The following is a 72089-nucleotide window of genomic DNA, read 5'->3' as shown; positions in this document are numbered from 1 at the left end:
AAAATAAAATTTAAAAAAATTGATAGATCTAGCAGGTTAAGTTAATAAATAACCACAGTTACACAAAATAATAGTCTCTGGAATTCTAAAGAATTCTTCCTTGAGAACTAAAGACAGAATATACATTCCATAAGGAACATACAGTATGAAAGATTTGTTGAGAATCACTGAATTATGAAATATCGGGTTCAGGTAAACACACATTTTTATAAAGATTAGGAATTAAGGAAAACAGACATCTCTATGATTTCATGCACAGTTGTATAATAGCCAGTGTATAGATGAGCTCTCTAATCATGAAATTTCATTTCATTATCCAGTTATATGGCCAAAAAATACGGATAGTGTATAATATGTGTTTGGAAAAATTACTTTAAAATTATGAGAAATTATTAATATGGAAAAATTTATTTTAAAAAACTTAAAAATATTGTATTTACAATAGTATTTGAAGACCATCTTGAGAAACTTCCTGTGTTCAGTATAAAGTGTTATTTGGTTGTGTAATTATGTGATTCAGTATAAAATTTTCCCTTCCAACTCTATTTGATAGGAGGCCCTTCTGATGGATCTGCTGTCAAGGAATTATCACCAACAGAGGACATTAATAAAGGAGACTTTTACCACTTAGTGATATTGGAAAGAAATGGAAGTCATGACATCAAGGAATTTGATCTCAGGGAAGTCTGGGAAAATATCCATGAGTTTGAAAGTCAGTGGGGATATAAAGCAAATTATAAAGAAGTGCCTTTAACCCATTACAAAAATTTCACTAGTAGAAAAGATCAACAGCTTAATCAATCCTCGGTTACCCTTCCTGAAAAGCGGAGTGTTTCTGTGAGAAATAATACATACCAGTATTTCAAGGATGATGAGCCATTTATGAGGAATTTGTTAAAAGTGGACAATAACCTGCGTGGTGCTGGAAACCAATACATGAACTGCCTGGAAAATACAATTGGATTAAGTCTGGCTGAACTGCAGAGATTGCACAGTGAGGAGAAAATGTATGGATGTAATCCAATTGAGAAGTGTGTTAGCAGTGGTTCCTCAGTGTCACCACTTGAAAGAATTCCTCCCAGTACCAAAAACATTTGGAATAAATCTAGGAAGATTTTTAAATATCATTCGTTACCTACACACAAGAGAGCACACACCAGAGGAAAATCTTACAAATGTAATGATTGTGGGAAGGCTTTTAGCAAAAGCTCAAACCTCATGAGTCATGAGAGAATTCATTGTGGACAGAGACCTCACAAATGTAATGACTGTGGCAAAGCCTTTACAGACCGTTCAAATCTTACTCGACATAAGAAAATCCATACTGGAGAGAAACCTTATAAATGTAATGAGTGCGGCAAAGCATTTACCCAGTGTGCAAACCTTACTAGTCATCAGATAATACACACTGGAGAGAAACCACACAAATGTAATGTGTGTGACAAGGCTTTTAACCAAAGTTCAAGCCTTATGGCACATCGGAGAATTCATACAGGGGAAAAACCTTATAAATGTAATAAGTGTGATAAGGCTTTTATTAAACGTTCAGACCTTTGGGGTCATGAAAGAACTCATACTGGAGAGAAACCTTACAAATGTAGTGAGTGTGGCAAAGCCTTTGCTGAGCGCTCAAATCTTACTCAACACAGAAAAATCCATACCGGAGAGAAACCTTACAGATGTAACGAGTGTGGCAAAGCTTTTACCCAGTTTGCATCTATTACTAGGCATCAGAAAATCCACACTGGGGAGAAACCACACAAATGTAATGTGTGTGACAAGGACTTTATCCAAAGTTCAAACCTTATGGCACATCAGAGAATTCATACAGGAGAAAAACCTTATAAATGTGATAAATGTGATAAGGCTTTTATCAAACGTTCAGACCTTTGGGGTCATGAGAGAACGCATACTGGAGAGAAACCTTACAAATGTAGTGAGTGTGGCAAAGCATTTACCCATTTTGCAACCCTTAGTACACATCAGAAAATCCACACTGGAGAAAAACCACACAAATGTAATGTGTGTGACAAGGATTTTATCCGAAGTTCAAGCCTTATGAGACATCGAAGGGTTCATACAGGAGAAAAACCTTATAAATGTAATAAATGTGATAAAGCTTTTATCAAACGTTCAGACCTTTGGAGTCATGAGAGAACGCATACTGGAGAGAAACAAATGTAGTGAGTGTGGCAGAGCCTTTAACGAAGCATTCATATCTTACTCACATAAGAAAATCCATATGGGAGAGTGTGGCACAGCTTTAACCCAACTGCAAAACTTACGAGGCATCAGAAAATACATGGTGAAAAGAAAAGAGTATAAGCCAAGTATGTGTGGCAGTGCTTTTATTCAAAGCTCAACTTTTGGGGATCATCGAAGAACTCATCGTAGAAAGAAACCTTGCAGATAAAATGAGCAAGTGTTCAAGTCTTACTCAACATCAGAGATTCCATCATGGAGAAGAACCATATGAAACTAATGTATGTGGGAGAGCTTGTAACCAGGACTCACACCTCACCTGGTATCAGAATATAAATCTCCAAAAGAAGGCACACAAATGGAATGTATGGCAAGGCTTATCCAAAGCTTATACCTTTGGAACATAATTCTTTCCAGAGAGAAATCTTACAAATGGAATGAGTGTGATCAGCTTTATAAAAGTATACAACTTGGGGAAGAGGGTAAAAATAAATGAATGGGATTAAGAGGTATAGACTCCCAGTGATTTAAAAAAAAAAAAAGTACAACTTTGTGGTCCTGAAAGAATTCACAACAAATAATTCATACTGGATAGAAACATTACAAATGTAATGAAGGTGATAATTTATTTAGTCTATTCTTTCAGTGGACTACCACAAGAAAATTCATACTAGGGGGAACTAGATTTATTTTGAGCATTAACCAGGGCACCTGGGTGGCTCAGTTGGTTAAGCGTCCCACTTTGGCTCAGGTCATGATCTCGCGGTTTGGGGGTTCGAGCTCTGCATTGGGCTCTGTGCTGACAGCTCAGAGCCTGGAGCCTGCTTCAGATTCTGTGTCTCCCTCTCTCTCTGACCCTCCCCTGCTCACGCTGTGTGTGTGTGTCTGTCTCTCTCAGAAATAAATAAAACATTTAAAAAATATTTTGAGTATTAACCAATCTTAGATGTTAAAGTCCATAAAAAATTAAAATTATTTAAAATTCATGAGATGAAGTGTGTCAGTGCAACAAGTATATCTGTGGAAAGACCTAATCTTCTGTTTAAATCTCTTTTAAAGATTTTATTTCCGTCTACGTTCATCATGGGGCTCAAACTCACAACTGCACGATCAAGAGTCACATGCTCTTCCAACTGAGTCAGATAGGCACCCCTATAACCTTTTTTTTTTTTTTACTACATTATTTTATATTCTTGGGGCACCTGGTTGGCTCAGTCAGTTAAGTGTCTGTCTTTGGTTCAGGTCATGATCTTACAGTTCATGGGTTTGAGCCCCACCTCAAGCTCTGTGCTGACAGCTCAGAGCCTGAGCCTGTTTTGAATTCTGTGTCTCCCTCTCTGCCCCTCCCCCACTCACACTGTCTCTTTCCCTCTTTCAAAAGTAAAATTTTATTTAATATTCTTTGAGGCAACAGTATTATTGAGGACTTAAAACCTCATGTTTGGAATCCACTGATGTTATACTTTCATTACATGTGTTTCATTTTTCAACCATGGTGGTCTTAGAAAGCACTGGTAAGGAACCTATTTGATTAGGTGGTGCTTAGTCATACTATATAACCGGGAAAAACTAGGATGCTAATTTCAAGATACAGTATAGTATAAATTTGAGAGCATGGGGAGTGGCAGGGAATAGATGTAAAACTGCTGTCTAAATTGCCATGTTTTCTATGGTCACAGTCACTTCTCTGGGTTCGTTGATATCACTGAGACTTCGTTGATTTTATTACAGGGAAGGATTACTCTTTCAGATAGATGATCATGAAACAGTAGTTCGAGACATTGGGAGAATGAGATTTTCATGTAAGAATGATGGGTTACTAGGGATGGTATATGTGGTAGAGAAAATGGAGGAGGAATGATGGTCTCTCCCTCTCTTGAAAGGTAATCGCTGTTAAATATCATCAATGAGTAAAAAATTAGTCTTATTTTTGGAAACTGAAGAGAAAGGTCTAGAGGACATTTTAATTAAAGAACCAAAGAAGAGGCACGTGGGTGGCTCAGTATGTTGAATTCTGGCTCAGGGTCATGGGATCAACTTTTGTGTTAAGTTCACCATGGAGATGGAGCCTGCTTAATATTCTGTCTCTCTCTCTGACCTTCTCACCTACTCGAGCTCCCAAGCGAAACCAAAACCAAAATAAACCCAACAGTATTATACTTGTGAAGTTTTCAAATTTGCCCACTGAAATTGCATTTTGATAACCATTTTATCTATGGTACCCTGTTTCTCATATCTAGAGTAAGTAAAACGTAAGCTTTTGTGTAACCCTAAATGAATTACATGCCTTTTTTTTAATGTTTATTTTTTGATAAAGACAAAAGATCTTGAGATCTTTGAGAGAGATAAAGACAGAGTGTGAGTGGGGAAGGGGCAGAGAGAGGGAGACAGAATCCGAAGCAGACTCCAGGCTATGAGCTGTCAGCACAGAGCCCAGCACGTGGCTCAAACCCATGAATCGCGAGATCATGACCTGAGCCTAAGTTGGACACTTAACCAACTGAGCCACCTAGATGCCCCCGTGTGCCTTTTATTATCCCAGGTACATCCCAGCTCACTGGGGCATTTCATAATGAATACTAGTAATACATTCTTAGACTCTCTAGGTTGAATGTCATCCGTAACAATTTTTTTCCATGTTACATTCAAACCTAGAGTTTTAGAAGTATATATTCATAACTTGAATTGGAGAGTTATGCACCCCACAGTATATCCAAGATTATGTTTCTGGCTATATGAAAATACCACAGTAATGCAATTTCAAACTCTCATCCTCTAAAACCTGCTTCCCCATGCATAAATATACACCATATGATTATACTTCTGCATGCCTATTGTGCTGAAATGAGACCCATATGTTGCACCATTACATTAAATAAAAATAGAAAAGTAGTAGACTATGAAAAGTATTAGGAACTAAATATTTCAGAGGTAAGGATAAAGGTAACAAAGGTATATTTTGTGCTGGGGTGTTTGGAATAATTTGAAAAGATAAATGTTCATGAGTTTACTCTCAAGAATGAAAATACACAATGGGAATCTTGTTTGATAACTAGAAATCTCACATATTTACCCTCTAAAACTTTTTTTGCTCATCTGCATTGGTGCTTACTCCACAGAAACAGGATGTCAGATGTCCAGAATGAGAACTCCCTACACTCAAGTGTTAGGAGAATGTTGATTACATAAAGATGCTTTCTCGGGAGAGCAGGGGAGACTTCTCAAGTCCTGAAAATGGCTAGAGAAAGCAGGGGAGGGGACTCCTATGTTAGGAAGCACAGTGTGTGGGGCCAGGGTGGTAGTACTCATTGACACTGTGAACTTAAAACTACTGCTGAGGGAAGGACCTCCAGAGCTCCATTATTAGCTTGCCCTGCCCAGATGGGCTGAATAGTAAGAGGCTGTAATGATGCTTCACAGGTACATTAGTCGGGGATCAAAAGTAGAGCCAGACTCTTTAATACAAACCTGAATGTTTACTCCTGACTGACTTGGTTGGGAAAGACCACAGTCATCCCTCATGCTAGCTAATACTTTCTTCCTGATACACATAGTCCCACCACACAGTATCAGTGTGGAAAATGGTCATGAAATACTGTTTATTTCAATTACTGAAGATATTTTTAGACTTGTGATGTCACGATTCTTTTTCTATTAAGTTGTAGTCTAATATTAAATACACTCAGAAGTGATAGACTGTTTCCCAACTACAAAACTTTTGTAGCTCTTTCACTTCAAAGGAGAATGGAATTAATGTCATATTAAAGTCAGTCCTTCCATTCTTCTACCAAGATACTAGAACCAAGGACTGCCTGGGTGGCTCATTCGGTTAAGCATCTAGCTCTTGATTTTGGCTCAGGTCATGATCTCATGGATTGTGGGATTGAGCCCTGGGTCAGGCTCCTCACTGAGCATGGAAAAATAAACAAATCTTTAATATCAACCTCAATGTTTACTCCTGACTGACTTGGTTGGGAAAGACCAGTCTTCCTCATGCTAACTGCTACCGTCTTTTTCCTGTTGCACACATAGCCCCACCACACAATATGATTGTGGAAATGGGTTGTGAATTACTGTTTGGATCAATTACCTAAGATGTTTTTAGACAGTGTCCCAATTCTTTTTCTATTAAGTTCTAAGTTCAAGTCTAATATTAAAATACATTCAGAAGTGATAGAATATTTCCCAACTACAAGCCTTCTATAGATCTCTCACTTTAAGGAAGAATGGAATCTCAAAACCAGTCCTTCCATTTTTCTACCCAGACACAAGAATCAAGGAGTGCCTGGGTGGCTCAGTCAGTTAAGTGTCCAACTCTAAATTTTGGCTAAGGTCATGACCTCATGGCATCATGGGATCAAGCCCCCGGTCAGGCTCTGAACTGAGTGTGGAAAAATAAACTTTTGAAAACTTGAAAAAATGGTACTAGAATCAGAACATCTGTATTGAAATGTGGCAAATGAGTTGTAGAGTTAGATAAATTAACTTAAAATTAACAAATTTCAAAGGAAATAAATCTGTGAGTTAGAAAACAGGATAAATAATTTTTGAGTCTTTTTGAACACATATCAGACTGGTCATGCACTGCATGCAATATTATACATTCAGCATGAAGAACAAAGTCCACTGATTAAATTTGTCTCATCCCACAGATATCCTTGACTACTTTGTCATTTAATATTAATAAAGGGTATTTTTAAATTTGGTCTGCAAAATTTTTAGCATTTTTTAAATTAATTTCTGTTGTTTAGGTGGTAATATGAAATTTGAAAATTCCCCAATGTACTTATTTTAATTAATTAATTTTAGAAAGGGTGCACACAATTGGGGAACAGAGAGAGAGGGAGAGAATCTTAAGCAGGCTCCATGTTCAGTGCAGAACTGACATGGGGCTCGATCCCAAACCCTAGGATATTTGCCTGAGCCAAAATCAAGAGTCTGATGCTCACCTGATTGAGTCACCCAGCCTCCTCCCCCCAATATTCTTATCAAAACTGCATTATTAACATGAGAAAAAACTCCTGGGATTATTTCCATGTAAATAAGACAAAACCTAATAAAGAAAAGGCCTTTGCCCCTCCCCATTCATCCTTCTTGGTCATATACCGGCCAACCTGCTGTAAGGAGAGAGAGTGCTGAGTGCTGAGGGAGGTGGAGCAGGCAGAGGACTTCCCAGGGGACCCACCCCATCCCACCCTGCATCTCTGGGCTTCCTGTTATGTGACAATGACAAACCACCTGGTTGTTTCTGCCACTGATTTCCAATAGGTCTGTCACCCACAGATAAGAACTGTCCTACCTGACCAATAAGATCAATGTTTGTATTGAAAGGAGAATGGAACACTTGAGAGGGAATCTTGAATTTAACATTTTGATGGTTAGAAAAGCTACAAAAAGCATCATCCTACACAGATGGGTTAGAGCTGTTTGGCACGTGCTGCCTACAACTCACAATGTGAACCAAACAAAATACAGCTTGAGAATTTATGAGGAATGTTCAGAATGCTAGGGTAGAAAGTTACAGGAGTAAGGAATTTGGTGCCACAAGTAGAAATTACATGTTTACGTGAGCATGTGAACTACTAGTCTCTGAGCTTATGCGCTGCAGTAACTTTCTACTTTGCACACAAAAAAATTCATTCTATCAGTCAAAAACTATTCTAATCACTGATATTAGCAGGAAACAAAGTTCCCTGCCTCCAAGTAGCTTATATTCTATAAGGTTAAGTCTATAAGGATAAAATATTATAGTGGTAAGTACCATAAACGTGTTCATGTACAATGACATTATCACAGGGCTTCCTAATTTAATGTTTTCAGGTAATGGCCACATGATGAGACCATCTTTGAGCAGAACCACTGAAAGCATATCATGCAAATACGAATGAGGAAGGGCAAGTGGGTGGAGGAAAGAAGCAGAAAATTGCCAGAATGGGAACATATTTACAGTGGACCTGGAATATCCACAATTGATGTGTGGCTTGGAGAAATATGATACTAAGTTTCTACTGGAGACATTTGAATTTTGGAAATCCTTGTAGTTAGAATTTTTAAAACTTAAAAATTTAAAGTTTATATTCATTTTTGAGACAGAAAGAGACAGCACATGAACGGGGGAGGGCAGAGAGAATAGGAGACAGAATCTGAAACAGGCTCCAGGCTCTGAGCTGCCAGAACAGAGCCCACAGGGAACTTGAACTTGTCAACAGTGAGATCATGACGTGAGCCGAAGGAGGATGCTCAACTGAGTAACCCAGGCACCCCAGAATTTTTTTAAATTTTATTAAGAAACTCCCAAGAGCGCTTAAGATTATGTGTGACAGATCCAAAACCATGACCTGTTTGGGGAATGCACAGACCTATTTCTTTATGGAAGCCTTACCACTACCGAGAGAACACAGCAGTGGGGTGGAGTAATGAATTAAAGGAAAGATAGTAATACCATTTGTCAAAACTGTCTGAGGGATTTGATCTCAGGACTTTGTTAAGATACATACTTTTCCTGTTGTCTACCTCTGTAGCCAGCCAGGGGTATATTGCTATTTCCACTTAGGAATGTGTATCAATTAATATTTGAAGAGTCTTTCACAGCTCAGTTATATCTTCAATGTCAATGTCATCAAACAAATTTTTAACATATAATAAGATACTGTACTTGCAAATTGAATAGTAACGAAATCGTATATTTCATGTTTTCCTCATCAGTACAAGATCTACTAACTCCTACTGATTCCTAGTCTTACTCTTTCAGTTGAGACCAATCTTGTGCCTAATATTTGACTACAAAATTGACTTTTCAGTATGTTTCATATCCTAAATTTTATACTAATTCAGATGTCATGATAATGTGATTCTATGTGTGAGGATGGCAAACATTTATGTCAAGAACATATAGTAAATATTTAATTCTTTGTAGGCCATACTACTTCTGTTACCATTCTTCCTGTATGTCCTTATTGGGTCCAAAGTACCTAAGTGTGAGTGTGGCTGCATTTCAGTTACACTTTGCATAAAAACGGATGGTGGCTGCACTTGGCTCATGTTCTGTAGGCAGCAGACTCCTGATCTACACAAAGGAATTAAGAGCACTAGAAGTAGTGACTATATGAGTAAATAAAAACTCCTTCCTATTTTTAAGCCTCTGTAAAATATAGTGGACTGTTTAAGAAACTAACAGTCTAGTATCTATGTGTATAGCATATGTAAAAGAAACTTATACTAATGGAGGCACAGGGCAGGAGCAGAGAAATGGGAGTCCAAGTGGAAAAGAAGAGTCAGATGCTCTATATGAAGAAGTATAAACTCATGTGAAGGTAGAATGTGGCAAGCTGTATAGGATAACCCCTAAAGCAAACACAGAAAAAAAATAGTTATTGCTAATACCAGTAAACCAAAAAAAAAAAAGAATTTAAAACAAAATCATCTGTAAAAAATGAGTTATTTCAGAGAAGGCAGAAGAGAGAACAGAGCAAAAGAGATCTAAAAGCAATAGCAAGATAATTTAAATTATATAATAATATTTGTAAAAGGAAATAGTCTAAAAATCCAGTTAAAAAGCAAATATTGCCACTGATTTTTTTTATTAGTTTTATTTATTTTGAGACAGAGGGAGAGAAAGAATCTCAAGCAGCCTCTGTGCTGTCAGTATAGAGCCTAGCATGGGGCTCGGTCTCAGGAACTGTGAGATCATGACCTGAGCTGAAATCAATAGGCTTATTCCTAACCATGTGACCCAACCAGGCACCCATGTCAATGGGATTTTTAAAAAATAGACAACAATGTATTTCCTATGAGATATTCACTTGAAAAATTAAAGATACAATGTAAAGTCATGGAAAAAAGATAAACATAAATGCTATTAAAAATAGAGTAGCTATATCAGGTCAAAGTTAATTAACAGCAAATACTATGACCAGGGATTATAAAATCTATTTCATAATCATAAAGGGATGGATACATTCACCAGAATGGCAGCAGAATCCTAAATGACACACCTGGCAGCAGAACTTCAAAATCCCTGAGAAAACGGACAGGACTACAATGACACACAAATCCACAATGACACTCAGAGATCTCCATCCCATCTCTCCATAATAGAGCAAGTAGACAAAATCACTTCCTCAGTGACTGTAACACGACTAGCAAGGAAACTTGCCCCAGTCGACATTAACAGAGCTGTGAGGTAATAGAAAACGTATATATTGTTCTCTGTCCCTGGTTCCTGCACAGAACTCCTAGAAAATACACAGCTTGTATTTTCCTAAGTGACAAGGGGACTAGTACCATCTTATGTTATAATGAGGTGACTCTGGGTGGGCTCCTGGGTGGGGCTGCTTGCCAGAAAGAACAAGCCATGATTATAAGCTTGGGATTTTGACCCCCATCCCCTCATCCTCCAGAGGGGGGACAAGGGCTAGAAATGGAGTTAATGACTGCTCGTGCATATATGAGGAAGTCTCCACAAAATCCCAATGGCTGGAGGTTCAAAGAGCTTTCAGGCTGGTGAACACCACCACTCCAGGAGGTGACACACCCCAACTCCATGGGGACAGAAGCTTCTGCACTGAGGACCTTCCCACACCTCATCCTGAGTATGTCTTCATCTGAGTGTCCATCCGTATCCTTTATCGTAGCCTGTTCTAAACTGGTAAGTGTGTCTCCCTGAGTTCTGTGAGCTGCTCTAGCAGGCTACTCAAAGACAACAAGGGGCTTGTTGGAACCTCTGATCTAGAGCAGAAGCATGCGTGTCAGCCTGGACTTGCACCTGGTGGCTGTAGTGTGGGGGGGTATCCAGGTAGAGGGTGGTCAAGTTGAGGTAAATGGTAAGACACTCAGCCAATGTCGGAGACTGCTTGTTGGTGGGGGAAACCGTACATAGGAAGAGGAATACTGATTTTTGTGCTTTATAGGAACACCACCTAACCAGGGAATTAAACACAATCTTTAAAAATGCACACATTGGGGCGCCTGGGTGGCTGAGTCGGTTAAGCATCCTATTTGTCTCAGGGTTTGATCTCATAGTTCGTCAGATGAAGCCCCACATCAGGCTCTGTGCTGAGAGCTCAGAGCCAGGAGCCTACTTTGGATTCTGTGTCTCACTCTCTCTCTACACTCCTTTGCTCACACTCTGTCTCTCTCTCAAAAATAAACATTAAAAAAAATAAAATTATCAAAAAGTATACACAGTACTTTACCAAGAGAAACCGTATTCTGGGCCATCAAACTACTTTTGCAAAGTTTTAAAAGAATTCACATCACACAAAATGTCTATGACCACAGTGGAATCATGATAGAAATCACCAATAGAAAAGTCTCTGGAAAATCCACAAATACTTGGAAAATTATGACCTCCTTGTGACTAACCCTGGGACAAAGAAGTAGTAGAAAAAGAAATGAGAATGTATCCTGAAGCAAATGAAAATGAAAGCAGAAAATTTGTAATTTGCCACCACAGCAGGAGAAACTGAACTTGGAAAAGGGCTAGGAACAGAACACCTAAGCCAAAAGCCTCTTTCATTTTTTTTTTGTTCTCCTGGGGTGTTTGACCAATGAGTGTGAACCTCTCCATAAGGGAGCTCATGCAGCTCTGAGACTTAGGTGAAGGCAGGGCAGTGAAAGAAGGCAAGTTTCTTTTCTTTTTAAAATTATTTTTAATTTTGTTAATGTTTTTATTTGTTTCGGAGAGAGACAGAGAGAGAGAGAAAGACAGCGTGAGCAGGGTAGAGTCAGAGAGAGAGGGAGATACAGAATCTGAAACAGGCTCCAGGCTCTGAGCTAGCTGTCAGCACAGAGCCCTACACGAGACTCGAACCCACAAACCATGAGATCATGACCTGAGCCGAATTTGGACGCTTAACCGACTGAGCCCCCCAGGCACCCCAGAAGGCAAGTTTCTTGAGGTTATTTTTAACCATTTGATTATGATAAGCCAGTTGAAAATGTTATAACTGAGAAGACATAGTCCATTGAGGGTAGTTAGATGGTAAAGGGCAATATATTTCTAGATGAATTAAAATAAATGGGGGTGTCTGTGTGGCACAATCAGTTGATCAGAGTGTGTAGAGCTCACTTAGATTTCTCTCTCCCTCTCTGCGCCTCCTCCACTTGCGCACAAGATGTCTCACAAGATAAATAAACTTACAAAATTAAAAAAATAAAAAATAAATGGATATTCTAATGGAAGTAGAAAATATTAAATGGCAGATATGAGGGTAGTAATATAGGACGGAAGTAACTGAAAACATGATTTCAAAGGGGGTAAATTACTGGAGACAATGACTTTGGTAAGTTAAGGTGGGTAAAGAGAAAAGAAAAGGTCACAAAGTACTCATCAGCTTTCTAGAAGTTTTTCTATGGTAACAAATATCCCTGAATTCTCATGGGTTTACCAGGAGATATGAGGCTTATTTCCTCCTCATATCACATCTATCACTTTTCACCTCTTGCTTTGTTCTGTCATTTGAGCCTGGGATTCAGGGTAGAACTTCAGTCTATGTGGGACATAACCATTCTTGGGCCAGAGAGAAGAGAGGGTTGGAAGGAGCGAACAAAGCTTTTAAGGTTTCTGTTTACAATTAAAATGTGCCATTCTACTCACTCCACATTAGTCAAGCTGGCTATAAATTGGGCAAAGAAGTGTGATTCCCTCAATGAGGTGGAAGGATTGCTTAAATCAAATAGCCAAGCTTGATGATCAAAAGCAGAGATACAATCTCAGAAGAGGGTGATAATTGATTGGAAATGATATTACAATATATGATAGTGGCTTATATCAGAAATCATTTTTCCCTTCTTTTATTTCACATAAAACATACTTACTTTTGTCCCAAAAGAAAAAAAATTCCACCCAAACATGACTACAGTGACACATGAGGGTCTCACAACAGTCTCGTAAGATTTCCTCTTGGTTGAGAGCCTTTTGTGGAGTCCTCGCTTTTTTTTTAATGTTTTATTAATTTCTGAGAGAGACAGCATGAGCAGGGGAGGGTCAAAGAGAGAAGGAGACACAGAATCTGAAGCAGGCTCCAGGTTCTGAGCTAGCTGACAGCACAGAGCCTGATGCGGGGCTTGAACCCACGAACCATGAGATCATGACCTGAGCTGAAGCCGGTCGCTTAACCGACTGAGCCACCCAGGCGCCCCAAGTCCTCACTCCTAACACATTATGGTGGAACAGAAAAAAACTCCATAAACCCTTCTATTCAGAAAATGAAAGGAAAGGAGGGACCCAGCAGTCTCTGAGGGAGAAGCAGGAATGATCCTTTCCTTGGCTCCTGCTTCTCCCCTGAGACTAGCCATCCAGTCCTCTGTGTTCACTGTTCTTGACTTCATGTAGTTACATCTGCTAAACTGTCAGAAACCCTGCCTTCCTTGTACAACCAGCCATTTTCGCTAGCAACTTCCTTCCCATCATAGTGTACAGTCCCAAACATTTGCACGATCACGGTTTCCTTAAGGTGCAAACTTGGCACATCGTGGTCAGTGCAATATTTTTAAATAGCATTTTATGTGATATCAAACAGCTACATTTTCTATTAGCTACACCCACCATATTTGGCTAGACATGCCATGCTCTTCATATTTATTTCAGGGTCACTGGGCCTCTCGGGCCCCTCTAATGGATCCACACCTGTGCTTTCTGTTCACTAAGCCATGCTGTCCAAGAGGAGCAATCCCACAGGACCTACTTTAATCAGCTGCAGGTTACTTCAAAGGGCATTAGGGCCATGTCTTCCATGTAGACTTTGCCATGATTTTAAATTTTAAACTTGCCCTTGTCCCTCAAAGTATTTATTAATGGTAAGTTTTACCAGCTGGAGATGAGGCACAGTTATAGCTTCACATCCTACTTGCAAGTCAGCTCGTTCACTTCTAACATCAAGTCTTTCTTGGAATATTGTGTTAAATGCAGCTGAGAACAAAGTGGCATGGTAGTAACGATTGCTTTTCTGATCTCTATATTATTGAATTCATATACAGGGGTGATAACCATCCCCGACCTCAGGAACATATGGAAAGGTCTGCAGACATTTTTAATGTCATCTCTGCGGTGGTTCTACTAGTATCTAGTAGGTACAGGCCAGTGATGCTAAATATCCTACAATGCACATTACAGCTTCTCACATGAAAGAATTATCAGACCCCCAATGTCAACCGAATAGTACAACTTATACTGTATAAACCTCAATCATAAGAAAGCAGGAATGTCTATATTAGTACCAGATAGAACAGATTTCAGAGAAAATAAAATTACTGAGGATAAAGGGGGAAATTACATGATTGAAGGGTCAAACAAGGTGACTTAGCAATCCTGAGTGTATATGCACCAAAGAATAGCTGGAAACTATGCTGACCATCAAATGATAGAACTGAAAGGAGAAATAGACAAATTGACAATTACAGCTCAAGACTTCTCTCAATAATAGAGGGAACAAAGACAGAAAGTCAGCAGGACACTACACCACCACCAAGTCACATGCTCTCATCAACATTTTTGAACACCACCCAAACACAGGAGATTACACATTTTTTTCCAAGAACATATGCCAAGACAGACAATACCTTGTGTCCTAAGGCACCTTTCAACAAATTTAAAAAAACAAAATCATAGAGTGTGTCCATTGCCCACAGTGGAATCCAATTACAAAAACAAAAAGTTAATAGGAATATCTCCAAACAATTGGAAACTAAAACAACTTACCTTCAAATAATCCACAGGAAGAAGAGGAAGACTCGAGGGAAATACACAGGCTGCAAGAAAACAAAAGTACGTGTCTTTCTCTGAGGTTCAACTAAAGCAGTGCTAAGAGGGACATTGATAGCACTCAATACTTATTCTAGAAAAGAGGGAAAATATCCAAGAATAATCTAACTTGCAGTAAGAAATCAGAGGAGCAAAAAAGAAACACAAAGCAGAAAGAAGGAAATAATAAGGGCAAGAGCAAAAATAAGTAAATCTTAACACAGGAGAACACTGGAGAAATAAAACAAAGAGCTGGCTCACTGAAAAAATAAAGCTCATGGTTCACTAGCAAAACTACCAAAGAATAGAAGAGAAAACACAAATTCCTTATAACAAATTAAACAGGGAATATTACTCTAGAACCTGCAGACATCAAATGGATAGTAAGGGACTAATACAAGACTCTACACACATATACTTGAAAACTTAGGTGAAATGGATCAATTCCTCTAAAGGTACACCTTACCACAAATCACCCAAGTGAAAGAAATTATAGGAATCCTTTGAATTGCAGAGTAAGTTTATAATCTTAAAATTCACTCCCAACAAAGAAACCTGCAGGCACATAGAGCAAATGTTGAGAGTTTACTAATACTGGTGCCTCAGCATCCATTCTGTGTGGCCTGAAGGCCTGTAGGGACTTTGAACTGATACTAGCCCTTCCCTTGAGCACATACCTTAGATAAGAGCACACAGAGACAGAAGCAAATGTCAGTTCCTGATAGTATGCTCCCAATCTTCCCCATGATAAGAATCTTCCTCATCCCTCGGGGGGGGGGGGGGGGGAGTCACCTTGGGAGACCCCCCACCCACCTCCAAAAGCTTACCAAAACCCTGATCTGTTTGGTTTGAATTGACCAGTGTGGCCTTAGCCCAGAACCCAGACCCTGATAAAGGCATGTGCCGTTGGTCCTGCCCTAAGATCTCTGCCTGCACCCTGCCTTAATCCCCTCAAACGACCCCTATAGGTGTGCAGAATAGCTCCCCCATGATCTGTGAGTAATAAACTTCTCTATTTCACTCTCCATTATAATCTCTTGTTGAACCATGGCTATCTGACATCTAGAGCTCTACTTAACAAATATTAGTATAACAAAGTCACAACAGCAACACTAGACAATTCTATCAAACCTACAAAGAATTAATAGCAATTCTACACAATTTATTTCAGAAAATAGAAGAGGGAATACTTTTCCCAACTAAATGTATGAGGCTGGTAGTAGGAGAATACCAAAACCACACAAAAACATTAAGAGGGAGGGTGGGGGTGACTACCAACTAAATCCCAAATGAAGATGCAAAAATTATGAGCAAATATTAAGAGTAGAAGTCAGCGATACACAGAAAGAATTGTACACCATGACAAACTGGGTTTATTAAAGGGACAGAAGGCAGTTTCAAATTCCAGCAGTATAATCCATCATGTTCATAGGCAGGCAGGAAAAATCACAGGATCCTGTCAATTGATACAGAAAAGCATTTGACAAAATTCAACACCTTTCATGATCTAAACTTTCAGAAAACTAGGAACAGAGGAACACCTACAAAACCTACAAAAAATGTATAGCAAATTTCATCCTTAATGATGAAAGACTGGATACTTTTCCCCAGAGACTGGGAACAAGGCAAGGATGTCCACTCTCACCACTTATATTTGACATGTTAGAAGTTCTAGCCAATGACATAAGGGAAGAGGAGTAAGCAAAAGTGGTAAGGAGAGAAAAGGAAGATAAAATAGTGTAGCTACCTGCAGAAGACATCATGGTCGTGTGGGCTGGATAACACCCCCATGCTGAAGAATGGCCACACCCTCCAGCCTAGCACATGGGAGCATTACTGTAAATATTGTAAAGGAGTCTGCAGATGCGCTCTGGTGAGGACCTTAGGGCGCGCGATTATCCTGGATGATCTGGTAAATGCGATACGGTCCCGAGAGACTTAAAAGAAGGATGCAGGCAGAGTTACTAACATAGAAGTTGGTGAAGTGATGGCGGATGTAAACAAGTTTGAAGATGCTATCTTGCTGGCTTTGAAGAGGGAGGAAGGGGATCAGGAGGCAGAGGGTGTAAGTGGCCTCCAGACATGGGAAGTTAAGGTAACAAAGACTGACCTGGCATATCCAGACGGAGCACGGAGCTAGGGGTCCATTTTACACATCTCGCCTTCAGAACTGTAAGAGAATAAGTGTGTTAGTTTAAGTCATTCAGGCTGTGGTGCTTTGTCACAACATCAACGGCAATATTTTTGAAATGGTATATGTAGAAAATACAAAGGAATGTACACAAATTTGTAGAAGAAGGAAAATTTACAAAGAGTTAGAACATAGAAGCATGCAAAAATCTGTTTCATTTCTATCTACTAGCAATTCACACCTTGAATCTGAAATTAAAAATACAATACCAGGGTGCCTGGGTGGCTCAGTTGGTTAAGCATCTGACTTTTGACCTTAGCTCGGGTCTTGATCTCAGGGTCAGGAGTTCAAGCCCTACTGGGCTCTGAGCTCAGCATGAAGGCTACTTAAAAATAATACCATGTATGATTGCTCAAAAAAGAAAAAGTAGAAGAAATATGAGCCCATATTCCAGTGCAGGGTTGTCTAGCTCTGAAAAGAGGTATCAGTCACTGGGAAATGGCAGAATGGCCTCCAGGCACTTGGCAATGCAGATTATCTCGTCAGACACTGGGGCTGGAATCTTGGGGACTTTCTATCTTATTCATCATTATTATTCATTCACTTCACTTAACCTCCATACACTTGATTTCCAAGCACCAGACCGCAGCCAACTACTACAGTTAAGACATTTCAAGTTATTTCACTGAAGACCTGAAGGAACTCTTCAGATTTAGCATCTACCTTGTACCTCTCACTGCTTCATGTGCATTTTCACAACACAAAAGTCTCCCAACAACCCACTAATTTATGTATCCCTTGGTGTAACTCAGGAAAAAATGTAAATGAAGCATATAATCTGGGTCACAATGTGTGGAAGGAAAAGATAATGGTAAGGGAAAATTGTATTAAAAAAGAAATTTTACTACAGCTGCAAATAAACCAAGACCATAGTATGAAATTGACATTTTAAAATCCTCTGGAAAATTGCTCCTCTAGTAAAATTGTTTAGTAATGTTATCTAATAAACATTTCGAAGCATTCAGTTTTCAGTAAACTAGCATAAAAATATCTCAAAGCAATTTATCTAAATAGTAGTTTATAAGCATTGCAACAAGCACATCATACAATGGGACCTAGGTGTACAGGACAGTGATTCAATGAAACTAATAATATCTTTATGATAGGAGTTCAAGAGGAGGAAGAGAGAGAGACAGGAGGCAGAAGGTTTATTTGAACAATTTATAGCTGAGAACTTCCCTAATCTGTGGGAGGAAACAGACATCAAAGTCCAAGAGGCACAGAGAACTCCCTTGAAAATCAACAAAAGCAAACCAACAACACGACATTATTATAGTGAAACTAGCAAAATACAAAGAGAAAATTCTGAAAGCAGCTAGGGACAAATGGGCCTTAACCTACAAGAGTAGACACAGAAGGATAGTAGCAGACTTGTCCACTGGAATTTGGCAGCCAGAAGGAAGTGACAGGAATTACTCAATGTGCTGAATAGAAAACGTGCAGCCAAGAATCCTTGATTCCGCAAGGCTTACATTCAGAATAGAAGGAGAGATAAAGGCTTTCCTAGACAAAAGAAAACTAAAGGAGTTCATGACCACTAAACCAGCCCTGCAGGAGATCCTAAGGGGGACTCTGTGAGTGAAAAGCAGCAGAGACTACAAAGGACCAGAGGCATCATCACAAGCATGAAACCTACAAATAACACAATGACACTAAATCTATATATTTCAATAATCATTCTGAATATAAATGGACTAAATATCCCAATCAAAAGATGCAGGGTATCAGAATGGATTAAAAAAACATGATCCACCTATATGCTGCCTACAAGAGACTCATTTTAGATCTGAAGACACATCAGATTGAGAGTGAAGGGATGGAGAACCATTTATCATGCTACTGAATGTCAAAAGAAAGCAGGAGTTGCCAAACAGACAAACTGGATTTTAAAACAAAGACTGTAACAAGAGATGAAAAAGGCATTATATCATCATTACGAGGTCTATCCATAAAGAAGAGCTAACAATTGCAATTATTTGTGCCCCCAACGTGAAACACCAAATTAAAGAAATCAATTCACCATAAACATAAATAAATATATCAATAATAATACTGTGATCGTAGGGGACTTTAATACTCCACTTACAGCAATGAGCAGATCATCTAGGCAGGAAATCAATAAGGAAACAATGGCTCTGAATTACACACTGGACCAGATGGATTTAACCTATATATTCAGAACTTTACATCCAAAAGTAGCAGAATATACATTCTTCTCAAGGCTACATGCAACATTCTCTAAAATAGATCACACACTGGGTCAAAAACAGCCTTCATCAAGTACAGAACAGTACTCAACAAATATAAAAGGATTGAGATCATACGATGAATATTTTCAGATCACAACACTATGAAACTTGAAATCAAAGACAAGTAAAAAATTAGAAAGCCCCCAAATACATGGAAGTTAAAAAAACATCCTACTAAAGAATGAACAGACTGGGGCACCTGGGTGGCTTAGTCGGTTAAGCATCCGACTTTCACTTAGGTCATGATCTCGCGGTTTGTGGGTTCGAGCCCCGCGTTGGGCTCTGTGCTGACTGCCAGCTTGGAGTCTGGAGCCTGTTTTGGAGTCTGTGACTCCCTCTCTCTCTGACCCTCCCCTGCTCACGCTGTCTCTCTCTCTCTCTCTCTCCTAGAAATAAATAAAGCATTAAAAAAAAAAAAGAATGAACAGATTAACCAGGAAATTAAAGAAGAAAATTTTAAAAATAGGGAAGCAAAAACTATATATAGAAGTAAATGAAAATGAATGCACAACAGTCCGAACACTTTGGGAGGCAGCAAAGGCCATCCTAAAGGAAAATACATTGCAATCCAGGCCTATCTCAAGAAGCAAGAAAGGTCCCAAATACAGAACCTAACCTCACACCTACGGGAACTAGAAAGGCAGCAACAAAGAAACCCCAAAGCCAGCAGAAGAAATGAAATAAAAGAGATTAGAGCGGAAATAAACAATATAGAATCCAAAAAACCAGGAGAGACTCTTGAATGCCGAGAACAAACTGAGGGCTGATGGGGGTGGGGGAGGCGAAGGGGAGCAATGGGCATGGAGGAGGGCACTTGTGGGGATGAGCACTGGGTGTTATATGGAAACCAACTTGACAATAAACTAAAAAACAAAAATAAAAACAAAAACAAAAAATCAGGAGAGCAGATCAATGAATCTAAGAACTGTTTTTTTGAGAGAATAAACAAAATTGATAACCCCCTAGCCAGACATCTCAAAAAGAAGAGAGGACCCTAATAAATAAAATCATGAATGAAAGAGTAGAGATCACAATCAACACCCCAAAAATACAAACAATTACTAGATAATATTATGAAAAATTATATCCCCAAACCTGGACAATCTGGAAGAAACAGTCAAATTCCTAGGCACCTACACACTACCAAAACTCAAAAGGGGAGAAAAAGAAAATTCTAACATCCATAACAAGCAAACACATTGACTTGGTTATAAAAAATCTAACAATTAAGAGTCCTAGGCCAGCAGGCTTCCCAAGGATAATTCTACCGGACATTTAAAGAAGAGTTAATATCTATTCTTCTCAAGCTATTCCAAAACATAGAAAAGGAAGTAAAGCTTCCAGACTCACTCTATGAAGCCAGCATTACCTTGATTCTCAAACCAGACAAAGACTCCACTGAAAAAGAATAATAGGCCAATATCTCTGATCAGCATGGAGGCAAAAGTCCTCAACAAGACACTAGCCAATTGAATTTAACAGTGCATTAAAAGAATCATTCACCATGATCAAGTGGGATTCTTTCCTGGGCTCCAATGCTGGTTCAATATTTTCAAATCAATCAGTGTGATATATCATATTAATAGAAGAAAGGATAAGAACCATATGACAGTCCATAGATGCAGAAAAAGCATTTGACAAAATACAGCATCCTTTATTAATAAAAACCCTCAATAAATTTGGGATAGAAGAAACATACCTTAACATCACAAAAGCTATATATGAAAGGCCCACAACTAGTATCATTCTCAGTGATAAAAAAATGAGGACTTTACCTCTGAGATCAGGAACACTACAGGGATGTCCACTCTCACCACTGCTGTTTAACATAGTTTTCAAAGTCCTAGCCTCAGCAATCTGACAACAAAATGAAATAAAAGGCACTCAAATTGGCAAAGAAGTCACTTTCCCTCTTCACAGATGACGTGATACTCTACATGGAAAACTCAAAGGATTTCACAAAAAAAAACTGCTACAATTGATACATGAAATCAGCAAAATTCCAGGATATAAAATCAATGTATAGAAATTGGTTGCATTCCATGAGAAAGAATGAAATCTGGCCATGTGTAGCAACATGGATGGACCTTGAGGGTGTTATGCTGAGTGAAATAAGTCAGGCAGAGAAGGACAGCTACCATATGTTTGCACGTATAGGAGGATTAGGAGGAACTTAATGGAGGACCATGGGGGAGAAGAAGGGGAAAAATAGTTGGGGAGAGAGAGGGAGGCAAAATATATGAGACTCTTGAATGCTGAGAACAAACCAACTAATCTTTGACAAAGCAGGAAAGAGTATCCAATGGAAAAAAGACTGTCTCTGTAGCAAATGGTGCTGGGAGAATTGGACAGAAACATGCAGAAGAATGAATCTGGTCCACTTTCTTACACCATACACAAAAAATAAATTCAAAGTGGATGAAAAACCTAAATGTGAGACTGGAAACCATTAACATCCTACAGGAGAAAAGAGGCAGCAACCTCTGTGATCTCAGCTGCAGCAACTTCTTACTTGACATGTCTCCAAAGACTTGGAAATAATAACATAGATGAATCACTGGGACCTCAACAAGATAAAAAGCTTCTGCAAAGCAAAGGAAACTATCCACAAAACTAAAAGGCACCCAACAGAATGGGAGAAGCTATCTGCAAATGTCATATCGAATAATGGGTTAGTATAAAAAATCTATAAAGATCTTACCAAACTCAACACCCAAAAAACAAATAATCCAGTGAAAAAATGGGCAGAAGACATGTATAGATAGTTTTCCAAAGAAGACACTCTCCCATGTCTGGAGGCCACTTAATAATCTCTGCCACATGGTCCCTTTCCTACCTCTTCAAAGCCAGCAACATAGCATCTTCAAACTTGTTTATCTCTGCCACCAATTCATCAACTTCCACCTGAGTAACTCTACCTGCAGTCTTATAAAGACCCTTGGGACCATATCACATTAACCAGATCATCCAGGATAATCGCCCACCTCATGATCTTCACCAGAGTATATCTGCAGACTCCCTTATGATATTTACGGTAACGCTCCCATGTGATAGGCACAAGGATATGACCATCCTTTGGCATGCGGGTGTTATCCAGCCTGCCACAACCATGATGTCTTCTGCAAGTAGCTACACTTTTTATCTTCTCTCTTTACCACTTTTATCTACACCTCTTCCCTTACTTCACTGACTAGAACTTATGTCAAATATCAGCGGTGAGACATCCTTGTCTTGTTCCCAGTCTCTGGGGAAAAGTATAAGTATGTTTGTTAGATTTTTGTAGGTGTTTACTGAGCTGAAGAAATTTCCTTCTCCTCCTAGTTTTCTGAAAGTTTAGAGCATAAGTAGATGTTGAATTCTGTCAAATGCATTTCTGTATGAATTGACAGGATCCTGTGATTTTTCCTGTCCTCCTTATTAACATGATGGCTTACATTGCTGGAATTTGAAACTGCTTTCTGTCCCTCAAATAAACCCATTTAGTCACGGTGTACAATTCTGTGTATTGCTGATTTCAACAGTTAATATTTTGTTAATAATTTTTGCATCTTCATTTGGGATTTAGTTGGTAGTTATCTTGCCCCCTTCCATCCCCCTTAATGTTTTTGTGTAGTTTTGGTATTATGCTAATACCAGCCTCATACATTTAGTTGGGAAAAGTATTCTCTCCTCTATTTTTTGAAAGACATTGTGTAGAATTCCTGTTAATTCTCTGTAGGTTTGATAGAATTGTCTAGTGTTGCTGTTGTGACTTTGTTGTATTAAGTACAGCCTTAGATATCAGATGGTGAGCCATGGTTCAACAGATTATAATGGAAAGTGAAGTAGAGAAGTTTATTACTCACAGATCATGGGGGAGCTATAGAGGTCATGTGAGGGGATTAAGGCAGGGTGCAGGCAGAAATCTTAGGGCAGGACCAAGGGCACATACCTTTATTAGGATCTCTCAAAAGAATGCTTTGGGGTTCTGGATTAAGGCCACATTGGTCAATTCAATCCAAACAGAGCAGGGTTTTGGTAAGCTTTTGGAGCTGGGTGGGCAGTCTTATCTAAAGGGGACAAGTGGAAGAAGGCCCTGGGAAATGGGGAAGAATATTGGATCCTTCCTTTCCTTTTTGTTTCTGAATGGGAAGGTTTGAGGTTTTTTTCTGTTCTGCCATAATATGTTAGGAATAAGGACGCATGTAAGGATCTCGACCAAGAGAAATCTAATGAGAATTTTTTGAGACCTTCATGTGTGACTGTAGTCATGTTTGGATAGAGTTGTTTTTCTTTTGGGACAAAACTGTATTTTGTGTGAACAAAGAAGGGAAAAATGATTTATGATAGAAGCTGAACTATCATACACTGTAGTATCATTTCCAATTAATTATCACCCTCTTGTGAGATTATATGTCTCTGCTCTTTGATATCAAGCTTGGCCACTTGACTTAGGCAACCCTTCCTTCTAGTTGAGGGGATTACACTTCCTTCCCAGTTTATACCCAGCTTCTCCAATGTGATGTGAGTAGAATGGCATATTTAAATTGTAAATGGAAGCTTTAAAAGCTTTGTTTGCGCCTTCTAACCCTCTCTTCTCTTTGGTGCAAGAGCGGTTATGTCCCACATAGACTGAAGTTCGACCCTGAATCCCAGACTCAAATGACATAACGAAGCAAGAGGTGAATAATCATAGATGTCTATAAGGAAGAAATGTTTATTCTTATAAACCCATGATAATTCAAGAATATTTGTTACCATAAAAAAGCTCTGGCAAAACTGAGTATTACTTTTAGTCACTTAGGTACTGGTTTTGTCTACTTGTTCTATTATGGAGAGCAGCCCAAAAGGCCCTTCCCTCGGCAGTAGTTCTAAGTTCACGTTGTGAATGAGTACCATCACCCAGGCCCCACACAGTATGAATCATTACAAAGTAGTCACTACTCCATGCTTTCTCTAGCCATTCTCAGAACTTGAGAAGTCTCCCCTGCTCTCCTCAGAAAGCATTATTATGTAATAAACATTCTCCTTACACTTCAGTGAAGTCATCATTCTTTTTTTTTTTAATTTTTAAAAAATGTTTTACTTATTTCTGAGAGAGAGACAGACAGCATGAGAAGGGCAGGGTCAGACAGAGAGGGAGACACAGAACCTGAAACAAGTTCCAGGCTCTCAGGTGGCTGTCAGCACAGTGCTAAATGCCTGACCCACGAACTGTTGAGATCATGACCTGAGCCAAAGTCAGACGCTTAACCGACTGAGCCACCCAGGCGCCCCTGTAGTCATCATTCTTGACATCTGACATCCTGTTTCCGTGGAGTAAGCACCAATGCAAACTAGCAAAATAGATTTTAGAGGGTAAATATGTGAGATTTCTATTTATCAAAAAAGATTCCCATTGTGTATGTTCATTCTTGAGAGTAAACTCATAAAGAATTATCTTTTCAAACTATTTCCCTGAGCACCCCACCACAAAATCTAGATTGTGTTATCTTTATCCTTACTTCTGAAATTTTTTTAGTTCCTAATACTTTTCATATGCCTACGACATTTAAATTTTCATTTAACGTAAAGGTACAATACATGGGTCACGTTTCAGCACAAAAGGCACGTAGAAATATAATCATACAGTGTATATTCATGAATGGGGAGGCAGGTTGTAGGCAGGTGAGAGTCTGAAATTGCAATGGTATGGTATTTTCATTAGAGCCACAAAAATCATCTAGGACATAACTCTCCAATTCAACTTATGAATATATATTTCCAAAACTGTACCTTTGAATCTAACATGGAAAAAAATTGTTATGGATGACATTCAACCTAGAAAGCCCAAAGATGTATTATTAGCGTTCATTATGAAATGGCCCAATGAGGTGGGATGCACTTAGGCTAATAAAAGGTACATGATTCATTTAGTGTTACACAAGAGCTTGCATTTCATTCAGTAAGATATGGGAAACAGGGTATCCTAATATCATGGTATCCAAATGCAATTTCAGTGGCCAAATTTGAATCTTTCACAAGCATACTACTTTAAGGTTTCGGGGGTTTTGTTTTTGTTTTTAGAGAGAACACGAATAGGTGAGAGGTGCAGAGAGAGAGAGGCCATCTTAAGCAGACTGCACATTCAATGGAGAGCCTAACACAGAGGTTTATCCCACAACCCAGAGCCGAAATCCAGCTGGACACTCAACATACTGAGCCATCTAGGTGCCCCTACTTTGCTTCTTTTGACTAAAATGTCCTCTAGAATTTTCTCTTCAGTTTCCAAAAATAAGACTAATTTTTACTCATCCATGATATACAACAGCTATTACCTTTCAAAAGAGGAAGACCATCATTCTCCATTTTTTTCTACCACATAGGCCATCCCTAGTAACCTATCATTATCACATGAAACTCTCATTCTCTCAGTATACGAACCTATTTCATGATCATCTATCTGAAAGAGAATCCTTTCCTGTAATAAAATCAACAAAGCCTCTCAATCATACCAACAAATCTAGAGAAGAGGTTGTGACCACAGAAAACATGGCAATTTAAATAATTGTTTTACATCTACTCCCTACCATTCCCCATGCTCTCAAATTTATACTATACTGTATCTTAAAATGAGCATCCTAGTTTTTCCAGGATATATCGTATAATTAAACCCCACCTAATCAAACAGGTTCCTTTCACCTGACTAATCCAGGGTTCTCTGAGACCACTATAGTGGACAGACAAAACACATATAATAAAAGTATAACATCACTGAATTCCAAACTTGAGGTTATAAGTCATCAATAATAATGTAGCCTCAAGGGACCTCAAATAATTTAGAAAAAAAGTTATGGGGTGCCTGGTTGGCTTAGTCTGAAGAGCATGTGACTCTTTATCTCGGGGTTGTTTTAGCCCTCCAATGGGTGTAGAGAAGAAAATAAAATCTTTATAAAAGATTTAAACTTAGGCCCTTCCACAGATATACTTGGTCCACAAAACACTTCATCTCATGAATTTTAAGGAATTCTAATTTTCTGTGGAACTTCACATCTAAGACTGGTTAATGGTTATAATAAATCTAGTTCCTCCCAGTATGAATTTTCTTATTGTAGTTCACTGAAAGACTTGGGTAAACAAATTATCAGCTTCATTACATTTGTAACGTTTCTGTCCAGTATGAATTCTTGGGTGTTTCTGGGCGTAAAGACCTTGACACATTTGTATAGGTTCCATTATATGTGAATTCTTTCAACCACAAAGTTGTACATTTTTTTTTATCACTGGAAATCTGTACCTCTTAATCTCATTCACTTATTTTTACCCCCTCCCCAAAATTGTACATTTTTATAAAGTAGATCATACTCATTACATTTGTAACTTTTCTCTCTAGAATGAATTATGGTCCACATGGTATGAGCTTTGGAAAAGCCTTGCCATACATTCCATTTGCGTGCTTTCTTTCAGACATTTACATCTTGGTATCAGGGGAGGTGTGAGCCCTGGTTACAAGCTTTGCCACATATGTTAGTTTCATATGATTCCTCTCCATGAAGGAATCTCTTGATGTTGAGTAAGCCCTGAACACTTGCTTACTTTATTGACAAGGTTTCTTTCTACAATGAGTTCTTTGATGATCCCCAAAGCTTAAGCTTTGAATAAAAGCACTGCCACACATATTAGGTTTACACTGTTTCTTTTCACTATGTATTTTCTGAAACCTATTCTTTTTCAAATTGGGTAAAAGCTGTGCCAAACTCATTACATTTATAAGGTTTCTATCCAGTATGGATTTTCTTATGCTGAGCAAGATGTGAATGCTCTGTAAAGGCTGTGCCACAGTCATTACATGTGTTTCTCTCCACTATGAGTTCTCTCATGACTCCAAAGGTCTGAACGTTTGATAAAAACCTTACCACATTTATTACATTTATAAGGCTTTTCTGCCATATGAATTCTCTGATGTCTCCTAAGGCTTGAACTTCGGACAAAATCTTTGTCACACACATTACACTTGTGTGGTTTCTCCCCAGTGTGTATTTTCTTATGTGTACTAAGGGTTGCAAAATGGGAAAAAGCTTTAGCACACTCATTACATTTGTAAGGTTTCTCTCCAGCATGAGATCTCTCATGACCCCAAAGGTCTGAACGTTTTATAAAAGCCTTATCACATTTATTACATTTATAAGGTTTTTGTCCTGTATGGATTCTTCTGTGTTGAGTAAGATTTGAATGCTCAGCAAAGGCTTTGCCACACTCACTACATTTGTAAGGTTTCTCTCCAGTATGAGTTCTCTCATGACACCAAAGGTCTGAACGTTTGATAAAAGCTTTATCACACTTATTACATTTATAAGGTTTTTCCCCTGTATGAATTCTCCGATGTGCCATAAGGCTTGAACTTTGGTTAAAAGCCTTGTCACACACATTACATTTGTGTGGTTTCTCTCCAGTGTGTATTATCTGATGTCTAGTAAGGTTTGCACACTGGGTAAATGCTTTGCCGCACTCATTACATTTATAAGGTTTCTCTCCAGTATGGATTTTCATATGTCGAGTGAGATTTGAACGGTACGTAAAGGCTTTGTCACAGTCATTACATTTGTAAGGTCTCTGTCCACAATGAATTCTCTCATGACTCATGAGATTTGTGCTTTTGCTAAAAGTCTTCCCACAATCATTACATTTGTAAGATTTTCCTCTGGTGTATGCTCTCTTGTATTGTGCAGGTAACAAAGGATATTTAAAAATCTTCCTAGATTTATTCCAAATGTTTTTGGTACTGGGAGGAATTCTTTGAAGTGGTGAGACTGAGGAACCATTGCTGACATACTTCTCAACTGGATTACATTCATATATTTTCTCCTTACTGTGCAATCTCTGCAGTTCAGCCAGACTTAATCCAATTGTATTTTCCAAGCAGTTTACGTATTGGTTTCCAGCACCACTCAGGTTACTGTCCCATTTTAACAAATTCCTTATAAATGGCTCATCATACATGAAATACTGGTATGTATTATTTCTTATAGAAACACACTGATCTTCAGGAAGAGTAACTGAGGACTGATTATGTTGTTGGTCTCTTCTACAAGTGAGATTTTTGTTATGGGTCAAAGGCACTTCTTTGTAATTCCTTGCATCATACTCCCATTGACTCTCAAACTTGTGCATATTTTCCCAGACTTCCTTGAGATCAAAGTCTTTGATGCCATGACTTTCATTTCTCTCCAATATCAATAAGTGGTAAGATTCTCCTTTATTAATGTCCTCTATTGGTGATAATTCCTTTATTGGAAATCCATCAGAGGGGCTTCCTATCAAATAGAATTGGAAGGTAAATATTTTATACTAAATTACATAATTACACACCAAAATAATACTTTATAATGAACACAGGAAGTTTCTCAAGCATAGTCTTCAAGCATTATTGTAATATGCAATGTTTTTAAATTTTTAAAATAAATGTTTCCATGTTAATGATTTCATGATTCTTAAGGTAATTCTTCCAAACAAACATTATACACTATCCATATTTTCTGGCCATGTAACTGGATAATGAAATAAAAGTTCATGATTAGAGAGCCCATCTATACACTGGCTATTATATAACTGTGCATACAATCATGAAGATTTCTATCTTCTTTCATTCTTAATCTTTAAAAAATGTGTTCACCTGAATCTGATATTTCATAATTTAGTGAATCTCAACATATCTTTCATTTCTCCTACTGACAATTATGAAATGTAAATTGTCTTTAGTTCTCAAAGAAGAATTCTTTAGAATTCCAGAGGCTATTATTTTGTATAACTCTGGTTACTTAACCTGCTAGATCTATCTATTTTTAGATTGTAATATACAGAGTTCTTAAAATATCTCATTTATTTCATCATATCCTCGTACATTATTAGACACACATTATTATTAAACACCAGATCAAGCTGCAGTCCTCAGCAATTTGTACTGTGTATGCAGAGGGGTCTTTCTGCAGTGTAGAGGGGGATATCATGTGGAAACTTAGGTGCTTTGGTGCTCAAAATTAATATACCTGGAGATAACAGTATAGTTTGCTTAGCTCAACGAAAAATCTGAGGAAAGACCAGGACTTGGATTTACAAAAGCAAGAGTGAAGCACAAGGAGTAATGGGCAATGTGATGATAGTGCTTGTTCTTCCACATTTAAGAGACTATAATTGTGTTATAAGTTAAACACCTGACCCTGGTAAAAGGAACGAATTTAGCAACGGGCATAACACTGACTCATCCTGTAAGAACATATGGTATTGGTATGAGGTAAAGGTGGAAAATATTCAAATAGGAGACAGTATATTCTAATACGAAGACTATAGACTGACATCTACTTCAGATTTGCTCTAAAAATTGTCAAAGTGAATATACCATAAATTCCATTACTAGCTGTATAATCAAGAGAATTATATAATATATACATGTTCCAGGAGACACGTACAAGAAGTTTTTTTTTAAGTTTATTTATTTAGAGTAAGAGAGAGAGTGGGGGAGGGGCAGAGAGAGAGAGAGAGAATCCAAACAGGCTCCACACTGTTAGCACAGAGCCCAATGCAGAGCTCAAACTCTTGAACTGTGAGATCATGACCTGAGCCAAAATCCAGAGTCAGATGCTAAACCGACTTTGATCCACCCAGGTGCCCCCAAATAATGTATTATTACATAAAAAGTTATTGCAAATCAATTTCATGATATTTTTGTGACTAAAGCAGTAACTTAAAAAAAAAGTATGTTCTCAAGATATTGCAAATTCTCAACTTAAAGAATGTCATAGATTTAACTGAGGAAAATGTGTGTTATAACAATTAGATATAACTACACATGTATGAGAATGGCCAAAATCCAGAACACCAACACTGAATACTAGTGAGGACATGGAGCAATAAGAACTCTCATTCATTGCTGGTGGGAATACAAATAGTACACTACTTTGGAAGACTGTTTGTAGTTTCTTAGAGAATTAAACATACTCTTAAATATGATCTAGCAATCAAACTCCTTGGCATTTACACAAATAAGTTGAAAATTTAAGTCCACATGAAAACCTACACACAAAATAGAAAAATTCTAAAATTTTATGGAACCACAAAGACCCCCAATGGCCAAAGCATCTTGACAAAGAACAAAGCATCACATTCTCTGATTTCAAACTCCGTTTACAAAGCTGTGGTAATTGAAAGAGTACGGTATTAGCATAAAAATGGACACATAGAGCAAAAGAACTAAATAGAGCCCAGAAATAAATTCAAGACATGGCAAATTAATTCACAACATGGGAGACAAGACTATACAAAAGGGAAAGTACAATTTCTTCAATAGATGGGTTTGGGAAAACTGGACAGCCACAGGCTAAAGTATGAAACTGGACCACTGTCTGACAATATACACAAAACTTAACAGATTAAAGGCTTAATCCTAAGACCTGAAACTATAAAACATCTAGAAGAAAACTTAGGGCATAATGAGCTCCTTGACACAGGTCTGAAATGATTTTTTTTCTTTTCTGACACTCGACACCAAAAGAAAAATCAATAAAAGCAAAAATAAGTGGGACTACATCAAACTAAAAGTGTCTGCACAGCAAAGGTAACACTTCTAAACAAAATGAAAAAATAACCTACTGAATGGGAGAAAATATAAGCAAATCATGTATCTGATAAAGGCCTACTAATCCAAACACAGCCAAAAAATGCTCAGATGATCCAATTTAAGAAATCGGCAGAAGATCTGGACATTTTACAAATATCTACCAGATGGTCCACAGGACCAAGAAAAGATGCTCAACATCATTCCTCATCAGGGAAGTGCAAGTCAAAATCACAATGAGATACACCTCACACCCATTAGAATAGCAGTTATTAAAAAGACAAGAAATAACAAGTGTTGGTGACAGGGTGGACAATTTGTGTACTGTTGGTGGGAGACAAAATTGGTGTAGCAAAGAACTACTGTGTGATCCACAAATTCTACTTCTAAGTATTTATTGGAAGAAAACAAAAATACTAACTTGAAAAGATAGAAGTCTTCTGATATTCAATGCTGTAGCACTATTTACAATAGCTGAGATACAGAAATAGACTAAGTGTCCAATGATGGGTAAATGGATAAAGATGCATATAGACAACACAACATTATCCAGCCATAAAAAAGAATAGAATCTTGCCATTTGCGACAACATGGATAGACCCTGAGGACATTATGCGAAGAGGAATTGGTCAATGACCAATACAGTATGATTTCCCTTACATGTGGAGTCTAAACAAATCAAAACAACCTTCTTAGATACAGAGAACATATAAGTGGTTGTTAGAGGCAGGAAGTTGAAGACAGTGGCAGAAATGGGTGAAGGTAATTAAAATGTTAAAAAAAAAAAAAAAGAGGGATGCCTGCTTGGCCCAGTCGGTAGAGCATGCAACCCTTGACCTGGTAGCTGTTAGTTCAAACCCCACACTGGATGCAGACATCACTTAAAATCAAAACTTATTGCTGCCTCTTGAGTTCTTAAGCAACCAAACAAAAACAAAAACAAAAAAACCACGATCTAAAAATTATCAATATGATGCTTTGCCTATATTCCAGGAATGCAATAAACATCTGTGGAATGATACATGTTTTCCCACAGAAGAGCTAACTAGAGATATCAGTAAGCTGTGCTATATTTAAACTACATTTAGTTTTGGATTTTCACTTTTTTGAAGTATTCAAAATGATGCACAATGGCCTGAACCTAAGAAGCCAGGATGGACCAGAAAAGAAAGAGATTTTAGCTCTACTTCATTAGACAGATATTACATTTTGTTTGTATCCTAAGAAGTTCTCCAAGGAATACAAAATGGAAATGGAAAGTGAATAGGTCCTGGGGTCTTCACTTACAGAGGCCTCACCTCTGACCTGTATGGAATGAGAACAAAGAGAGATCAGGGAAAGACTCCATAGGGACAGTCATCTCAGTCCCTCTCAAACCACAACACAAGTACGGTTGGAGGGGCCCAGGTAACAAAGTTGTAGGTCTTAACAGTGGGAGTTTAGATGTGTACACATTTGATTTACAAATTTGAATAACAGAAAGAGAAGTGTGTGTGGAACAGGGAAGGATTTCCTTTGGAAGCTCCTAAGAAATAAACTTGTATTTTCCCACAGATCCTTCCCAAACAATATTTACTGGAGCCGCTTACTCTCTGCCCATCTGAGCTCTGACTTGTGTTCACATCCCAATAATTCCCACCTGTCTGGATGTTCCCCTATCTTCACGTCACTTTCCACAGTGGAGGGCTCTCTGCCTTCTTCCAAAATGGAGATGATATTCAGCTCAAGTAAATATTTCCATTTATAAAGAAAAACAGAATATGATCTGCTTTGCTCTTCGAGAATACATTCACAGCTCTTTGTTCAGCAAACAAGAAAGGACATTCATTATATGTGGGTGTAGAAACATATTTCAAAATGTAGTCAACTAACTACCTAAATGCTTAATGAGTACTGTAGGAATGCAGAGATCTGGTTCTCTTCCAAGAACTACTAAACCAAAAGCACAAGGGTAAGACCAAAGAAGCAGATTTTTTTAAAAATTTATTTCTGAGAGAGAGAGAGAGCATGAACAGGGGACGGTGAGACAGAGAGGAAGATACAGAATCTGAAACAGGCTCCAGGCTCTGAGGTAGCTGTCAGCACAGAGCCCGACGCAGAGCTCAAACCCACAAACCGTGAGATCATGACCTGAGACAAAGTCGGACGCTTAACCGACTAAGTCACCCAGACACCCCAGAAGCAGATATTTTTTAAAATTCACCATAAAGTTTCCTTTTTTCCCCCCTAACTTCACTGTCTCTGAGCCTTATATTTAAAGATGTTAGTGAAGTTTGACTTTACTAACAATTTTCAGAGTTTAAATTTTTTTTCATGTTTTTTAGTTATTAGAGATAAAAAGAGAAAGAGAGAGAGAGAGAGACAAAGCAGGAGCAGGAGTGGGGCAGAGAAAGATGGAGACACAGAATCTGAAACAGGCTCCAGGCTCTCAGCACAGAACCCGAAGGAGGGCTCAAACTTGGGAATAGTGAGATCATGACCTGAGCTGAAGTCAGACACTTAACTAACTGACCCACCCAGGTGACCCAAGAATTTAAGAGTTTTAAAACCTATTCCCACGACTCCCAGATTTTTCTTTAAATTTCAGTTAGTTAACATATAGTGTAATATTGGTTTCAGTAGAATTTAGTGATTCATCATGTACATATCACACCCAGTGCTCCTCATCACCAGTTTTCTCCCTTAAGCTTTTCTGACTGCTAAGTTCTGAAACCACCTAAACAAGCAGGAATGCAGAACTTCTGAAGAAAAGGAAGTTAGCGTCCATCTGCCACACTATGAAGTCTTTCCATTCTCAATTAAAACGGCAATCACTCCCTTAAGAATAGGGATTTGAGGGGCGCCTGGGTGGCTCAGTCGGTTAAGCGTCCGACTTCGGCTCAGTTCATGATCTCACGGTTTGTGGGTTCGAGACCCGCATCGGGCTCTGTGCTGACAGCTAGCTCACAGCCTGGAGCCTGCTTCAGATTCTGTGTCTCCCTCTCTCTCTGACCCTCCCCTGCTCACGCGCTCTCTCTCAGAAATAAACATTAAAAAAAAAAAAAAGAATAGGGACTTGAAACTCCTATGATCAAGTCAGGGGCTCTCAAAAGAAAATGCAAGACACATTAAAATTAACTACCAACTTCTGTAGGGAAGTTGTCCTCACCCAGGGAGACCAGGTTCCTGTAGGTGTCCAGCATCACATCCCTGTACAAGGCCCTCTGAGCGGGGTCCAGGCACTCCCACTCTTCGTGAGAGAATTCTATGGCCACATCCCTGAAGGTCAACCATCCCTGAAATGAAAACACATTTCACCAAATGGACAGGGAACATGTTCTTATTCTGACACAAAATTAGAGAAGCAGAATGTGTAAAGACCAACTTGGCTGAAATGAGTGCTCTTTGATCCGTGCAAGGTAATTCTGAAGAGCTACCCTTATCATATAATTAGCCATTTTAAAGTACAATCAGTGTCATTTAGTTCATTCACAGTGTTGCACAAGTATCACCTCTGTCTAGACCAAAAACATTTTTATCATCCCCAAAGGAAATCCTTTACCTGTTAACAGGTGCTTTCTAATTTCCCAGTCCCTGGCCAACAACCAATGCTTTGTCTTTATGGATTTGCCGATTTTGGATCTTTTCATGTAAGTGGAATGGTACCAAAAATGTGACCTTTTGCTTCTGCCTTCTTTCACACAGATTCATGTTTGGGGTTCATCCATGATATAGTATGTATCAGGGGTACATTTCCTTTCTTCTGGCTGCAGAGTATTCCATGGCAGGACTAGACTATACTCACTCAACTACCGATAAGCTTTTCATTGTACCATCTTTGGCTAATATTAGTCAATTGCTATGAATTTTCAAGAACAAGCAAGTTTGGAAATCTGTTTTAAAGTCTGTTGGAAGGGTGCCTGGGTGGCTCAGTCAGTTAAGCGTCTGACTTCAGCTCAGGTCATGATCTCACAGTTCATGGGTTCGAGCCCCACATCAGGCTCTGTGCTAACTGCCAGCTCAGAGCCTGGAGCCTGTTTCAGATTCTGTGTCTCCCTCTCTCTCTGACCCTTCCCTGCTCATACTGTCTCTCTCTCTCAGAAATAAAAAACATTTTTTAAAAAAATAAAATCTGTTGGATATATACCTACGATTGGAATTATTGGGTCAGATGGTTTAATATTTTGAGAATTGGTCCCACTGTTTTCCACAGCAGCTGCAACATTTTAACATTTTAAAATGTGGATTTTAATTTCTCCACATCTTTACCAACACTTATTTGTTGTTGTTGTTGTTGTAGTTTTACAATAGTCATCCCAGTGGGTGTGAAATGATATCTCATTGTGGTTTTGATTTTGCATCTTACTAATGACTACTTTCACTGAAATCTCATGTGCTTGTTTCATTGTTGTATCTTCTATGGAAAAATGTATATTAAAATCCTTTGACTATTGTACAATTTGGGCCCTTTGTATTTTGGTTGTTGAGTCGTAGAAGTTCTTCATACATTGCTACGTTCTGGACCTTTACTAGATTCGTGTTTTGCAAATTATTTCCTCTTATTTTGTAGACTGTTTCACTTATGTGATAATGTCCTTCAGTGCACAGACATGATTAATTGTGAGGATGACCAGTTTATCTACTTAGTCTTTTTCTCTTTCATTTTTGGTATCATATATAAAAATCCACTACTAACCCTAAGGCCATGAACATTTATCTCTATGTTTTCATCTTAGGGCTCAAACCCATGGACCGTAAGATCATGACCTGAGCTGAAGTCGGACACTTAACCAACTGAGCCACCCAGAGGCCCCGAGCTCCAGAATTTCTATTCGATCCCTTTATTATAATTTCTATCTCTTTACTGAAATTTTCTATTTGTTGAAACAATGTTCTCCTACTTCTTAGTTCTCTTCTATGTCTTCCTTTAGCTGAGGATATTCAAGACACTTGATTTAAAATCTTTATTTAGTAAATGGAATGTCTGTGTTTCCTCAGAAAGACCATCCTAAACTGGTAATTGTGCTTAAGATGTACAATCTTAAAATATATTTAGATGTCTGTAGTGAAGTTGGCCTGCTCAGAAGCAGCCACCATGGCATTCTTTGTAACAGTAAGAAATTGTAAAGGACCCACGAATCTTCATTTAGATAATGTTCCAATGAGGATCTAAACAAGCAGTTACCTCTATGTTTACTAACAAGAAAACAATTTCAAGACATATGGTATGTAAATATTTCAATTTACAGAATAAAATATCAGGAAAACATTTACTGAAAAATATTTTCTAAAATCACATTACAATATATAAAAAGCATTTTTACAAGATTGGCACTAGAGAGAACACTGGTTCCTGATGAAGACAGTCAGTGATGGTGGAAGATATGACAGGGAAGGGGATATTTTACATCTTAGTTTCTAAACTGCATCACTGTGTGTAACTGAAACCAAAAAATATATACACTAGAGGGGTTTATAACCAAAAAAATAACATTTACAAATAATTCACAAAATGAAACTGAGCACCATCCTCTCTGATGACAGAAAGTCCTTCTGTGTCTGGCTAAATTATAAACATTTTTATCTAAAAGATGTGCAGCGTAAGAATTCATAAAAGAACACCATGGTCTTTATGAGATGGATGTGCTATAAATAATATAAAAAACATTTACTGTTAGACAAGTTTGTTGAGTCTACAGTTTAAATCTAATCATGTTAATAAAACAAAACACCCTCTCTATATTCCTTATTCCTAGTTTGAACTTCCCATTCTGTTCCAAAGTAGTAATATTTTGGAGTCAGAAGCACACTGACTCACTTGTTTAACATCAGAAGACATTTGTAAAAACAAAGCAAACTTCCCCCATCGGTCTTATTTGCCAGGGTTTCTCAGGTATTTGTGCACATTAATATATGACTTATGTGTGTAATCTCTTTAATCCTGGTTTATATGAGCTGAAAGGGCATCCAGGAGGGGTCTCTGAGGAATCCTTACTGCCCAACCTCATGGACACCACAGAGCCTACTTCCCACCTCCAGTCCTCGCCTGGGAAGAAAATCCTTCACAGCATGACTACCTAAAAGGAGCATCTTCCCACGTTCCATGTCACTGGGTCACAGTGAGATGGAACCTGCATGGAGATGTGAGGAGACTGGGAGAGGGCTCTGGGGGTGAGTAAATACCGTAGGCAGAACATCTCTGAGACACAGAAGAGTAACAAGTCCAAAGTGTGACAGTTTAGGAAGAAGAACAATGAACGAAAAACATGACTTTTACCTGGAAAAGAGCCATTCCTCCTTTTTTCCCTCTTCTTCCGGTCTTCTTTCTCAGGTAAGATTATACTGTGACAAACAGTATGTTGTTTAATGTTGAGAATCAACATAACCGCTTCCTCTGCCACAATATACAGATGGGGAGAACCTCACTATGGGAGGAAAACAGTCCTCTGCTTCCCACTGCAACAGGAGGGATGCAGGGATAATAAATTCCTATCTGGAGTCCACCAAATGTATTTTTCACCTATTTCTTCACAAAGCCCTCCCCTCCTGCTGAAACCTCCACATTCTACTGAAACTGCATTGTCCTGTCTACCTGGCACTGGGCCAAAGGGAATTGCCTCATTCATGTTCTTGGCCCCTCCCTAGGCAGCCAGCATCCAATGAATGGTTGATGCAGGACACAGAAGCCTGTCTACTCCATCAATTTGGAACAACTCTTAAGGGCTACCCAAGCTCCAGAACGCTCTGGTATTCATATGGAGAAGTTTAGATCTTTGGTGATGGGAAGCTCTAAGAGGGTTTAATGTCAAGAAATAACACAATCAAATTTTTAAGATTTAGCTAGGATACACAGAGAGAGTGCAGCTGACAGAAGCAAGTCTCTGTCTCTAATATGCTCCTGCCTCTATCTTAGCATTTTCATTATTTTTGGAACTGAGTCACACTGTACACTCTAATTATAACTACACACCCTCTCCCAGAAAACTGCCAAACACAAACACACACCTAATTTTGAAAATCATTCCCATCATCTTATGAGTTCAGGTTCAGAATTCTTGGTCTATCGTCTTCTGTTAAAGGTGGGTGTACTGAGGATCAGAGGGGGAGTTACTTACCAATTTACCCTGAAGTCTGATTTGAAAGAACTGGGTGTAAGAAAATTCTGTAATGGTGGCCTGGACAAGTTTAAGTAGAAAGGGCTTATCCTAATTCCAGATTACCTTTCGTATTCTCTGAAAAAGAGAAGCTTCTCTTTCAAGGGTTTAATCAAACCCAAGCATTTAATTCCTTTTTTCCAGAAATATATGAAATTTACAAATAGTTACTAGTCTTCAAAAACATGAAAAAAGGTCACCAGTTGAGATGAGCTCTGAGCAATCTCTGCACCATAAGCAGACTGGCTCTGTTGGAACAAAGTTCCATATCAACCCAGCCCATCCTTCAACATCTGTTCAGGAAAGACAAAGGGGACTTGAGAACATCTACTTAGCTGGAGACTTCAGCTCAGAACTTGGTGACTTAAAAGATCACTTAAGGGAAGAAGAGAACTGCTGAATATTAAATTAACTTGGTAAAATAGATTTGAGTGTTAAAAGATTATCAACATCGTTAACAGTGTGTAATGAAACATTATAAACTTCTTTAACAGACATCAAAGAATACTTCCAACATGTGATAGAGTAAACAGCATGTGAAACTCATAATCTGAACAATAAAATTAAGAGGAAATTAATTTGAAAATTAAAAGGATATCCAATGGATTGAGATCAAAGTCAAATTAAGTGTTAGGATACATCCAATTTAGAAAAGAATGCCATGAACCACGGAAGAAAGGGGGAGATAAACAGTACTGTTAACAATGGCCACTGCAAAAAGCACCATGTGGTTACAGAAAGGCTTCCCCCATCAACTGACTGATCGGCCTCTGATCTCTAGATGAGTGGGGGTTGCAAATGGAATTATCTTCTGATGCAACACTTAGAAAGCCCAGATGCCTGGGGCGCCTGGGTGGCTCAGTCAGTAGTTAAGCGTCCAGCTTCAGGTCGGGTCATGATCTTGCGGTTCGTGGGTTCGAGCCCCGCGTCAGGCTCTGTGGGGAGAGCTCAGAGCCTAGAGCCTGTTTCGGATTCTGTGTCTCCGTCTCTCTCTCTGACACTCCCCTGCTCCCGCTGTCTGTCTGTCTGTCTGTCTCTCTCAGAAATAAAACATTAAAAAAAAAAAGTGCAGATGCCTCAAACACCAGGTTTCACAACTCTCGTTCTCTTCTGCATAACTGGAACAATTCACCAAATTTTTGATAAACGAGGTCATAGGGCCACAAATCAGTACTTCACAACGTAATACCGCATATCCAATCAATTCAGGGCTCAGCCGGGTCTGGGTCCTGTGCTTCGTCCAGCGCACTACGTGTTTTGTTCTGTGTCCTTGTTTCTCTTCTGTCCTTTTGTCCATTTCTGAGTCTCTCCCTCGCTATTCGTCCAACAGTCGGACCCCGCTCTTTTGCACCGTTTCAATACCCGCCGTTCTTTCTCTCCGAACTTTCTGACGACCCTCTAACTCCGGGGATTTCTGCCCTTTGCCGACATCTCTGTCCCCACTCGGCCCTCCCTGCGGCAAAGCGAAGAGTTTGCATTCACCTCCCTAGTGCTTACTATTCCCGACGCGGTTGGGTGTGGGGGCAGAGGGGAGACTCGGGAGTCAGAGAAGGTTCTGGGCAGGAAAACCACCGGCAAGCCGTCTGGGGTCCGCAAGGGCCAGAGGAAAACAGGCTGGGCCCCAAACTGCCTCAGAGAGATTTTAACCGGAAACGACCCAGAGGCCCGGGACCCGCACCGAGCGACAGGACACGAAACGTCTTACGGCCACACCGCGAGAAGCGTAAGTGACAAATACCCAGCGTGAGCGACGAATGGGTTCAAGGATTCTACCTCCCCAGGCGACCCTCGAAACCTGCGTGTGGAGGCGGGGCCTGAGGAGCGCGACCCGCGCTGTGAACCAGAAAAATGGAGACTCACTTACCCGAGCGCGCGCCTTGCTCCGCGCGATCCGCTTCCGGGTTTGCGGGCAAAGCGCCCATGCGCGTGCGTCGTGGGGCGGGGCCGAGGCGGTCGAGGACGTGGCAGGTGGGGGCGGAGCCTAGGCGTGCTGGATCCCGCCCCGCACTCGGTCCTTTTCCTGGGGTGTGCGGGTCGCTTAGTCGTTCTTGCCCGGCGGTTTCCGGTTCTGCTATGGATTCCTCCCAGTCCCGCCGGTGTGGTTTGGAGCCAGACTGGGAACAACGTTAGGGAAGGGCGGGCCCCTTCTGTTGGGAGCCGCGGTGTTTGCCAAGTTGAGCCCGGTGCCGGGGAAAACATTTGTAGCGGGAGGTGGAGACGCGCTCCAGCGGGGGAAGCGGAGCAGCGAGGGGACCTAGGCCCGGGTTCCTCGTGGGGCGAATGAGACCCACTTGACTACTCCGTATTTAATGCATCAAAATCCGGGTGGTCAGTGTCGGTGATGGACGCTAGAGTGCGACATGCAAAACTCTTCTGGGAGGATGGGCTTGAGTGGCTCGGTAGGCTAAGCCTCGACTTCAGCTCAGGTCAGGATCCCCGAGTTTTTGGTTCTAGCCTACCGTCGGACTCTGTGCTGACATCTTAGGGTCTGGAGCCTGCTTCGGATCTGTATCTCCCTCTCTCTCTCTTTCTCTCTCTCTCTGCCCCTCCCATGCCTGCACTCTCTCTTTTTCTGTCTCTCAAAAATAAAATAAACGTTAAAAAAAAAAAAAACTGTTTTGGGGCGCCTGGGTGGTCGAGTAGGTTAAGCGTCCGACTTCGGCTCAGGTCATGATCTCACGGTTAGTGGGTTCGAGCCCGGCGTCGGGCCGTGGGCTGGCTGCTAGCACAGAGCCTGGGGCCTGTTAAGTGTTCTGGATCTCCCTCTCTGATTCTCCCCTGCTCACGCTGTCTTTCTCTCTCTCTCTCTCAAAATAAATAAAACATTAAAAAAAAAAACCTGTTCTGTGGGGAATGTGTCATTTGGTATTAGCTGAGCTTTACACTGTCATTTCTGCTCTCCATTCTCTGGACTGCGTTCCCTGGCGTTCCTTGTGCTGTAGAGGCAGAGGGCCGGCTCGGTGGTTTAAAAGAAGAAACATTTCTACCTGTATGGGTGTGCATTAGTATCTGTCTCCTTATCTTATTTTTTTAAACATTTATTTATTATTGAGAAATAGAGACAGCATAAGCATGAGAGGGGCAAGGAGAAGGGGAGACACAATGCAAAGCAGGCTCCGAGCTCTGAGCTGTCAGCACAGAGCCCAACGTGGGGCTGGACCCCACAAACATGACCCCTCGAGATCATGACCTGAGCTGAAGTCGGATGCTCAACCAACTGAGCCACTCAGGTGCCCCAATACCTCTCTCTTTAAATTTGATATTCATATCCATGCCTCCACGCTTCTCGAGATGAATTATAAATCCAAACACCTTTGAGACCTACCATATAGCACTTGTATTTTGCTTAAGCCATTAGTTACTAAATATATTGCAATTCAAATTTATAAGAATTTTTTTTTAATTTTTAAATGTTTTATTTGAGAGAGAGAGAGACAGCATGACCAGGGGAGGGTCAGAGAGAGAGGGGGACACAGAATCTGAAGCAGGCTCTAGGCTCTGAGTTGCAAGCACAGAGCCCGACGTGGGGCTCGAACCCACAAACCGTGAGATCATGACCTAAGCCAAAACCGGAGACTCAACCAACTGAGCCACACAGGTGCCCCAATACCTCTCTCTTTAAACTTGATATTCAAATCCACACCTCCATGCTTCTTGAGATGAATTATAAATCCAAACACCTTTGAGACTACCATATAGCACCTATATTTTGCTTAAGCCATTAATTACTAAATACCATTGCAATTCAAATTTGTAAGAATCTTTTTCAGTTATTTTTGGGCAACTATTTTTTACTTGAAAAATTAGATTTTTAAAAAGAAAGTTATTTCTATTGAGAGAGAGCAAGAGAGAATAAGCAAGCAGGGGAGGGGCAGACAGAGAGAGAATCCCCCAAGCAGGCTCTGAGCAGAGCCCTTCCCCTGTCCCTACTAGGGCTGGATGAGATCCTAACCTGAGCCAAAACCGAGAGTCCAAAGCTTAACCAACTGAACCACACAGGTGCCCCGAAAATTCCATATTTTAACTGATCTTTTTTCATTTTGTGTTTCTGAATGCTTTGTGTCGAGGCCAGATAACAAAACTTCTAAAATGTGTACTCTTTCAGGGATATTAACTTCTCCTAGTACTGATGAAATACTGGTTTTGAAATATTTCCAGAGACATGTGATAAGGATGTTTGTTCTTCATGTAAATAATACAAGCAAATAGTAAAACTAGTTTTTCACATTTTCAGTAGCATCATACACACTCTTAATAATGTCTAATAGGAAATATGCAAGTTAATAGCTCCTCTTCTGTTTCCTGTGGAAATACTGAAGGTGGTGCTGGCTGGATTTGCTTTTCACACCCTATTATGTGACTGCCCCCTCCAGTGCTTGAATCTCTGCAAGGAGTAAATGAAAAAATGACTACACATTGCTTAAGAGAACAGTTTACAATAGTGCACAGGTATTTTGTCATGTTAGAGAGTTGTGTATTCCTTCTGCAGCATGCAGAGATGACCCTGGACACAGTAAGGTCAGGGCTCCAGCGAACAAAAGGGCTGATTGTTAAAAAACCATGAAGTGATTAGGGCAGACGTGTTCAGCACCCACCAACTGGGATTTTCAGAAAGAGCCAAATGAAATGAAAAGGTGAAAGAGAGAACATAAAATGATACAAAGGTTATCATTACCAAGACAAGGATGCCCTGGGTAGACCTCACCTTGGGGGAAATTCTGGAAGTGTTACTCCTGTGAATGTGCTGGAGCCACTGCTTATATCTTAAGAGCTTGAAGATATGGAGATACTGGCCCAGATCGTGAAACCCAAATGTCAGACAGGAGGGAAGGTTAAAAGTTGGTCAAGCGGTGATTGTGTGATCCTGTTATTCAGAAACCCCAGTCATATTTCTATTTGATGTTTCCACTGTTTGTTTTCAGTCACAGCAAGAGAGAAAGTGGTATTTACCAGCACATTTAGGATCAAGCAGCTGTTTGTTAGAGAGGCACACAGAGCTTTTATTTTAAGTTCTATCATCTTGGAGTTCCTGGGGCCAATCGTGATGTCTTGGAAGACACTCAAGAAGAAAGTGGTGCCAATAGATACACCACTGGCCACTCTGAACATACAAAGCAAGTTTGCATCAAAACTCAATGAAGACATTTTTCAACCCAAAGCTGTTGGTGAGTGACTTCTTTAAACATGAGCCAGAGTTTGGCTACAGTAAGGTGCTTGAGAAGCAGGTCTTAGGAAGGAATTTAACCATTTTTAAATATTTTGTTTTTACCATATAGACTTCTCTTTTGTTTGACCTTTACCCCATTGTACGATGTGAAGAATAAGACCATTTATTGTCATCTTGATAGGAATACCCATTTCCCAAATACCAGGCATTAATAATGTTATCCCTACTATAGTTTTTGCTGGTTATTAACTTTTCTTATGCACTTCAGCATACTTCTGAATTTTTAACTTCACTGATCTAGTAGTCTGTTCATAAACATAATATAAAAATAACCATACTCATTTTGGTGTTCTTTTATTTAGAATTTTTGTGGCTATTCTTATTTGTTCATTATTCTAGAAGATTTTTGCGATAACACTCAGTTCAGAAAAATAACTGATGGTATCTATGTCAGGAACAAATTAAATTTATAAATTAGAAGAAGAATTGACCTTTTTATAATATTGAGTTTTTCTACCCAAGAACATGTTGTAAATTTACATTCATTTATTTCTACTTTCATATATTTCAGGAATGTTTTGTTTCCCCCCTATAGATTTTACACATTTTTGTTAGATTCTTTCCTAGTTAATTCCATATTTAAAGCTATTATTTATTTAGAGAGAGCACAAACACAGGGGAGAGAAGCAGACAGTGCGAGAGAATTTCAAGCAGGCTCCATATTCAGCAAGGCCAGATCACACAACCCTGGGAACACTACTTGAGCTGAAATCAAGAGTCAGACGCTCAGCTGACTAAGCCACCGAGGCAGCCCTGTTTCATTTTATGTTACACTTTAAAAAATTTTTCAATGTTTATTTTTGAGAGACAGAGACAGACCGCGAGCAGGAGAGGAGCAGAGAGAGAGGGAGATACAGAATGTGAAGCAGGCTCCAGGCTCTGAGCTGTCAGCACAGAGCCGGACGCGGCCGGATCCCACAAAGCGCGAGATCATGACCGGAGTTGAAGTCAGACGCTTAACTGAGCCACTCAGGCGCCCCTGTTACCCTTTTTTTAATTAAATGTTTATTTCTTTATTTTTGAGAGAGTGCACACAAGGGGGGGAGGGGCAGGGAGAGCTAGACAGACAGCGAGAGCGAGAGCATCTGAAGCATACTCCAGGCTCTGACCTGTCAACACAGAGCCCACCTCAGGACTCGAACCCAGGAACCCTGAGATCATGACCTGAGCGGAAGTTGGATGCTCAACCGACTGAGTCACCCATGCACCTGCGTTTTATGCTACACTTTTGTAATCACAGGCCCTGCTACTATAACTTGTAAATGATTGTTTGTTGTATATGGGCTACTGTATAAAAGTATCCTATGTACAAGGGCGCCTGGGTGGCTCAGTCAGTGGAGCTTGCAACTCTTGATCTCAGAATCGTGAGTTTAAGCCCCATGTTGGTGTAGAGATACTTCAGGGCCGCCTGGGTGGCTCAGTCGGTTAAGCCGCCAACTTCGTTCAGGTCGTGATCCCGCAGTTCATGAATAAGAGCCCCGCTTCGGGCTCTGTGCTGGCAGCTCAGAGACTGAATTGCTTCGGATTCTGTGTTTCTGTCTCTCTCTCTGCTCTGCCTCTATCTCTGTCCAAAAAAAAAAAAGATATTAAATTAAAAAAATAAAATCTTTAAATAGTCTATGTCAAAAACGCTACTGTTTTTGCATATCAATATTAGCGTACTAAATTATTTCTCATACTGGATTTTCTATTGTGTTTCCAGAGGTATACTTGTATCACATGCAAACATGGTTCTACATCTTTGTTTCTAATTCCTATGCCATTTTAAATTGCCCTACCTAAATCTCTAACACAATGATAGATTTTTTAAATTATTATTTATTTTTTTAAAGTTTTATTTATTTCTGAGAGAGAGAGACAGAGAGAGAGTGCGTGTGAGCAGGGGAGGGTCAGAGAGAGGGGGAGATACAGAATGTGAAACAGGCTCCAGGCTCTGAGCTGGCTGTCAGCACAGAGCCCGATGCGGGCCTCCAACCCCATCATGACCTGAGCTGAAGTCGGACGCTTAACCGACTGACCTACCCGGGCGCCCCCAATGATAAATGAATAGAACTGGTGACCATGTACTTTTATAGTGTGGTTTCTGGCCTTAGTGGAATATCTCTAGTGCTTCCCTATGAGCAAGACGAAGACTTTGTTTTCTCAAGTTGGGAAAGATCCCAAAGAATTTCCAAATTTCTAGTATTTTGATTTAACATTCTTACATGTTGAATTCTTGCAAACAAAGTTTATGTAACTATGAGTAAGATTTCTTGATTGCCCTTCTTAAATATGATGAGTATGTTAATGAATTTCCTAATAGTGAATCATTCTTGAGTTCCAGACATAAGTTTCACCTGGTCAGCATATTTTTATATGATTTTTCAGGTGTTTTGGCTATATTTATCTTACATGGTACCATATCTAAGCAAACATGTGATCTTTCTGTGGTATTCTTTTTGGTACCAACTTTAGGATGCTTTAGTATCAAAATTTTATTTGATGTATTAAGATAATTTGGGAATTTTACTTCCTCTCTAATGCTCTTGAATTGAGTAAATAGTATTAGCTTATGTGCTATTTAAAAGAATGGAAGAATCTGGCTGCCAATCTGACCCAGGTGCTTTTATTTGCGAGGGAATGTGATAAATGTCTTCCTCTTCTCTATGGATATTGGTCTGTTTGGACTCCTTATCTTAGTGAAGTCACTTATAAAATGTATTCTCCTAGAAAATGTCCATCTTATATAGGCTTTCTAATTAATTTGTTTTGAGTTGGGGAAGTGGGGCAAATATTTCTTTGCATTTATTGAAAAATTAAAATGTATTGCAGGTATCGAACATTTAAAAAATAGAAAATCCTTTAAAAAATAAAAAAATTAAAAATTAAATTAAAAAATAGAAAATCCTTGGGTCATTTGTAGGATTCTTTCTCTCTGCTCATATATTAAATGGTTATGGGACTTTGGTCTGAAGAGTAACAAAGAATTGGATTGGGGTAAGAGAAATTCTCAGGGAAGCACAGAATCCAGTGAGGCACGTGTGCTTCTCTGCTGGTTTTTCATGGCTCAAACCTCAGCATTTCCTCCTTCCATGTGATGCCCTCTGCTTCCAGGAATAATGGAAAAGGAAGAGTCTCTCAAACACTCCAGTGGTCCCTTTGGATATGCTCACAAGAAACTTCTAATAGATCCTGGTAATTAAAAAGGTTTTAGGGGTACCTGTGTGGCTCAGTTGGTTAAATGTTGGACTTTGGCTCAGGTCATGATCTCAAGGCTTGTGGGATTGAGCCCCACTTTGGGCTCTGTGCAACAGGTCAGTCTGGATCCTGCTTCAGATTCTGTGTCTCTATCTGTGCTCCTCCCCCACTCATGCTCTCTCTCTTCAAAACTAAACATTAAAAAAAAAAGATTAAAAAGTTTTTCAGAACCGTTCTCAGTTCCCTGTGTAGAACTATCATTGTCACTGTAGTTGACATGATGATTGCAATTCTTTGGAATTGCAGAGCCTGGAGCCTGCTTCAGATTCTGTGTCTCCCTCTCTCTCTGCCCCTCCCTTACTCTCGTTGTTTCTCTCGCTCTCAAAAATAAACATTAAAAAATTAAGAAATGTATAAAAATAAAATGGGTTGTGAATTGGAATTTAAATATAAACTTAAATTTTAAAAATGTCTTTAAAGAAAAAACAAAATGGGTTGTGGAAATATAAAATGGCTGTGGATTATTGATTGCATCATGAAGTTCCACACACTTAACAGGTTGCATGTCTGTGTCCCCTCCAGAAAAACCAATTCCCAAATCAAAAATAGTTCAGGATAGTATCTGCCTGTGACTGATCCTGACCCAGTGACCACTCTCCTCTTTGACCCACAGATAATATGTAAGAATTGTTGTTAGGCCTTTGGACATTTGGTGAAGACCAGGACTTGTCCCGTGAAGGATGGGGCTGGGGCCTTGTATCCCAGCCCTTGGCCTCCAGGGAGGAGAATGTGGAACTAAGGAAGCCTCAGCAACCCCAGTCCCCAGGCCTTTTGGCAAGACTGATAGAAAATAAGGCAGAAGTGAGAATTTGGATGGTTGAAGCCATTCTTAGAACTGAAATTTGAGGACGCTGGAATTCCTGTTTTGTTCTTTGTTTTGCATGCACACTCGTCTCCAAGGCCAGACAGAGAAATTCAACAGAAATATACAAAGAGCTCAATATCTTTCAGGGTTCCTCATTCATGAGGCAGGCAGAGCTCTTAGGGCAGGATCCAGGGCACAAGTCTTCATTAGGGTCCCTCAATGGAATGCTTTGGGGTTCTGGGTTAAGGCTGCATTGGCCAATTCAAACCAAACAGAGCAGGGTTTTGGAAGGCTTTTGGAGGTGGGTAGGGAGTCTCCCAGGGTGACCCCTCTGGGAGATGGGGAAGATGCTTATAATAGGGATGACTGGGAGAGTCCAATCACGAACTGACATATGCTTCTGTCTCTGTGAGCTCTTATCTAGGGTCTGTGCTCAAGGGAAGGGCTAGTAGCAGTTCAAGGTCCCCACAGGCCTCCTGGCCACACAGAACGGATGTTGAAGCACGAGTTTTAGCTAAATTCTCAACACTCACTCTATGTGCCTGCAGGTTTCTGCTTCAGAGGGAATTTTAAGATTACAAATTTACTCTGCAATTCAAAGGATTCCTATCATTTCTTTCACTTGGGTGATTTGTGGTAAGGTGTACCTTTAGAGGAATTGGTCCATTTCACCTAAGTTTTCAAGTATATGTGTGTAGAGTCTTGTATTAGTCCCTTAATATCCTCTTGATGTATACAGGTCCTGGAGTAATATTCCCTGTTTAATTTCTTATGAGCAATTTGTGTTTTTTCTTATATTCTTTCGTAGTTTTGCTAGAGAATTATGAACTTTATTGTTTTCAGTGAACCAGCTCTTTGTTTTATTTTCCCTACTATTTTTCCTGTGTTCACTTTTACTTATTTTGCTCTTACCTTTATTATTTCCTTCTTTGTGCTTCATTTGTGTTTTTTCCCCCCTTCTGATTTCTTATTGCTGTTTATTCTTGGATATTTTCTCTCTTTTCTAGTATAAACATGGAGTCCTATCCTTTTTCCCTCTCAGTACTGCTTTAGTTGAACCTCCCAGATAACGAAATGTTGTATTTTCATTTTCTTTCAGCCTGTGTATTTCCCTTCCTCTTTCACTGGCAGAGCATTTGAAAGTATTTTGTTTAGTTTACAAGTATCTGGAGATTTTCCAAGTATTTGTTAATTTTCTGTTTTTGTTTTGTATTTGAATTCCATTTGGGCAGTGAACACACTGATTCTGTTCTTTTAAAATTGTTGACGGGTGTCTTAGGATCCAGGATATGATCTGTCTTGGCATTGTTCTTGAAAAAGAAATGTGTAATCTCCTGTGTTTGGGTGGTGTTCAAAAATGTTGATGAGATCATGTGACTTGGTGGTGGTGTAGAGTTCATCAGTGTCCTGCTGACTATCTTTGTTCTATTATTGAGAGAAGTCTCAAGCTGTATTTGTGAATTTGTCTGTTTCTCCTTTCAGTTCTATCACTTGATGATCAGCATATTTTGCAGCTATTCTTTCATGCATATACACTCAGGATTGCTAAGTCACCTTGTTTGACTCTTCGATCATGTAATTTCCCCATTTATCTCAGTAATTTTATTTTCTCTGAAATCTGTTCTATTTGGTATTAATATAGACATTCCTGCTTTCTTTTGACTGAGGTTTACATGGTATAAGTTGTACTATTCTGTAGACATTGTGGCTCAGATAATTCTGATGTGTGAAGCTGTACTGGGCATTGTGGGATAGTTTGCAGCATCACTGGCCCATATCCACTAGATAGATACCAGTAGAACCACTGCAATGATGACATGTCCCCAGAACTTTGCAAATGCTCCCGAGGTGGGGTATGGTTATCACCACTATACATGAATTCAGTAATATAGAAATTAGGAAAGCAATAGTTACTACCATGCCACTTTCTTCTCAGCTGCATTTAATATAGTATTTCAAGAAAGACCCAATGTCAGAAGTGAATGAGCTGATTCGGAAGTAGGATTTAAGGATGTAACTGTGCCTCATCTCCAGCTGGTAAAATTTACCATTAATAAATACTTTGAGGGGTGCCTGTGTGGTTCAGTCAGTTGAGCATCTGACTTTGGCTCAGGTCATGATCTCACTTGTGAGTTTGAGCCCTGCATCAGGTTCGGTGCTGACAGGTCAGAGCCTAGCGTCTGCTTCGGATTCTGTGTCGTCCTCTCTATGACCCTTCCCCACTAGCATCTTTCTCTCTCTCTCAAAAATAAACAAACATTTAAAAAAATACTTTGAGGGTCAAGGGGAAGTTAAAACTCAAAATCATGGCAAAGTCTGCACAGAAGACATGGCCCTAATCAATGCCCTTTGAAGTAACCTGCAGCTGATTAAAGTAGGTCCTGTGGGATTGCTCCTCTTGGACAGCATGGTTTAGTGAACAGAAAGCACAGGTGTGGCTCTGTTAGAGGGGCTGAGAGGTTCAATGACCCTGAAATACATACACAGAGCATGGCATGTCTGGCTAAATGCGGTGGGTGTAGCTAATAGAATTCGTAGCTGTTTGATATTACATAAAGTGCTAGTTAAAAATATTGTACTGAGCATGATGCACCAAGTTTGTACCATAAGGAAACTGTGCAATAATCTTTGGGACTCTACAGTATCATGGGAAGGAAGTCGGCTATCATGGGAAGGAAAATACCTGGTTGTATGAGGAAGGCAGGGTTTTTGACACTTTAGCATATGTAACTACATGAAGTCTAGAACAATGAAACACGAAGGACTGGAAAGCTATTTGCAGGAGAAAAGCAGAAGCCAAGGAAAGGATCATTCCTCATTCCTGCCCCTCCCTCTTTGCTGTGGACCAGGGACTGCAGGGTCCCTCTTTTCTTTTCCGAATGGGTGGGTTTATGGGATTTCCCCCCCCACCATAGTGTGTTAAGAGTGGGATTATAATCTTGTGAGATTATCTCTCTCTGCTCTTTGATATCAAGCTTGGCCACTTGACTTAAGCAACCCTTCCATTTCACTGTGGGGATTACCTTTTCCAATTTATAGCCAGCTTGACTAATGCGGAGTGAGTAGAATGGCATATTTTAATTGTAAACAGAAACTTTAGGGGCACCTGGGTGGCTCAGTTGGTTGAGCATCCGACTTTGGCTCAGGTCATGATCTCACGGTTTGTGAGTTCGAGCCTCGCATTGGGCTCTGTGCTGACGCTCAAAGCCTGGAGCCTGGTTCAGATTCTGTGTCTCCCCCTCTCTCTCTGCCCCTTCCCCACTCATGCTGTTTCTGTCTCAATTTTTTACTCATTGATGATATACAACAGCGATTACCTTTCAAGAGAGGGAAAGACCATCACTCCTCCTCAATTTTCTCTACCACATATACCATCCCTAGTAACCCATCATTCTCACATGAAAATCTCATTCTCCCAATGTCCCCAACTACACTGTTTCATGATCACTGATAGAGGAATCGTTTCCTGTACTAATCAACAAAGACTCTCAGTTGTACTAACAAATCTAGAGGAGGGGCTGTGACCATAGAAAACATGGCAATTTAGATAACACTTTTACATCTATTCCCTGTCACTCCTCATGGTCTCAAATTTACACTAACTGTATATTAAAATTAGCATCCTCATTTTGGATACGTAAGTATGATACGTAAGTATGACTAAGCCCCACGTTTCCTTCACGTGACCGATGCTTTCTCTGTGAAAACCGTGGTTGATAAATAAAACACATGTTATGAAAGTATAACACTGGTGAATTCCAAACTTGAGGCTGTAAGTCATCGATAATAATGCAGCTTCAAGAAATCTGAACTAATCGACTCTTAAATATACAGAAAAAACAGAGGGTTGCTGGAGGGATTGTGGGGGGGGGATGGGCTAAATTGGTAAGGGCCATTAAGGAATCTATTCCTAAAATCATTGTTGCACCATATGCTAATTTGGATGTAAATAAAAACAATTAACAAAAAATAAAATATAAAAAGTTAATTTAAAAAAAAGAAAAAGAAACCTGAAATAACTGAGTAAAAGTTATAGGGGTACCCGGTTGATTCATCCAGAAGAGCATGTGCCTCTTGATACTGGGGTTGTGAATTTGAGCCTTATGTTGGATATAGAGAAGAAAATAAATTTTTTTACAAAGGATTTAGAGGATGATTAGGTCTTTCCACAGATAGACTTGTTCTGTTGACACACTTCATCTCATGAATTTTATATAATTTTAATTTTCTGTGGAATTTAACACCTGAGACTGGTTAACCCTCCAAACAGACTAGTTCCCCCTAAAATGAATTTTCATATTGACAGCATTGGCTAAAGAAATGAATACCTTCCTTACACGTGTAGTGTTTCTATCCAGTATGAATCCTTTGGTGTTTCCTGAGGTAAAGATATTGACATATTTGTATAGTATCCATGTTATGTGAATTCTTTCAAGACCACAAAGCACAAAGTTGGAAAAAAAAATGTGTTTTTTTTAATCACTGAAAGTCTGTACCTCTTCATCCCATTCACCCCTCTCCAATTTGTACATTTTTTTCTATACACCTGATCACACTGATTACATTTATAAGGTTTCCCTCTAGTAAAAACTAAGTTCCACAAGGTATCATAAGCTTTGGATAAGCCTTGCCATATCCCTTTTGTGTGCTTTTTTCTGAGACTTGTTTCTGATATCAGGTGAGGTGTGGACCCTGGTTACAAGTTTTCCCACAATTCCATGATGGAATCTCTGATGTTGAGTAAGTCTTGAACAATGGCTCATTTTATTTGCAAGGTTTCTTTATACTATGAATTCTTTGATGATCCCCAAAGTTTGAGCTATGAATAAAAGCACTGCCCCAAATATGAGGTTAATATTCTTCCTTTTCACTATGCATTTTCTGATGCCTAATAAGTTTTGGAAATTGAGTAAAAGTAATGCCACCTCATTACACTTGTAAGGTGTCTCTCCAGTATGGATTTTCTCATGCTGAGTAAGATGTGAGTGCTCCCTAAAGGTTTTGCCACACTCAGTATATTTGTAAGGTTTCTCTCCAGTATGAGTTCTCTCATGAACCTAAAGGCCTGAACGTTTGGTGAAAACCTTATCATATTTATTACATTTATAACGTTTTTCTCCTGTATGAATTCTCTGATGTTCCACAAGGTTTGAATTTCGGGTAAAAGCCTTGCCACACACATTACATTTGTGTGGTTTCTCCCCAGTGTGTGTTTTCCGATGCCTACTAAGCTTTGCAAATTGGGTAAATGCTTTGCCACACTCATTACATTTGTGTGGCTTCTCTCCACGATGTGTATTCTGATGTCTAATAAGGTGTGAGCACTGCTTAAAAGCTTTGCCACACTCAATACATTTGTAAGGTTTCTCTCCAGTATGGATTTTCTTATGTTGAGTAAGGTTTGAACGCTCAGAAAAGGCTTTGCTGCATTCACTACATTTGTAAGGTTTCTCTCCAGTATGAACTCTCTCATGACTCCAAAGCTGTGAACGATGGATAAATGCCTTTCCACACTCATTACATTTGTAAGGTTTCTCTCCAGTATGCATTCTCTGATGATTTGCAAGATTTGAATTTTGACTACAGACCTTGCCACATATATTACATTTATATGGTTTCTCTCCTGTATGGACTCTCTGATGTCTGGTGAGGCTTGACACCCGGTTAAAGGCTTTGACACATTCATTACATTTGTAAGGTTTCTCTCCAGTATGGATTTTCATATGTCGAGTAAGACGTGAGCGCTCTGAAAAAGTTTTGCCACAGTCATTACACTTATAAGGTCTCTGTCCGGAATGAATTCTCTCATGTCTCATGAGGTTTGAGCTTTTGCTAAAAGCCTTCCCACAGTCATCACATTTGTAAGATTTTCCTCTAGTGTATGCTCTCCTGGCTTGTGCACATAACGAATGATATTTTAAAATCTTCCTAGATTTATTCCAAATGTTTTTGGTACTGGGAGAAATTCCTTGAAGTGGTGAAACCGAGGAACCATTGCTGACAGACTTCTCAATTGGATTACATTCATACATGTTCTCACTGTGAAGTCTCTGCTGTTCAGCCAGGTGTTTCTGCAAACTTAATCCAATTGTATTTTCCAAGCAGTTTCCAGCATCACTTATGTTATTGTCCAGTTTTAACAAAGTCCTTACAAATGGCTCATCACGCATCAAATACTGGTATGTATTTTCTCTCACAGAAACACTCTGCTTTTCAGGAAGAGTAACTGAGGACTGATTAAGTTGCTGGTCCATTCTACAAGTGACATTTTTGTTATGGGTCAAAGGTACCTGTTTGTAATTTCTTGCATCATATCCCCACTGATTTTCAAACTCCTGCCTATCTTCCCAGATTTTCCTGAGATCAAAGTCCTTGATACCATGGCTTTCATTTCTCTCCAATATCACTAAGTGGTAAAATTCTCCTTTATTAATGTCCTCTATTGGTGATAATTCCTTGATTGCAAATCCAGCAGAAGTACTTCCTATCAAACAGAGTTGGAAAGTAAATACTTCATAGTAAATTACATAATTACACACCAAAATAATACTTTATACTGAACTCAGGAAGTTTCTCAAGCATGTTCTTCAAACACTATTGTTAAATACAATGTTTTTAAGTTTCTTTTTGTAAATGTGGGGATAGTATTAGTACTTCCACATCTACAGGAATACGATTGTGTTATTAAGTTCAAAGCCTAACCTTAGAAACAGCAACTGATGTAGCAACAGACATAATATTGACTCATCCTGTAAGAACTTATACTATAGATATGAAATAAAAGTGGAAAACATTCAACAGGGAGACAGTAGGGTGTTACAGGAAGACTGTAGGCTTACATCTATTTCAGTACTTGCTCTAAAAATTATCAAACTAAATATACCATGAATTCCACTTCTAGGTATACATTCAAAAGAATTATATAATATATATGTGTTCCAGGAGACACATACAAGAATGTTTTCTTTTGAACTTTATTTACTTAGAGAGCGAGAGTGAGCTTGAGAACTGAGGATGGGCAGGGGGAGAGGGAGAATCCCAAGCAGTCTTCACATTGTAAGTGCACTGCACAATGCAGGGCTCGAACTCAGGAACTGTGAGATCATGACCTCAGCCAAAATCCAGAGAAAGACGCTTAACTGTCTGAGCCACCCAAGCTCACCAAAATAATGTATCGTTACATAAAAAAGCTACAGCCAATCAAGTTAATGATATTTCTGTGACTAAAGCAGTGTTCTCAAGATATCGCAAATACTCAGATTAAAGACTGCCACAGGGGTGCCTGGGTGGCTCAGTTGGTTAAGTGTGTAACTTTGACTATGGTCAGGATCTCACCGTTTATAGGTTCAAACCCCACAATGGGCTCTGTGTTAACAGCTTGGAGCCTGTAACCTGGTTCAGATACTGTGTCTCTCCCGCTCATGCCACTCATGCTCTGTCTCTCTAAAATAAATAAAAATTAAAAAACAAATTTAATTGAGATAAATGTGTTATAACAATGAGATATCACTATACATTTATGAGAATAGCCAAAATCCAGAATGCTAACACAAATACTAGTAAGAATGTAAAGCAGTAAGAACTCTCATTTATTGCTGATCAGTATGCAAAATGGTACACCACTCTGGAAGACAGTTTGCCCTTTCTTACAAAACTAAACATACTCTTAAATATGATCTATCAATCACACTCCTTGGTATTTACACAAATAAGCCGAAAATTTATGTCCCCCTAAAAACCTACACACAAAATAGAGAAATCCTAAAATGTGTATGGAACCACAAAAGACCGTGAAAGGCCAAAGCATCTTGAGGAAAAAGAACAAACCTGGAAGCATCACATTTCCTGATTACCAAGCTGTGGTAATTAAACCAGTACGGAATTAGCATAAAGATAAACACATAGATCACCAGAACAGAAGAAAGCCCAGAAATAAACCCACACACATGGTCAATTAACTTACAACAAAGGAGACATGACTATACAATGAGGAAAGAACAATCTCTTTAATAGATGGTTTGGGAAAAGTTGAAAGCCACAGACAAAAGATTGAAACTGGACCACTGTCTGATACCATACACAAAAGTATTAACTCATAATGGATTAAATACTTAAACCCAAGACCTTAAACCATAAGTATCCTAGAAGATAGGAGGTAATGAGCTCTTTGACACCGGTCTAGATAATGATGTGTTTTTTGTTTTCCTGTTTTTGTTTTGACTGTTGACACCAAAAGAAAAACCAACAAAAGCAAAAGTAAGTGGGACTACATCAAACTACAAAGTGCATAGCAAAAGAAACATTTTTTTCAACAAAATGTAAAGGCAACTTTCTACATGGGAGAAATATTAGCAAATCATGCATGTGACAAGGGGCTAATAATCCAAAACACAGGCCAAAAGTGCTCAAAATACCCAACTTAGGAAATGGGCAGAAGATCTGAATAGATATTTTCGAAGACCTAGAGATGGTCAAGAGGACCATGAAAGAGGCTCAACATCATCCATCATCAGGGAAATGCCAACCAAAACCACAATATCACTTGACAACTATTAGAATGGCAATTATCAAAAAGACATTTGAAATAACAAGTGTTGGTGATGTGGTGGACAATTTGTCCTCTGTTGGTGGAGTCAAGTCAAATTGGTGAAGCCAAGAGAACTACTGTGTGATCCACCAACTATACTTCTGAGTATTTATCTGAAGAAAACAAAAATACTAACTTAAGAAGATAGAAGCATTCTGATGTTCACTGCAGCACTATTTATAATAGCTGAGATACGGACACAATCTAAGTGTCCATTGATGGGTGAAAGGATAAAGTTGTGTATATACAACACAATATTATCCAGCCATAAAGAAGAACAAAATCTTGCCATTTGTGACAACATGGATGGACCCAAGGACATTATGCTAAGAGGCATTGGTCATGACCAATACAGTCTGATTTCTCTTATATGTGGAATCTTAAAAAAAACAAAACAACCCCTCTTACATACAGAGAACATATTGGTGGTTTTTAGTTGAGAGGACGGTGGCAGAAATGGGTGAAGGTGATAAAAAATTAAAAACAAAAACAAAAACAAAAAAAAAAATCAGGGATGCCTGGCTGGCTCAGTTGGTAGAGCATGCAACCTTGATCTCGAGGTTGTGAGCTCAAACTCCACGCTGGCTGCAGAGATTACTTAAAAACAAAAGTTGCTGCTGCCTCCTGAGTTCTTAAAACCAAAAAAACCAAAACCAAAACATCAAACTGAAAAAATAGCAATATGGTACTTTCTGTATACCAGGAACGCCATACACATCTATGGAATGATACATGTTCTTCCCACAGAAAAGGTAACCAGAGATAGGAGTAAGCTGTGCTGTACTTAGAATACACCTAATTTTGAATTTTCACTTTTTGGAATTACCACATCATGACTTCCTCTTATTAATGCACAAGCGCCGGACCTCAAGAAGCCAGGATGGTCCAGGAAAGAAAGAGAAAGGCTTAAGCTCTACTTTATTAGACAGTTACTACATTTTGTTTGTCTTCTCAGACGTTCTCCCAAGGATACAAAATGGAAATGGAAAGTGAATAGCTCCTGGAGTCTGCACTACAGGGCACCAGTATGGTCAGAGGGGCCAGGTACCCGTGCTGTAGGTCCTAACAGTGGGAGTTTAAGCTTTTACACATGTGATTTACTCTTCTGAATACCAGAATGAGAAGTGTGTTGTCGGGTGGGGGAGGATTTCCTTGGAAGGCTCCTAAGATATAAACCTGTATTTTCCCACAGATCCTTTCCAGACAATATTTACTGGAGCCTCTTAGTCTGTGCCCATCTGAGCTGTGACTTGTGCTCACATCCCAATAATTCCCACCTGTCTGGATGTCCCCCTACATTTACTTCACTATCCACAGTTCAGGGCTTTTCCCCTGGAAAGAGATGATGGAGATGATATTCAGCTAAAGAAGAGATTTCCATTTATAAAGAAAAACAGAACATGGTCTGCTCTGATCTTCCAGAACACATCTGCAGCTCTTTGTTCAGCAAAGAAAGGACATTCATTTTATGTGGGTTAGAACATATTTCAAAAATTAGTCAACTGATTGCCTGAATGCTTAATGAGTATTTTAAATATGCAGTGATCTGATTCTTTTCCAATAACTATTTTCCTTTGTTCCCAGGCAACTTTAAGTAACTTAATTGTCTCTGAGCCTTATCTTTAAAGATGTTAGAAATTTGACTTCACTAAGAATTTAAGGGGTTTTAAATCCTATTTCCTACATTCCCAGATTTTTATTTAAATTCTAGTTAGTTAACACAGAGTGTAATATTGGTTTCAGGAGTAGAACTTAGTGATTCATCACTTACATATCACACCCAGTGCTCCCCATCACCAGTTCCCTCCCTTAAGCTTTTCTGACTGCTAAGTTCTGCAACCACCTAAACAAGCAGGAATGCAGAACTTCTGAAGAAAAGGAAGTTAGCGTCCATCTGTCACACTATGAAGTCTTTCCATTCTCAATTAAAATGGCTGCAATCACTCCCTTAAGAATAGGGATTTGAAATTCCTATGATCAAGTCAGGGGCTTTCAAAAGAAAATGCAAGACACATTAAAATTAACTACCAACTTCTGTAGGAAAGTTGTCCTCACCCAGGGAGACCAGGTTCCTGTAGGTCTCCAGCATCACGTCCCTGTACAAGGCCCTCTGAGGGGGGTCCAGGCACTCCCACTCCCCCTGAGAGAATTCTATGGCCACATCCTTGAATGTCAGCCATCCCTGCAATGAAAACACAGTTCAAGTGAACACGGAAATTGTTCTTATTTTGACACAAAATTAGAGAAGCAAAATTAGACTTGGCTGGAGTGTTCTTTGATCCATGAAAGATAATTTTGAAGAGCTACAGTTAACATAAAATTAACCAGTTTAAAGTACCACTCAGTGATATTTAGTGGACTCACAATGTTGCACACACATCACGTCTCTAGATAAAAAACATTTTTATCATCCACAAAAGAAATCCTTTACTCATGAAGCAGGTACTTCTCTTGTCTTGTCCCTGGCAACCACTAATGCTTTGTCTCTATGGATCTGCCAATTTTGGATCTTTTCATATAAATGGAATGGTAACAAAATGAGACCTTTGGCATCTGCCTTCTTTCACAGAGAATAATATTTGGGATTCATCCATGATATAGTATGTATCAGGGGTACATTTCCTTTCTTCTGGCTGCAGAGTATTCCACTGCAGGACTAGACCATATTCACTTACCTACTGAAGGGCATTTGGTTGTTAATCACTTTTGGCTGATGTTAATAAGTTGCTTTAAACTTTCTAGTACAAATTAAGTCTTTGGATCCCTGTTTTCAATTCTTTTGGTTATATTCTTAGGAGTGGAATTACTGGGTCACATGGTTAATTTTTTTAGAGTCTGCCACACTCTTCCACAATACCTACAACATTTTAACAACAATGTGTCATGATTCTAATTTCTCCACATCTTTACAACACTTTGTTGTTTTTGTTTTTACAATAGTGAGTGTGAAATGATATCTCACTGAGTTTTAGATTTTACATTTTACTAATGACTACTTTCATCGAACATTTCTTCATGTGCTGGTTTAATTTGTGTATCTTCTATGAAGAAATATCTATTAAAATCCTTTGACCATTTTTTAAGTTGGGTTCTTTATATTTTGGTTGCTGAGCTGTACCAGTTCTTCGTTTATTCTAGGTTCTAGACCCTTAGGAAATATGTGATTGGCAAATTATTTCCTTCCATTTGGTAGATTGTTTCACTTATGTGATAAAGTCCTTCAGTACACAGACATGATTAATTCTGATGATGACCAATTTATCTTTTTTTCTCTTTTGCTTTTGGGATTATGTATGAAAATCCATTGCTAACTCTAAAGTCATAAAGATTTATCCCTATGTTTTCACTTAAAACTTTTATAGTTTTAGCTCTTACATTCAGTCTTCAATTCTGAATTGATTTCCTTATATGGGAGAAGGCAGTTTCAATTTCATTCTCACACGGATATCTAGTTGTGCTACTGTCTGTTTTTGGCACACTTGTAAAAAAGGAATGGATTATAGATATATGGGTTTACTTGTGGGTGCTCTGTTCTATTGCTTTGATCTATATTTCTAGCCTCTGATGAAATTATAGTTTTGATTTACTCAAAGTTACTGTAGTGAGATTTACATCGGGAATTGTAGTGTTTCAATTTTGTTATTTCTCACATTTATTTTGGTTACTTGGCGTCCTTACCAATTCAATATGAGTTTTAGGATCAGGATTCCCATTTGTGCAAGCAACGTTGTTGGGATTTTGCTGAGGACTGTATTACTCTTTATATCACTCTGGAGAAGACTCCCATTTTATGGTCTTCCAATCCACACACACCAGATATCTTGACATTTATAGTTAGGTTTTCTTTAATTTTCCTCAGTAACTTTTTGGTTTTCACAGTGTATAAAGCTTCCATTCCCTTGGTTAAATTTATTCCCATTTATTTTCTTGCTCTTGTAAATCAAATTGTTTACTTACTTTGGATTGGTTGCAACTGCACAGAAATGCAACTGAATTTTGAGTGTTGATATTGTATTTTGTAACTTCTATCAATACATTATCTCTAAGTTTGAGGATTCTTTATTCCTAAATATAAGATCATCTCTGCTATGAAAAATTTGATTTTTTTCCCCAATTTCAACACATTTTATTTAGTTTTTTCTCTGTATTTTCTCTGGTTAGAACTTCCAGTAGAGTGTTGATTTGTGGTGGCAACATTTGTTTTGTTGTTGGTATTAGGGGGAAGTTTCCAGTTATTCACCACTGAGTATGTTGTTAGCCATGGAATTTTAATAATACCCTTTTCCAGACTGAGCAAGTTCCTTTCCAATCCTAATGTTTGAGTTTTTGTTGGATGCAGTGTCTGACTCTGGACTTCACCTAAGGTCATGATCTCACAGTTAATGAATTCAAACCCTTGGGTTCTACAGTGATAGTGTGGAGCCTGGTTGAGATTCTCTCTCTCTCTCTCTCTCTCTCTCTCTCTCTCAATCCTGGTTGAGATTCTCCCTCTCTCTCTCTCTCTCTCTGCCCCTCCCTCACTCACACTCTCTCTCAAAATAAATATACTTTAAAAAAAAAGTGAGCCATTGTAAACAGAGTGGAATCACTTAAAACAATTCCTATGTATTATACTAAAGAGTTTAATTTATGCACATTCCAAGTTACTACTAGTAAGAATTACTTCTAACATCTGCTATTTGTATATCTAATATTTTCTTTCATAATTCCTCCCTTCTTTGGATGTCTATGTTTGTGTGTGCATACCATTTTGACTGCCTCTATTTATTTTTCTATTTATTTCCAAGTTATTTTCTGAGTGGTTATCCTGGGGATTGCAGTTTATATATTTGGCTAATAATATTTGAATTTCAATTGATACTAACTTAGCTTTAATAGCATACAAGCAAGTGCTGTTACACAGTCTTCCTTTATGTTCTTGTTGTCAAAAACTACTTCATAAAAGATATGAACAGATGTTTCCTACACTCAAGAGCAGATTTTTCTGTTTTTACGTATATGTTAAGACACACATGAAAAATGAGTCAGAAAACAAAAATATGATAATACCGGCTTTTGTATTTACTCTTGTAGTTACCTTTACTAGTGTTCTTTATTTGTTCCTATGGCTTTGATGTACCACTAGTTTCCATCCATTTCAGCCTGAAGAACTCCACTTGGTATTTCATGTATGCTATGTCTGTAACTGTGAACTTCCTTAGCTTTTGTTCATCAAGGAGTCTCTTAATATCAATATCAATTTTCAAGCATAGTTTGTCTGACCATGAATTCCTGGTAGATTTTTTTTTAATCTTTCAAACTTTAAATACGTCATGAGAATGCTTCCTGGCCTTCACAGTTTCTGATGAGATACAGGCCATTAAACTTATTGAGAAGCCCTGTACATGAAAGTTTTCTGTCTTGCTACTTTCCACATTGTATTTTTGCCTTATAAAAGTTGACTGATTACGTGACTGCCAGGGATCTCCATGCATTTGTCATAGCTTAACTTCACGGAGTTTTTTGGATGTGTATGTTGTGTTTGATAATTTGGGAGGTTTTCAGCTTTTCTTTCTTTAAATATTCTTTCTGCCTTTCCTTTTAGGACTCCTATTATGTGTACACCAGTATTCTTCAGAGTGTCCCAAAGGTTTCCTAGTCTCTGGTCATTTTTCTTTTCTCCCCCTTTTATTCACCTTTTCCCCTTTCTTGTCCTCACACTTGATAGTTTCAGTTAGCCTATGTTTAGATTCACTGAATCTTACTCTTATTGTCCATCTGCTGATGAACCCTCTAGTGAATTTTCAATTTTAGTGTTTATACTTTCTTAGCTCCAGAATTTCTATTCATTCCTTTACTATAATTTCTTTAACGATATTTTCTATTTGTTGAAACATTGTTCTCCTACTTCTTAGTTCTATCCATGTTTTCCTTTAGCTGAGGATGTTCAAGACAGTTGATTTAAAATCTTTATTTACTAAGTGGAATGTGTGTGCTTCTTCAGAAAGACAATCATTAACCTGTTAATCATGCTTTAAAGACATACAATCTTCAGATATACATAGATGTCTGTAGTGAAGTCGGGCTGCTCAGGAACAGCCACCATGGCAATCTCTGAAACAGTAAGAAATTGTAAAGGACCCAAGTATCTTCATTTGGAGAATCCTCCAGTGCTTGCTTCGGCAGCACATATACTAAAATTGGAACGATACAGAGATTAGCATGGCCCCTGCGCAAGGATGAGAATCCTCCAATGCGGATCTAAGAAAGCAGTGATCTCTTGTTTACTAACATATGGTATGTAAATATTTCCATTTGCAGAATAAAACATGATTAAATATTTACTGAAGAATATATTCTATCACATTACAATATTTAAATGAACTTTTAGAAGATTTGCACTAAAGAAACCAGGTTCCTGAAAAGACAATCAGTGATATGGAAAGATATGACAGAAAGGGGATATTTTACTTCTTAGTTTCTAAACTACATCACTGTGTGGAACTGAACCACAAAAATATATACTAGAGGGTTTAATGAAAAACAGTAATAATAAAATTTAACAATAATTTGTAAAATGACAGTTGAGCACCAGCCTCTCTGATGATACAAAGTTCTGCTCATATGTCTGGCTAAATTATAAACAGTTTTATCTAAAATATGTGCAGTGTGTAAGAGTTCCTAAATGAACACCATGGTCTTTATGTTAATGATGTGCTTTAAATAATGTAAAGAACACTTACTGGTACGTCGGATAATAGGTTCATGAATTTCTTTTTTTTTTTTTTTTTTTTTTTTACAAATAGTTTATTGTCAAATTAGTTTCCACATAACACTCAGTGCTCATCCCCAAAGTGCCCTCCTCCATGCCCATCCCCCCCTCCCCCCCACATCCATCAGTCCTCAGTTTTTGTCAGCATTCAAGAGTCTCTCATGGTTTGCCTCTCTCCCTTTCCCCCACCATTTCCGCCCTTCTTTTCCCCCTTGTTCCTCCGTCAAGTTCCTCCTAATCCTCCTATACGTGCAAACATATGATATTTGTCCTTCTCTGCCTGACTTATTTCGCTCAGCATAACACCCTCAAGGTCCATCCATGTTGCTACACATGGCCAGATTTCATTCTTTCTCATTGCCATGTAGTATTCCATGGTATAGATAAACCACATCTTCTTGATCCATTCATCTGTTGATGGACACTTAGGCTCTTTCCATGTTTTAGGTTCATGAATTTCTTATACTTACCTAAATGGGTTAAAAGCATAGGGCAGAAAGCCGTAACAAAGGGCCAAAAGTGCCCGCCCAAGGTTAAGTCCTTTGGTAGAAAAAAGCCTAGGGCAAAAAGCCACCACCTTGGGGTGAAAGCGCCTGAAGTTAGCTAGGGAGATACTGTAATGGGATCAGTAGTAACTTGTTTTATCACCTACAGGAAATTACTTTCCATCTGACACCAATCTACTGCTGTACTTTGATCACAAACTCCACCTCCCCACCTGGACCCTTTGCTTCTTATACACACAAGCTAATGATTAGTGTCTTCCACATTCACAAGTGTAAGATCTTGTTTTCTTCACGTTTACCATGTGTGTAATACCTTATGAGCTCAATAAATACTGAAATGAAACCCCTGTTGGAGGCTCTTGTCTCCTCCCGGACAGTACCCTTTCGTGTATTCCGTTCTGCATCCACCCTCTTGCTGGACAAGAGACAACTCCAGACTCACGGTCTATGACACTGTTAAACAAGTAGGTTGAGTCTACATTTTAAAACTAATTATGTCACTAAAACAAAATACCCTCTATATTACTTCTACTTTGAACTTCCCATTCTATTCCAAAGTATTAATATTTTGGAGTCAGAAGCATAATGACCCACCTTTATTGTCAAAAGGCATTTGTGAAATCGGATGAAGCAAATTTCCGTCAAACTTATTTTCCAGGGTTTCTCAGGTACTTGTGCACATTAATACATCACTTATATAGTAATCTCTTTAATCGTGGTTTATATGACCTGAAGGGCATCCAGAAGGGGTCTCTGAGGAATTGTTGCAGCCCAACCTCTCGGACACCACAGAGCCTACTCCCCATCCTACTCCTTGCTTGCATAGAATATCCTTCACAGCATGACCACCTATAAGGAGCATCTTCCCAGGTTCTCACTGGGTCACAGTGAGATGGAATCTGCATGGAGATGAGATGAGACTGGAAGAAGGCTTGGGAGTGAGTAAACAATTTAGGCAGGACACCTCAAAGACAGAAGATTAACAAGGCCAAAGTGTGACATATTAGGAAGAAGAATGATCAATGAAAAATTGGATTTTACCTGGAAAAGAGCCATTCCTCCTTTTTTCCCTCTTCTGGTCTTCTTTCCCAGGTAAGGTTATACTGTGTAATAAAAGGTATATTCTTTTATGTTTCGAATCAACATAATCCCACCGTCTGCCACAATAGGCATATGGGGAGAAACTTGGTATGGAAAAAAGTCCTTTGCTGCCCACTGCATCAGGAAGGATGCGGGGACAAGAAAGTCCTATATGGAGGCCACCAAATGCATTTTTTACCCACTCCTTCACAAAGCCCTCCTCTGCTGAAACCTACACATTCTACTCCAACTGCATTATCCTCTGTCTACCTGACACTTGGTGAAAGACAATTGCCTCATTCAAGTTCTTGGCTCCTCCCTAGGCAGCCAGCATCCATGGAATGGTTGAGGCAGGACACAGAAGCCTGTGCATGCCATCAATTTTGCCCAACTCTTAAGGGCCACCCCAGGCCCAGAGCTCCCTGGTAGCCATACTGAGAAGTTTAGATCTTTGTCCTGATGGTGATGGGAAGCCTGTAAGAGGGTTTAATGTCAAAAGATGACCCAATCAAATTTTTAAGATTTAGCTATGATACACAAAGAGGGTGGAGGTGAAAGAGGAAGGTCTCTGTTTCTAAGACTAGGCTCCTGCCTCGTTCTAAGTGATTTCCATCATTTTTGGAACTGGGTCACACTGTAGCCTCCAATTACAACTGCACACCCTCTCCCAGAAAACTGCCAAAGAGGAACACACCCAATTTTGAAAATCATTTCAGGGATCTTATTAGTTCAGGTTCAGAATTCTTGGTCTATCGTCTCATGTTACAGGCGGGTGCACTGGGGGTCAAAGGGGGAGTTATTTTACCAAGTTACACTGAAGAAGTGTGAGTTGACGCAACTACGGTGCTGCCCAGTCCTCTGCTCTTGCAAGCATCTGCGATTTCCCCCGGGCTGGCTCCAGCACCTTGGCTGCTGGAGGGTTGGGCCAGAATCGGCCGCTTGACTTACCTCCCCCACCTCTGAACCTCAGCCTTGGCAAAAATGTAAAATATGCTTTTCTCTTGGAAGTGCCCAAGAGTTTTAGGATGCAGAGTTGGAGTGTTCTTGCCTGACACCATAGAAGGGGAAAAGGAGACAAAGACCCAGACTGAGACTTAACCATCAGCCCCATGATTTTCAGGCCTTTGGACTTTGATGAAATTATACCACCGGCTTTCCTGGCTCCCCAGCTTGCAGACAGCAGATATCGGGATTTCTTGACCTCTATAACCACCAATCTGAACTCAACCCAGGGGAGCCTGTGCTGCTGAGATCCTAAGGCTCAATACCAGCTGGGCAATACATCCTCCACAGAGGTTGAATGACAGGTTAAAAAGGAAGAAAGGTTGAAGAGGGTTAGAATGGAGTATAATTCCCCCAGGTGGAATAAACTTCCAACTCACTCTGCTGTTCCAGATTTGCCAGTAAAAATAATTTCGTTGCCTCTTACTTCTGCCACTCCCGGTGCTACCTGTGTGCTCATTAGGTGTGCACCTAGTACCCCTTTTGTGAAGCGGCAGCTGAGGAGACTCCAGTGCTCGCCATGGCTGACGAAACGCCCAAGGAAGTCATCAAGACTAAGAGCAATGACCTTATTAATTTGAAGGTGGCAGGGCAGGATGATTCTGTGGTGCAGTTTAACGTTAAGAGGCATACACCACTTAGTAAACTAATGAAAGCCTATTGTGAATGACCCGGTCTGTCAATGAGGCAGATCAGGTTCCTATTGGATGGGCAGCCAGTGAATGAAATAGACACAACTGCACAGTCCGAAATGGAGGAGGATCCAACTGAGGTGTTCCAGCAGCACACAGGTGGTGTCTACTAAAAACGGAACTTGCTACTTTACCCACGAATTCTTCCAGACCTTCCAGACCAAGAAGACATTCTCAGTTAGAAAATTGCAACTTGGTTCTACCACATCCTACTACAGTATAGTTTTCTCCAGTATTTCATTTTCCCCTTCCCTGTTCATTTACTGGGCATAAAAGTAACAGTGTATGTGCACAAACATATTGCATTTTTTTAACCAAATGGCCAATAATATGTTTTGATTGACATCAAATGGAGATGAGATAGGGCAAGTACCTCGTTTCTGTGAAAATGCCCCCTTTTTCCATTAGTGCATGCTCATTTAGCTCTTTATAATCTAGTTTATAATCACAGTTTAACCAAAAAAAAAAAAAAAAGAGCAACATAAAAACCCCTGCATAACTTGTTAGACTGAAGAATTTAAATGTTCTTCATTTATCATTGAAAAACTAAGTTTGTAACTCTTTGTATGTATCTGTTACATACAGGGCAATCTGTCTTTTAAGTATAGATTAAAAAAAAAAATAAAACGGGGCCACCTGGGTGGCTCAGTCAGCTAAGTGTCTGACTTCAGCTCAGGTCATGATCTCCCGGTTTGTGGGTTCAAGCCCTGTTTCAAGCTTCTGTGCTGATAGCTCAGAGCCTGGAGTCTGCTTCAGATTCTGTCTCCCTTTCTCTGCCCCTCCCCCACTCACTCTCACATTCTCTCAAAACTAAACATTAAAAAAAATAAGTAGGGATAAAAAATGAATCCTAGATAGCTTACCTTTCGGTCTTGTTTAAATAAACTCCTTGTTTAAAATGAAAAAAAAAATTGGGTTGCCTTTATCCTTATTGATTTGTAGTTCTTTATCAATTCTGAATCTATGCCCTTTCTCAGATACAGATATTGAAAATATTTTCTCCCATTCTGTGACTTGCCTCTCTCTTAATAATGTCTTAATTTTAATAAAGTGGAATAAATTTTTTTGTTTAGGATTAGTGCTTTTTGTGTTCTTTTTAAGGAATACTTGACTATATCAAGGTCATTAAGACATTATCCTATATTATCTTCAATAGCTTTCATTTGTTTCACCTTCTACTTTGAATCTATGATCCACTGGAATTAAATTTTGCATATAGTTTGAAATAGATGCAAAGGATCATTTGGATTTACTGGGTAACCCAGGTGATCCAGAGCCACTTACCAAAAGGACCATTTTCTTCCCTGCTGCATTATAATGGATTGTTTTTTTATCATAAATTAAATGACAGTATACATGTAGGTCTATTTTTCAGACTCTACATTGTTCAATTTTTCTGTATTTGCAACAATCATACATTGGTTAAAGTGTTACAGCTTTGTAAAGTAATTTGATTTCTGTAAGTCATCAAACTTTTTCTACAAGATTTTAATGCTATTATTGCCATTTGCAATTCTATGTAAAATTTAGAATCTCTTTGTCAATTTCCACTTTAAAAAGCCTAATGGGATTATTACTTTGTATCAGAGATCAAGTTATGGGAAATAAACATTTTTAAAATATAGTCCTCTAATCCATGGTCAGTGTACAATTCTCTTTTTTAGGTCTCTGTTAATTTCTCTCAATGTTTTTGTAGTTTTCTTTCTACAAGCATTGCAATCTTTTGTTAATTTTAATCCCCAATACTTGATAATTTTTTTAACATAATGCCAATGGTATTATTTTTCATTTTATTTTCTGCACATCACTAATGTACAGAAATACAAACCATTTTTGTGTACTATGATGATTATGGGTCAAGCTGACTGGATCAAAGGGTGCTTAGATATTTCACTAAACATTATTTCTGGGTGTATCTGTGAGGGTGTTTCTGGATGAAATAAGCATTCGAATAGGTAGACCAAAAAAGTGGTTTGCTCTCCACAGTGTGGACTGGCATCACCCAATCTGTGTAGGGCCTGAATAAAACCAAAAGGCAAAGGAAGAATTGAGCCCTTCCTACCTGACTTCTTGAGCCGGGATATCAATCTTTTCCTGCTGGCCTGGATCCTCATTCTCAGGCCTTCAGACTGACTGAATTATACCACCGGCTTTCCTGGGTCTGCAGCCTGCAGATGGCAGGTTATGGAACTTCACAATGTCCCTAATTGTGTAAGCCAATTCCTCACAATACATCTTTTCCTAAATATATCCTATTCGTTCTGTTTTACTGGAGAACCCTAACCAATACATACAGTACCTTATATCAGGCAAACTTGCTAAACTTATTTATTTATTCTAGTAATTTTTTTTTGGTAAATACTTTTAGAATTTCCAAAACACAGCCATGTCATCTGTAAATAATGAAACATTTATTTCTTCCTTTTCCAATCTTTGTAAGATCCAGTTCTCTTTCTTAACCTTTTTAAAGTTTATATATTTATTTTGAGAGAGACAGAGATGGCCCAAGCAAGAGAGGGGCAGAGAGAGAATCCTAAGCAGGTTCTGCACTGTCCGCACAAAGCCTGACGTGGGGCTCCAACTCACGAAATCATGAGATCATGACCTGAGCCAAAACTGTCTGACAATTAACTGACTGAGCCACCTAGGCGCCCTGATCCATTTTTCTTTCTTAATTTATCTTCTAAGATATCCAGTACAAGTGTGATTAGAAATGGTAATACAACCAGGTCTCATTTCTGATCTCAGAGGGAAAGTTTCCAATATTTCACAATTAACATGTCTTTTGCTGGGAATGTTTTAAAAACCCTTAATCTGATTAAGAAATTTTCCTTCAATTCCTAGTTTTCCAAGATTTTTTCACATGAATAAGTGTTGAATTTTCTTAAGATTTTTCTCTGCCTCTATTGTGATGATCATATAGTCTTCTTTCCTGTTAATGTGATGGACTGATTACATTACTGCCTTTTAAATGTTAAACCATTCATTTATTCCCAGTAAATCCAACTTGTTTGTGGAATAAAAGAAAAAAAAAAAAAAAAGAAGTCTGAATTGAGTGAGCAGAACTGGGTGTAAGTAAATTCTGAAACGGTGGCCTGGACAGTGTTAAGTAGAAAGGGCTTTTCCTAATTCCAGATTACCTTTAATATTCATAAACAAGATAAGCTTCTCTTTTATAGGCTTACTCAAACTCAAGCACTTAATTCCTCTTTTCCAGAAAAACTGTTATGACATTACAAATAGTTACTAGTCCTGGAAAACATGAAAAAGGGTCACCTTTGGGGATGAGCTCTGAGCAATCTCTGCACCATGAACAGATGCGCTCTGCTGGAACAAAGTTCCACATCAATCCAGCTCATCGTTCAACATCTGTACAGAAAAGACAAAGGGGGCTTGAGGGGATCAACTACTTCTCTGGAGATTTTGGCTCAGCACTCGGTAATTTAAAACATAATTTAAGGGAAGAGAACTGTTGAATATTAAATTAGCATGCTAACTAGTGTTAAAGGATAATCAACATCCTTAATGGATATTTAATGAAAAGCTATCCTGTTCTTTACCAGACATCAAAGAATACTGAACAATAAAATTAAGAGGGAAAATAATTTGGAAATTAAAAAGATATCCAATGGATTCTAAGATTAAAGCCAAAACAAGTGTGAGGATACACATCAAATTTATAAAAGAATGCCATGAGCCATAAAAAAAGAGGGGGGGTTGAGAGACAAACAGTACTGTTAATAATGGCCGCTGCAAAAGGCACCTTGTGGTTACAGAAAGGCTTCCCCAATAACTGATAGCCTCTGCTCTCTAGATGAGTGGGGGTTGCAAATGGACTCATCTTCTGATGCAGCACGTAGAAAGTGCAGATGCCTCAAACATCAGGTTTCACAACTCTCGTTCTCTTCTGCGTAACTGAAAAAATTTACCAAGTTTTTGATGAACGAGGTCACAGGGCCACAAATCAGTACTTCACAACGTAATATCCCATATCCAATCAATTCAGTGCTCACCTGGGTTTGGGTCCTGTGCTTCGACCCAGCCCACTACGTGTTTTGTTCTCTGTATAAGTCTCTCTGTGTCCTTGTTTCTCTGCAGTCCTTTTGACCATTTCCGTTTCCCTCCTTCGCTATTCCTCCTCCAACCGTGTGACCCCGCTCTGGTGCAGCCTCTGTTTCAATCCCCGCCGTCCTTTCTCCCCACACTTTCTGATGACCCTCTAACTCCGGGGATTTGCCTCTTTCCCCGCCGTGTGTCCCCTCTTTGCCCTCCCTGTAGCGGGACAAGGGGCCTGCATCCACTTCCCTAGTGACGACTGTGCCCGACACAGCTGGGAGTTGGGGGCATGGCGGAGATCCGGAGTCAGAAAAAGGTTCTGAGCAGGAAAGTGACTGGCAGGGATGTCGGGGTCTTCACGGGCCAAAGGCAGAAAGGCTTGGCCGGACACTGCCTCAGAACGATTTAACCCGGAAACGAAGACAGACCCTGGGACCTGCCCCAAGCAAGTGACTCGGAACGTCTTATAGTCACGCCGCAAGAGGATATACGGAGGAGACTGTTCAATAATTTTATCTTACCAGGCGACCCCAAAACCTGGGGTAGAGGGAGACACTGAAGAGCGCGACCACTGCTGTGAACGAGAAAAACGGAGACTCTCTCACCGGGAAACGCACGTTTCTCTGCGGAGTCAGCTTCCGGGTGTGCAGAAAATCGCGCATGCGCGTGGGTGGCGAGGCGGCGCGTAGGCAGGTGAAGGACGCGACGAGTGGGGGCGGAGCCTGGGAGCGCAGAGACCTGCCCGGTGCGCCGTTAATTTCCTGAAGTCGGCCCGTTTGTTTGTCCTTCCTTCCTTCCTGGCGGTTTCAGGCTCTGATTTTAATTCCTCCCAGTCCCGCCGGTGTGGTTTGGAGCCAGGCTGGGAACAACGTTAGGGAGGGGCGGGCCGCTTCTGTTAGGAGCGGTGGTGTTTCACAAGTTGAGCCCGGTTCCCGGGAAAACTTTTGTAGCGGGCGGTGGAGACGCGCTCCAGCGAAGGAGGCGGAGCAGCGAGGGGACCTGGGGCTGGGGGTCCTCGTGGGGCAACTGAGACCCGGACAGGACAGCTCCTTCTTTAATGAAGCAAAATCCGGGTGGTCAGTGTCGGTGATGGACGCTAGAATGCGAAATGCAAAACTCTTCTGTGGGGAACCTTCGTGCAGTTTGGTATTTACCCCCATCAAAGCTTCCCACTGATTTGGCCCTTCTAATTGGCTGGACTGTGTTCCCTGCCTTCCCCACCCGGCCCTGTGCTGTGGGGGCTGAAGGCTGGCATGTTGCTTTAGAGGAACAAACATTTCTGCGTCTGTGTGTGTTCGTTAATGTCTCGGTCTTTAAATTTAATATTCGAATCCACACCTCCTATAATCCTCTCAGGATTATAAATCCTAATGTCTTCGAGACCTACCAGATGGCACCTGTATTTGCTTAAGCCCTATTGCTAATTATTGCAAATTCAATTTTTAATAATTTAATATTTAATAATAAATTTAATAATTTGTTCTCCGTTATTTGGAAGACTATTCCTTGCTTGAAAATCAGATTTTTAAAAATGTATTTATTCTGAAAGAGAGCACAGGAGGAAGTGCAAGCGGGGAGGGCCAGAGTAGCTAGATCTAGAAACGCAAGCAGGCTCTGAGCAGAGTCCTCTGTCCCCTTCCTCCCCTCACCCACCCCCCATCGCAGGGCTGGATCTCACAAAACTTGAGATCATGACCTGAGCCACAACCAAGAGTTTGAGGCTTAGCCAGCTGAGCCACTCGGGTGCCCTGAATATTAGGTATTTTAACTGATCCTTTCCTTCTCTGTTTTTCAGTTCTGTTTTGAATGTCAAGTGCAGATAACGGAGCTTCTAAAAGGTGAAAGGTGTACTTTTTCAGAGAGATTGAACTTTTCCTAGTACTGATGAAATACTGGTTTTGAAATATTTCCAGAGACGTGATAAGGACGTCTGTTCTTTATGTGAATAATACAATCAAATTGTAAAACTAGTTTTTCACATTTTCAGTAGCATCATACACACTCTTAATAACTTTGAATAGGAAATATGGAAGTTAATAGCTCCTCTTCTGTTTCTTGTG

The 72089-nt window shown here is 39.3% G+C and overlaps 3 protein-coding genes and 1 non-coding gene across 4 annotated transcripts in view; 3 read left to right on the top strand and 1 right to left on the bottom strand.

Moving 5' to 3' along the window:
* Nucleotides 1-2744, top strand: part of LOC120226096 (zinc finger protein 665-like) — a 73064-nt gene extending 70320 nt beyond the window's left edge. Inside the window, 2 exon segments of the mRNA XM_039224305.1 lie at nt 1142-2174; nt 2176-2744. Coding sequence (XP_039080236.1) covers nt 1142-2174; nt 2176-2413 — 1271 coding nt within the window. The 3' untranslated portion in view covers nt 2414-2744.
* Nucleotides 2745-26448: 23704 nt separating this feature from the next.
* On the bottom strand, nt 26449-70660 carry LOC120226106 (zinc finger protein 208-like). The gene is given in 11 exon segments (XM_039224313.1): nt 26449-27196; nt 27198-28656; nt 34075-34228; nt 37210-37271; nt 39951-40200; nt 52210-52280; nt 52283-53839; nt 57971-58124; nt 64241-64302; nt 69250-69342; nt 70551-70660. Coding segments are annotated over 9 exon segments (3855 nt in total). The 5' UTR covers nt 64256-64302; nt 69250-69342; nt 70551-70660; the 3' UTR covers nt 26449-27063.
* Nucleotides 62092-62196, top strand: LOC120226108. The gene has a single exon (XR_005526940.1). It is a non-coding gene; the product is annotated as a U6 spliceosomal RNA (small nuclear RNA).
* LOC120226101 (small ubiquitin-related modifier 2-like) lies at nt 65802-66086 on the top strand. The gene is made up of 2 exons (XM_039224311.1): nt 65802-65947; nt 66020-66086. The coding sequence occupies exons 1-2, from the start codon at nt 65802-65804 to the stop codon at nt 66084-66086; spliced, it is 213 nt and encodes a 70-aa protein (XP_039080242.1).
* Nucleotides 70661-72089: the final 1429 nt, after the last annotated feature.

The sequence above is a fragment of the Hyaena hyaena genome, unplaced genomic scaffold, assembly GCF_003009895.1.
Source record: "Hyaena hyaena isolate Hyena2069 unplaced genomic scaffold, ASM300989v1 scaffold_1584, whole genome shotgun sequence".
Taxonomy (NCBI): Eukaryota; Metazoa; Chordata; class Mammalia; order Carnivora; family Hyaenidae; genus Hyaena; species Hyaena hyaena.
Note: the sequence above shows the minus strand (reverse complement) of the source record. Positions and strands in the feature narration are given on the sequence as shown.

Excerpts from the sequence above, each read along its gene's own strand:
- LOC120226101 (XM_039224311.1), top strand. The coding sequence starts at position 65,802 with ATGGCTGACGAAACGCCCAAGGAAGTCATCAAGACTAAGAGCAATGAC. Across the intron at positions 65,948-66,019 it reads CTAATGAAAGCCTATTGTGA|TGCACAGTCCGAAATGGAGG; the intron begins ATGACCCGGTCT and ends AATAGACACAAC.